The sequence below is a fragment of the Cebus imitator genome, unplaced genomic scaffold, assembly GCF_001604975.1.
Source record: "Cebus imitator isolate Cc_AM_T3 unplaced genomic scaffold, Cebus_imitator-1.0 Scaffold523, whole genome shotgun sequence".
Taxonomy (NCBI): domain Eukaryota; kingdom Metazoa; phylum Chordata; class Mammalia; order Primates; family Cebidae; genus Cebus; species Cebus imitator.
Window position 1 is genome coordinate 1,061,651 of NW_016107838.1, and position 66,992 is coordinate 1,128,642.

Sequence of the window (66,992 nt, forward strand, 5' to 3'; positions counted from 1 at the left end):
AGGAGGTAGGGGAGGCTGACAGGGAGGTGGGGAAGCTGGCAGGAGTGGGGGAGGGAAGGGGGGAGGCTAGAGGGACGGGGGAGGCTGGTGGGAGGGAGGTGTGGAGGCTGGTGGGGAGTTAGGAGACTGACCGGGAATAGGGAGGCTGGTGAGGAGTGGGGAGGCTGACAGGTGTGGGGAGACTGGAGGGGACTGGGGAGGCTGTCAGAGAGGGGCTCCTTCTGTGGCTGCTTGCTGAGCTCTCCACAGTCTGTGAGCGGCCCCCTTCCCTGCATGTACACCCACCTGGCAGCAGCAGTTCCTGAGCTCTCCACAGTCTGTGAGCAGCCCCCTTCCCTGCATGTACACCCACCTGGCAGCAGCAGTTTCTGAGGTCTCCACAGTCTGTGAGCGGCCCCCTTCCCTGCATGTACACCCACCTGGCAGCAGCAGTTTCTTTCTGTGGCTGCAGCTGGATTTGATTTTGCAGCCTTTCCAACCCAGAATCAGCCTCATGACACCTGGTCAGGACTCCGTAAGGGCCTGCAGAGTGAGGCAGGTAGTGGGCTGGGCCTGCATCTGTGGTTCTTCCTGCCACTAGCAAACTACCTCTGGGCAAGTGGCAGACCCAGCAGTGTAATGTACACCCAGAGGGTGGTTTGCTTTTCACCCCATGTCAGGTTGCTATCAGTCTGCATGGAAAGTCTGCTGTGAATAGGACTCTGCGAGAGCCAGGGGCACAAGTTGCTGTGAGACACAGGGCTGCTCTCTGGGCTGCGCTGGGGTCCAGATGTGAGAGGCGGTAGAAGGTGCAGGGTGGGTGTGCAAGCCGAGCGTGCTCAGGAGGCTTGGGGGGTTTAAGGGAAGGGTGCGTCAACCTACCATAACAGAAAGGGTCGGAAACTAGGTTGCAGAGGGTTTATTCAAGTGCAAATGTTGAAGACCGCCTCTGGGAAGCACGGATTCCAAAGAATGGAAGTCAGTGTTAACCAAGTGTGGAGATTTGGGATTGCTCTATAGAAACAAAGCTCAGGGGAGTGTCACAGAATTTCAGCATCTATGTGAGGCTTAATGCATAGTTCCAAAGATCTGTTCACTCAAGGGGAGCCTCTTTTGGAAAGGTATATCTAACATTCCACACTGCCATCTAGGCTGAGTTAGGGTCAGGACTCTAAAGGCGGTGGTTAATCTACAACAAAGGTGTGTGATTAGAAGGCGGAGGTCTGGTCTCTGGTCTTTTCTAGTCATTTACAGGACAAGAAGAATGAGAAAGAGGGTTAAGCTGCAATCCAAGCAGGAGAATTGCAAAACACCACAGCCACACCTCTCTCAGGGCTGGAAGAGTCCTGGGGGTTCCAACAGCTTTTACATTTGATTTATTTTCACAAACACAGATATATATTTGAATACCCTGGCTAGAAAATGTCTAGGAATGCCTGGAGCATAGATTTTAGAAGACTCTGTAAGATTAATAAACAGGAGAGAAATGCTCAGAACAGGTTTGGAGGCACAGGTCAGGGACAGAGAGCCATGCCCAGAGAGGAAGGAAAGTGAGAGCCGGCGTGCTGCCTGGGAAAGGCGCAGAGGGGAGGAGCTCTTAGAGAAGGAGGTAAATGGGATGTGAGGTTTACGGGATTTCAGACACCAGGAGGAAGTTAGGCTTTGCCCAGTGATCACTGTGGTGACTGCTGCCTTGAACACATGGCAGGCGACCTAGTCAAAGGTAGGAGTTGACTTATCTAACCAGGTATATTAGCCAGTACACAAAAGCCAGGTGGAAGTTCAGCATATTTATAGTTGCAATGTGTGTTTCTACACTGAGTCTACCGTGCCCAGCAAAGTGACATCAGACACTTCAGACAGAATGCCCCACAGGTGTGTGCGGGGAGACAGCAGGGCTGGCACCAGTGTGGATGCTTACTGTGTGCTGCACGTGAGGGTCTGCTCTATCTTTACTGGAGTCCTTACTGGAGTCCTGTTTTTGTGACTTGTCAGGAAAAGACCAGTCAGGTCAGACATGTCTTAGCGCAGGAGCAATCATCTCAGCAAGTGTTCCCACGTGTTGATTAGTCTGCCTGGTTTTTAGAAAACAGCAAAACAAAACTGAAACACAAGCAAAAATAGAAACTCAATTAAGCAAGGCCCTTTACTTACCTTCTGTAGGTGTCTGGTCTCTATGGGTAGAGTGAGTCTCGGGGTGGGGGGTGGTGGCGGGAGAGGTTAGGACACCTCTCTGCATGCCTGGTCTGCAGTCAGTTACAATAATGAAACACACAGCAAGACCCCTGACCGGCTGGGGAGGGGGCCTCTCTTCCTGGGGCCAGCCTAGGAGAAAGTGTTCTTCCTGGGTGTGTGTCCAGGTCACCTGGTCGTGGGCCATGTTTCAAGGAATGGGTCTGCCAGGTCACAGTGTTTCTAGACCAAACTGAGGGTCGGGCTGCTGTTTCTGTGGCCCAATAACGAGATGCAGATGAACTGGGGAGAAAGAGATTTTTTATTTCTGTAACCGGTTGTAGGGAGAAGGCCTGGAAATGATGACCAGACCAACTCAAAATTATAAAGTTTTCCAGAGCTTATATACCTTCTAAGCTATGTGTCTATGTGTAAGCGTGCATTCGTCTAAAGGCATTAGTGATTAACCCCTTTTAATCTATAACTAAGGTCTCAGTCCTGAAGACTTTCTTCGGGATCTTCAGTAAGTTTACTTAATCTAAATGGGTCTAGGTGCTGGGGTGATTACCCTTATCTTGTCTCCTGCAGAATCATAAAGGTTTGAGGAGTTCCTTTAGACCCCAACAAACTTGGCTATGAAGGCCTGGGAGATTTCTTCAGATCCCCAGTAAAACTTGTTTAAACCTAAAAAAGTCCTGTTAAGAATTTCTGGCTGGGAGTGGTGGCTCACGCCTGTAATCGCAGCACTTTGGGAGGCTGAGGTAGGCGGATCATGAGGTCAGGAGATTGAGACCATCCTGGCTAACATGGTGAAATGCTGTCTCTACTAAAAATACAGAAAATTAGCTGGGCGTGGTGGCATGCACCTGTAGTCCCAGCTATATGGGAAGCTGAGGCAGGAGAATCGCTTGAACCCAGGAGGAGGAGGTTCCAGTGAGCCCAGATCATGCCACTGTACTCAAGCCTGGGTGACAGAGCAAGACTCCGTCTCAAAAAAAAAAAAAAAGAATTTCTTCATTATGTCTTGTCATGCTTCAAGGCCTAGGAAAAGCCTAGGCAAAATTTTGCTGGGCTCTTTGTTACCTTCCAGCCTTTGTATAAGGGCACTGGCTCAATCAGCTTTTAATGTTTAATCTAGCTATTCAGTCAGTGCTGGGACAGTTGTAATGGAAGCCTACATTAGTGGGACCTGGCTTGCCACAACAGGGCAGCAAGGGAGGCAGGGGAGAGCCAGGGAAGGTGAGGCTGAGGTGGGGTCCGTCCCCAGCCCTAGCCCCATGGTAGACCTCTGGTCCTCCTGCACCTGAGTAAGCTCCGGAGAGACCCAGCTGGCCTTCCTCTAGAGGAGAGCCTGTCTCCCATCCTGTTATGGGTGTCTCCTCCTCCCCTTCCAGGTCCTGTGGATAATGACCAGCAGGGTAATCGCCAGTGGGCACCAGTGTATTTGCCTGTTAACAAGGGAACAAGTGAATCAAGTCCCTTTATGGTTCATGGAGGGGGAAGATCAGGTTTCACTTGTCAGGAATGGCAGGTGTGTGCACTTCGAGATTATGCTAATGGACGTGGAGGGCTGCACCCTGTCCCGTCGGCAACAGGGCCTTTAGTCTGCATACATTTGGTCAAAACATTCCACACCGTTCATTTGTCAGAAAGGAGTTTTCCTTTAGGTGGACGAGGCAGTGTCAGAGGGAGTCACGCTGAGTTCTGAGTCACTGTTCTGTCTGGGCCGGTTGGAAGCAGTTGGGTTGGATCTCAGCATTCAGGTTTGACATGTTGAGCAAGGACTGCTCTAAATGGGAGCTTTCCCCTCTCCATTCCTCAAGGATCTGAAGGACCCAGCAGCCTTTCCTTAGGTTGCCTTCTGTGCACAGCATCTCTTAAGGCCATTCTAAAACACCACTCGGTAGATCTTAAAGCACCCCGTTTTTTCCCTTAGTAGGGAGATTTCTGCGGCTCCTTAATCTAAAGCCAGATGGATGCAACTAAGAGAGAAGCCAGAACTCCAGGCTGCCCCCATGGTGAATAGGCTGGGCAAGCATTGTGCAGCCCTTAAAGGGGACCACAGTGGATGAGATGAAGCCAGAGGGGCACTGTGTGTAGTACAGAAACAGCAGGACATATACCCAACGGCAGAGTGCAATGCTGAAAGAAAGAGTATGTGCCCACCAGGGTTGGAGACGCATGCTGGGAAAAACAGCTAACAGTAGATTTGATTGGAAGAGTAGCATTTTCCGCAATGTGTGTTATAGCAGCTTTGTATTTTGGCTGATCGTGACAAGAGTATATTTGTCTGCTGCTATCTGTGGGTTCTCAGGCTTTGGTGGAGTGAAACAGCCTTGATGAAAATGTGAATGGTACAAGAAGTTAGTGAATCAGCTTTCAGAACGGTGCAGAACACTGCAAAGGGGCACTCCCCTGACAGCTCACTACATTTTTTTAAAACCTGTTCTCTTCCAGGATTTGGGACTAAAAATAAAAAAGCCTCAGGTGGCTTTTGTTCATAAATAACCATCAGTCGTGATCTAACAGATGAGATAAAGGCAGGGAAATAGGTATTTCTCCCAAGCCTTTGTGTTATTATGATTTTAAAAACTACTATTATTTTTCAGTATTTTGGATACTTCATGTATTTTCAGAAGAAAGCAGCCATGAAAAAGTGTATGTTTATTGGGAGTTTACTAGAAATATCCATTTTCATGGAAGTTCTCATTTTAAACACTGGAAAGAATCAGTTCTATCCCCTAAACCAGAGGTTGGAAAACGATGACCCTTGGCCAGACCTGGCTTGCTGCCTGTTCTTCTGAACACAGTTTTATTGAAACACAGCCACTCCCATTTACTTATGGGTCAGGCAAGGATTCTTTCACTCTGCAGCAGCAGAGTTGAGTACTTGCGACAGATGGGATATGACTCACAGAATTGAAAATATTTGTTATTTGGCCCCTTAGAAATATTTGCCAACCCATGTGCTGAGCCATTGACTGCCGTCTAATCCCACGTGGCAACCACTGGCAGAAGATCTACGGTTTAAACTCCTCCTGGTCACTAATAAAAGTGTGATTAAGGTCCATTGATACAGGAAGACTGTCACTGTTTTTGTTTTGAGACAGAGTCTGGCTCTGTTGCCCAGGCTGGAGTGCAATGGCACGACCTCGGCTCACTGCAATCTCTGCCTCCTGGGTTCAAACAGTTCTCCTGCCTTAGCCTCCCAAGTAGCTGGGATTACAGGTGCCTGCCACCACACCTGGCTTTTTTTTTTTTTTTTTTGTATTTTTTTCAGTAGAGATGGGGTTTTGCTTTGTTGGCTAGGCTGGTCTCAAACTCCTGACCTCAGGTGATCCACCCACCTCGGCCTCCCAAATTGCTGAGATTACAGGTGTGAGCCCCTGCAGACGGCCAGGAAGACTGTTCACTATAGGGGCCAAACAAGGCCACTCGCTGGCTGTTTTGTCTCTCTTCTCTCTTTTTCAGCAATCGTACTCCTTCTTTTTCCTCATGGCATTGTCTTTTTGGAGAAATGAGGTTATTTTTCCTGTAGAATGTGTTATGTTCTGGATTTGACCCATTGCTTCCTCTGCTTTTGTTTTGCTTGTTTCTGAGAGTCCTGTATTTTCTATCAACTGGTAGTTAGATCTAGAAACTCAATTAGTTTCAGGTTCCATTTCTTTGGGCAAGAGTTTTTCATGGGTGGTGCTGTGAAATTCTTATGACATCACAACAGGAAGTCCATTAATGTCTGGTTGTCTCAGTTTTAGGGAGGGTAAGATTGATGATTGGGTACAGCCTCAGCCCTCACTTATCACATTCCCCGACAAGCTCTTCACCAAATGGTTCTACAACAGTCCATTGGTGATTGTTTTAGAACTATAATTTCATTCAGGGTTGCAATATGGTGATTTTAGTATTCTATCATCTCTTCTTCATTTAGTAGTTGGGGAAATTCTATAAAGAAGGCATTTCTTTAACTATTGTTCACCCTGAGTGTAAATTAGTTCAACCATTGTGGAAGACAGTGTGGCGATTCCTCAAGGACCTAGAAATAGAAATACCATTTGACCCAGCAATTCCATTACTGGGTATATACCCAAGGAATTATAAATTGTTCTGTTATAAAGACACATGCACACATATGCTCATTGCGGCACATGCACATGTATGCTTGTATGCTTATTGCGGCTGCCATTTCTCCAAGTGGTCCTGGTCCTTTTCAGTGGCACTGAGCATTTGGGGATCATTGAATTAGTGCTGGAGGGCTTAGTGTTATTGTGTGGTTACTGAATTTTCAAGGGCAAAGGTTAAGAAATAAACATTTTTTATTAAGAGGGGGAAAACGTCATAATGTTATAGTGATAGTTGCAATTCAAAGTAAGATTACAGGGTTTTAGGCCAGGTGCAGTGGCTCATGGCTGTGATTTCAGCACTCTGGGAGGCCAAGTTGAGAGGATCACTTGAGGTCAGAAGTTTGAGACCAGCCTGGCCAACATGGTGAAACTTCATCTCTACTAAAAATATAAAAATTAGCCAGGCATGGTGGCATGCACCTGCAATTCCAGCTACTGGGGAGGCTGAGACAGGAGAATTGCTTGAAGCCAGGAGGCAGGGGTTGCAGTGAGCTGAGATCATGCTGCTGCACTCCAGCCTGGGTGACAGATCAAGGCTCGGCCTCAAAAAAATATGCACAAATACACATATACATACATATATATGCATACAGACACACACACACACACACACACACATTATTACAGGGTTTTAATGTAACCTTTCAATTTTATTTAAATCTTATGTGTAGAAAATCTTAGTTCTTGTGATTATTATTTCTCCCCTTTTCCCACATTTTCATTCTGAAACGTTTCAGACCTACTTGCAAGTACAGTCCCAAGAGCACTTGTGCAACCAGTAAGAAGATGACCATCTGTGGACAAGGAAGCATGCCCTCAGCAGGCAAGGGCTGGACTGCCCGGCCTCCAGAACTATGAGAAATATGTGTTGTTAAAGCTCCCTGGTCCACAGTATTTTTGTCACAGTTGCCTGAATGGACCACGAAACTACCTGCTGGAAGACGGTGGAGTTGCCACCATTTTGCGGGAAGAGGAGTAGCTCTACCTGCATTGCTGCTTTTCTTGCCTAGGCTCTAGGATATATCTGAGCTTCACTCCCCACAACATACCCAAAGGAACGGAGAGAACCGGGACATCCCTGCAGAGACCCAGAACTGATCTGACAGAATGGCATCTGATGACTTTGATATAGTGATTGAGGTCATGCTGGAAGCTCCCTATAGAATAGAAGAGGATGAGCAACAAAGGAAAGAAGTCAGGATTATCCCAGCAATACCACCAGCAGCACCAGCCACAGTGGCAATGGGACCAGTGGAAGCAGCACCATCAGGGAGATAAGCACGCAAGAGGACCCCTGATTTGGAAACACCAGGTTTTACTTGGCTTTGGGGGGAAAACGGCCTCTTCAGATGCCTGGCAGCTTTCAGGGCTGAAGAAGGGGAGTCGGAGCCATAGTAGAAGCAGGGATAGAAAGTGCAGTCGTAGTCGAGACCAGGATCAGCATAGACGGAGAGACAGTCAGAGTCAAGGTCGAGATCAGCAGCATCGTCCCCGTGCCGTAGCTGGGGTCGTCGACATAGTAAGCCGCAAAGTCGCGACCGTCGCCGTGAGGATCGTGTGTGCTACAGGAGTCCTCCACTTGCCACTGGCCATAGGTATGGACACAGTAAGAGTCCTCACTTCAGAGAGAAGAGCCCAGTCAGGGAGCCAACTGATAAACTGAGTCCTGAGGAGCGTGATGCCCGCACAGTTTTCTGTACGCAGTTAGCCGCCCGCATGAGGCCTCCAGACCTGGAGGACTTTTTCTCTGCTGTAGGCCAGGTTCGTGATGTACGTGTCGTCTCAGATCGGAACTCACGCCCTCCTAAGGGCATTGCCTATGTGGAATTCTGTGAAATCCAGGCTGTGCCACTGGCCATTGGGCTAACTGAGCAACGGTTGCTGGGAGTGCCTATCGTACAGGCTTCACAGGCAGAGGAAAACCGACCAGCAGCCATGGCCAACAACCTGCAAAAGGGCACTGGCGGACCAGTGCGCCTCTACGTGGGTTCCCTGCACTTCAGTATCACTGAAGACATGCTCCCAGGCATCCTTGAGTCCTTTGGTAAAATTGATAATATTGTCCTGATGAAGGACTCAGATACAGGCTGCTCTAAAGGTTATGGTTTCATCACGTTCTCTGACTCTGAGTGTGTGCGGCGGGCCCTGGAACAGTTGAATGGCTTTGAACTTGCTGGTCGACCTATGAGGGTTGGCCATGTGACTGAGCGACTGGATGGTGGCACAGACATCACTTTCCCTCATGGTGACCAGGAGCTGGATCTGGGATCAGCAGGTTTGCAGCTTATGGCCAAACTGGCAGAAGGCTCTGGAATCCAACTGCCAACTGCCACTGCTGCTGCTGCTGCTGCCGCCACCCACACTGCTGCTGCCACCATCCACACTGCTGCTGCCACCCACACTGCTGCCGCCACCCACACTGCTGCCGCCACCCACACTGCTGCCGCCACCCAAGCTGCTGCCTCGCAGCTGAATGGAGCAGTTCCCGTGGGCACCTGAACCCAGCAGCTCTCTGAGTCCAGCCCTGAACCTTGCCTCCCAGTGCTTCCAGCTCTCCAGCCTCTTTACCCCCCACACCATGTAAATCGGTGGCACGGCGGACTGCCTCCCTGTACCTCTGGGTCCTGCTACTTCACATCTACTCTTCCATGGCCCCATCTCTCCATTATGTGGACCAAGCCATCCTGAGGGCATGGACATTGTCTCTGAGGGAATTGGGGCCACCCTTAAGACACCAAGAAGAGCTCCTGCTCATGGCCCCACTGGAAACGGACTCTGCTGAGCAAAGCGCTCAGTTGAAGAAAGCAGAGTCTACACCTGCATTGAGTACCTGTTTCTCCTTGTGTATTGTCTCTGAGATGACCTTCTTGCCCTTTCCTACACCTTAATGATTCCTCAATTCCTCCCCCATTGGGAAGGCCGTAGGGCATTAACTGAAGGCACTGACCTCTCTCCTTTTCCTGTACCTTCATCCTTCTTTCTGTCAAGGAAGACCCTTAGGACCTGTGAATCAAGAGGACTGAGTTCGTGGGGTGAGCCTTGAAGGTGCTCTTTTTCTGCTATTAGGGCCCTGGAAGATAGCATGGATTCGTGCATTGAGAAGCCAACCTCAGACCTCAGCTTGATGCAGCTTGAGGCCAGACCTACTGTAGACTCAGCATCTTGCTAGGAGGCATGGGAGTGATCTATCCTGCCAGGCATTTAGGGGCTTTCAGGAATTTAGTAAGAGGTGGAGTGTACCTTTCCAGTGTCTTCCATCTTCCTTTGAATACTTGTCCTTCCTCCCACGTCCTCCCTTTGGCCCAGGGTGGGAGGATGGAGGGAGGCTGCTGCTCTCTACCACTTCCTGTGTGCCTCTACTGTGGCCTCAACCCTGGCAGCTAAAGCTGCTCCCATTTCCCACCTGGGCATGTGTGAGCCCTTCTCACTGGATTTTATCCCCTTATGTCTGTGTACATAAATATGTGTGTGTGTGTATGTGTGTGTGTGTATATATATATAAACTTTGTACAAAAGGCAAGCCTCCTCCTTGTGGCAGCTGTGGCCTATTTATGTGTGGTCTCTGTTGTGTGTCTGTCTGACAACTTCTTATGAGCCCAAACCATGATGTTTCTAGGGATTATAAAAGATTAGTAACAAAAAAAAAAAAAAACCTACCCAACCCCCTCTCTGTCTTACTTCCAAATTTTGATAGGTACGTTATTACTTTAGTTGCTTTTCTTTAGTTGGTTTCATTTATGCCTTTAATTTCTTATGTAATATTTTTAGAAAATGTCCCCCACCACGCACTATGTATGACAAGACCTTACGCCTTACCCCTTCCTTCGTCTCTTCTTTGCTACGTCTCAACTGCTGTCAGTTGTGCTTTGATATTGCCAGATCCATAATGATTATATTATAATCATAAGCATAAAAAGAATTTCCTGTGCATTGCCTATAGTCGATTCTAAAGTTTGAAAAGTGAAAAATAATATTATATTTGCACCACAATCTTGTCGTTGAGATGTTTTCCAGAGGCTTTTATGTGTCAGTGTTGGTCTGTGCTGCTGGCAGATTGGACCTGACAGAAGCTGTAGTCAGGTCACCAGGTCACTCCTGCCTAAGCGTCATTCCTGCGACCGTCACCACTTCATTCATAAACCCACTGCATGATGAGACAGGTGGCGGAGGAAAGGGGCCAACTGACCTTCATGGAATGGGTTATTCTACCCTCTCAAATGTTAAAACCCTCCTCTGCTGAGGTCATCATTTAGTGGACAATCACACAGGACACAGGTATCTTCCTGATTTTTGTCCATTCAGAGAAGCCTGTTGTGAATTTTCCAGTCCTATTTCTTGCGAGCCCGTAACCACCCAGCCTAGCCATTGGCGACAGCCTACAAATGAATACATAATCACACACCTGGTCATTTCTTTTTCTAAGCAAAGTGCACAGCCGCGTGCACTGTGTGAAGTTCTGCCCACCGAGAGGATTTTCCTTCCCCGCTTCAGGGAAAGTCCTTCCAGGATGACCCAGGAAGGGGCTCAGTGCTACAGCTGTCTACCCAGCATGTTGTGCAGAACCATTGTAAACCAGGTGCAGATTTTCTCTGCCTCTGTCAAACCATCATAGGGAACTCACCATGAGGCCGTAGGCACAGGCTCAGAGAGAGAAGGCACTGTGGCGGATGTAGGAAGCATGGGCATTTGGGCCACTTCTCCATAGAACCATGTAACTCACTTGTACCTTCAGGGTCTGCCCAGACCCAGTGATGCATATGCCACTTCCATTTGACGATGGAGCAAGGCTGTGCATGCTCAATTTTGTGACCTGGCCGGTCGATAACACCCAGTTCATGATGGGCAGCTCAAGTTTCATGCTAACTTGGTGGCCTGTGGTCAAGTATTCACTCTCATTAAGGCCCAGTAAACAGGCCAAGAGCTGTGTCTCAAAAGAAGCTGTCTGCAAATGCTGTTGGGATAGGAGAGACTAGAAGACTCATGTTGTTCATTCTGGCCATGGGTTTGCTGTTTCTGGTGACAATGCTCTCGGTGACTTACCATCTTCCTTCTGAATTAGTCAGTAGCTCCATCACATGCCTGGGGATCCATAAAAATGTGCTTCTGGTCGCATGAAGGGCTCTAGGCAGGGGAGGCCAAATTGCCATAGCCTTGTAGACTGAAGAATGGGGAGCGAACATGTGGTTTTTATTTAGTTATTTTTCTACCTTAAGAATTAGGTCTTGAGGAACCTGATTTCCCAAACCCTGGCTGTACTAAGGTTCATGGGGAATTTACCTTTAATTAACTTATTGTCCAGAGAAATGCTACCTGGGAGGACTCAAATATCTTGTGGTGGAAGTTGATCACATGCCTGAGATTTCTTCTCAAGGCAGAAGGGTCCTGGATTATTCCTCAGCTGTTCAGAGGAAGGAAGAGGCTGGATGCACCATGATGAAAACCACAAGTTGAGTCTGGTTACAAGAATACCTGAGTAGAGATGAATGTTCACCCCATAAGCCAGGATTTTCCTCTCCTCACATTTTCCTTGCAGAAAGGTGTGTTGTGTCTGAATCTATGATTGGAGGCTGGTTAGAAAAGCTTTACAACAGTGGAAGAGGAAGATACTGTTGCTGTTGCCAGATTTGGGAGATGATAGCACAGTATACACCATCAGGAATTGTAAGAGATTTATTGAAGAAAAAAAAAGGATGGTAGCCCATTTTCCTCCACCCACATGGAGTCTGCAGGCCTAATTGTTTGGAAGGAATGAAATGCAGATGTAGCTGGCTTATACACATGCTTTTGTGAATGATATGTTACTAAGTTATGTCATTGCAGTAGATTCAGGAATTGTGATCTGGGAACCCAGACATGAGGCCTAGAGGGCAAAACTTAAGTGAAATATCTTTATGGTCATTATGGAGATTCTCAAATGCTAAGGTTAACCAACATACTTTCCTAAGACCAGAAAGGAGAAAAAATGGATGTTCTGGGTTTTGCCGATGGACTGCTTCATGGAGGAGACTGCTAAGACCTCTGAATTATGTGGACTCTCAGAATGAGTCACATGTTGGGGCTGGGTGTGGTGGCCCACACCTGTAATCCCAATACTTTGGGAGGCTGAGAGGGATGGGTCACCTGAGGTCAGGCGTTCAACACTAGCATGGCCAACATGGTGAAACCCTGTCTCTACTAAAAACAAAAACAAAACCTGAAAATTAACTGGGTGTGGTGGCAGGTGCCTGTAATCCCAGCTACTTGGGAGGCTGAGGCAGGAGAATCGCTTAAACCTGAGAGGTGGAGGTTGCAATAAGCTGAGATCACCTCACTGCACTCCAGTTTGGGTCACAAGAGTGAAACTCCATCTCAAAAAAAAAAAAAAAAAAAAGACTCAGTCATGTGTTGGTCTGGGGATCAAAGTGGAGGTGACATCACTCAAGACTGGGCCATCACTGCCCTCTTCCAGGCAAGCTTTGTGGTCCGACCCATCTCATGTTCCAGCCCATGCACCCTAACCCCCTACTCCTTGACCTCTTCCAATTGAGACACAAGATTCATTTTGGCCAAAGGAGGTATGCTTGAAAAACAATTTTCCTTTATTAAAAGAATGATTATAAATAGTTCATTTGGCTTCTGCGTCCTTTCCTCTGGTCAGTCCCAGCTCACTTGCAGCACTTGGCCTTCCCACCGTAACAGGTGCCTTGAACTCTGGTATAGATTGGGCAGGGGGAATAGAGACATTGCCCTCCACCCTTGACACAATTGTAATGGTCAGATCTGCGGCCAAGACTTGTGAGAAAGGTGTCACCTGTAAGGAGGGAACACAGACACTTCAGACTCATGGCTTGTAGCTGCAACGATTTGAGAACATCTCGTGAGACCAGGACAAATAACTGCAAAACACTAGAGAGTTTTCTCTTCCAAGAAATTTGCACGTGATTGATCTTTGGGGCTGCTCATGAAATGAGGTGACTGAAGAGCTTACTCAGTCCAGGGCTATGCCAGCTGTGGTCAAATACAAGCCACGGATGAACAGTGGGGTTCCGAGTGGGGTTTTCTTATGCTGAGATATTTGAGGAGTGCAGGGAATTCAGGTTATTTTCCAAATAAGTTTTCTGCATTGTCTCACCATGCTCAAACTCACATGCTGTGTTTTAGAAATGTGGAAGCAGGCCGGGCGTGGTGGCTCAAGCCTGTAATCCCAGCACTTTGGGAGGCCGAGGCGGGTGGATCACGAGGTCAAGAGATCGAGACCATCCTGGTCAACATGGTGAAACCCCGTCTCTACTAAAACTACAAAAAATTAGCTGGGCATGGTGGCACATGCCTGTAATCCCAGCTACTCAGGAGGCTGAGGCAGGAGAATTGCTTGAACCGAGGAGGCGGAGGTTGCAGTGAGCCGAGATCGCGCCATTGCACTCCAGCCTGGGTAACAAGAGCGAAACTCCGTCTCAAAAAAAAAAAAAAAAAAAAAAGAAATGTGGAAGCAGGTGCCACTCTGCAAACACAGCCTACACTTCCCTCCCGCCATGCCTTCAATTACACTGTTCCCTCTGCCTTGAGTTCCGGCTCCCCACTTCCCACATCACTATTTCAGCTGAATTCTAGGATCCTTTCATGTCAGGCTGAAATTGTGGTACTCTCTAAAGCTTTCATAGGTTTTTTTCTACTTGGAATTGATTTTATCCTTCTCCCAGTATCCCAGATCTCATAAATAGAGACGGTACTCTGGACTAGGCTTCTGCTCCATGACACAGGAAGCAGTCGCCTGTGATATTCCTGGCCAGGGACCATCAGGCCATCGTTTTGCATGCCTCCACTGGTAGGTGTTTTGGACTGAAATATATCCCCTCGGAAAAAAATTCGTTTTGACGTCCTAACCAGTGCCTCAGAAAGTGGTTGTATTTGGAGAGAGAAACTCTAAAGAGGTGATTCAAGTTAAACGTGGTCATCGGGATGTGCTCTGATCCGTATGACTTGCAGAATAAGAGACTGGGACAGAGATGCACAGAGGAAAGACCATGTGAGGACCCAGGGAGGAGGCGGCAGTTTACTAGCCAAGGAGAGAGACCTGAGAGAGGCCAGCCTAGCCGGCACCTTGATCTCAGACTTCCAGCCTCCAGGACTCTGAGGAAGTACAGTTCTGTTGTTTAAACCACCCAGTCTGTTTATGGGCAGTTTAAACCATAAACGTCGTAGCCTGAGCAAACTAATGCAAAGGCCATCACCACCCTAGGAGACAGTACATTCTAATGTCACAGATCTCTGTTGGAAAGATGGCTTTCACACTGATGGAAACTGTCCTGTCAGTAACTTCCATCCTGCAGCCGTTTTTCTGCTATTTGCAGTAATTCCTCTTTTGAAAAACTCTTCTGGCTGGGTGCAGTAGCTCACACCTGTAATCCCAGCACTTTGGGAGGCCGAGGCGGGTGGATCATCTGAGGTCGGGAGTTCGAGACCAGCCTGACCAACATGGAGAAACCCGGTCTCTACTAAAAATATAAAATTAGCTGGGAGTGGTGACACATGTCTGTAATCCCAGGTGCTAGGGAGGCTGAGGCAGGAGAATCGCTGTAATCTGGGAGGCGGAGCGGAGGTTTTGGTGAGCCGAGATCGTGCCATTGCACACCAGCCTGGATAACAAGAGCAAAATTACTCTGCCTCAAAAAAAAAAAAAAAAAAAAAAACACTCTTCTTTCCTCACGGTCCTCAATGCCTGGTTTCTAGGCCCTTCCCAAACCTTTTTATTCTCCTGTGGATGTGTTTAAATTGGCCAGTAGAGTTTCCAACATTTGAAGCCTGGTATCGATACAGAGTCCCTTAAATGTGTCCCACCAACCAAGGTCACAAAAGGCTCAATTTCTCTCATTTTCTTCGCTACAAAGCTGCACCATCCAATATGGCAGCCACTCGCTTCCTGCAGCTGTTCTCATTTAAATTAATTGAAATCCCCCTCGCCACGCTGCAGGTGCCCACAAGCCATATGTGGCCAGTGAGTGCTGCATTCATCAACAGAGCAGATATAGAATCTTTTCACCACCACAGAACATTCTATTGAACTGTGTTGCTGCGGAGTTGGAAGAGAATTGAGAGACACTCTCATTCTACCATCCCATGACTCAGGGAGGCATCTTGGGCTGAGGCCACTCATTTCTTCACACAAAACACAGTCTCTTGATTGTCAGCTTGTATTCTGTTTCTCTCATTGATTCCTAATGATGCTGTCTGAGATTGTACTGTGTTTTAATAACCACGCCACAATGTTGACCTCAAGTAAGATCATGACCAACCAGCCTCCCCCAAAGTCTCCATTTTCCGCTCTAGTCTGTCTGTACTGGAGGCTCTCAGTGCTCAGGAGATACTTAGAGGATGCCTACTCCAACCTGACCTGCAAGATGGAACCTCTCCAAGTTATTATCTCTTATTAGAGAGATCAGTTGAGCTTACAAATTTGAAAGCACTTTGAAATTGTGAAGGTCTACACATCCTTGTTCTTGATTGTTCTTCTAAATAATCAAATTGTTGGGTACATGTACATGCTGAGTAAGCGAGCAGGCCCAAATTTAATATTTGGGTGTAGCTTTTTAGAGCCAAGATGGACTTCAGAGCTCAATTAGTTCAATCTCTCTGTGATCCTCTCCCCAGGTGAAGGAACCAAGGTCCAATGATGCCCCCAGAGCATGTAGCTGGTCGAAGACCAACCCCCTACCAGAATGGATGCCTCCTGACCTCACTTCAGTTCTCATTCTGCTTTACGACACTGCTAGCTGACTACGGTGTCATGATGCAGAACCAGAACTAATTTCTGGCATTATCTTCCAGGATCTAGTACATTACGGGACACAGAGAAATTGCAGTGAAGTTGGTGTCAGGGTACTTTGGTTACATTCTGTGTTCTAAAACTAATCCACTGTGTGATCTTTGGCAAACCACTCAACCTCTCTAGGCCCCAGCTTCTCTAATTTAAAATGGAGGAGATTATATAGCCATAAAAAAGAATGAAAGTATGTCTTTTGCAGCAAGAAGAATGCCGCTGGAGGCCAATATCCTAAGCAAATTAACACAGGAAAAGAAAGCCAAATACCACATGTTCTCAGTTATAAGTGGGAGCTAAACACTGAGTACTCATGGACATGAAGGGAGGGAGGCGGGTGAGGGTTGGAACTAACTGTTGGGTACTATGCTCATCACCTGGGTGACAAGATCATATTCCAAGTCTCAGCATCTGAGTGGGTCTGGGTTGGGGCTGATAATTTGTGTTTTAAAACAAGCTCCCAGGTGACACTGAAGCTTCTGGTCCAGAGTCCATACTTTCAGAACCTTTGGTCTGGAATGTTGAGGTACCTTTCTGCTGGAGCAGTCTATGCTGCTTTCAGTCTAGGAGCCTTTTAAAAGCACTTGCCTTGACCATTTTCATGACATTTGCCTTCCTCCTTGTGTTAATTTCACTGTGCACGTCTGTTTCTCTTACATGCTTCTTAAGAGATGTTTGTGTAATCTAAATGCTTCTGAAGGTTTATGTTTTCCAATAATAGTGGCAGCCCAAAAAAAACAGCTAGAATATCTCACACACACACACACACACACACACACACACACACAGGCACACACACACGTCCACTTTGTAGGTATCAGAGAATCAACAATAAAGAATTACTAGGTCAAGATTTGAGAGAAAGACAGAAACAAAAGCAGGAATGTCACATCCTACTAACAAAAAAAAGTTATGAATTTATGAAAACCTGAAAATTTAGTCAAATAGAAACATTCCTAGAAAAATACAACTTGCTAAAATAAACACAATAAGAATTAGAAAATCTGAATAGTCCCATAACTGTCAAAGGTATTGAGCCCACAAATAAAAGTCTAGGCCAAGATGGCTTCATCAGCAAATTCAACTGAGCAGTAAATAAGGTATAGGGTCTGCACAACACATACTGTTTCTCAGAAGAGAAAAAGGGAGAATACTTATCTATGGATGCCAACATAGTCTTAATACCATATCTAACAAAATCAGAAATTAAAAAAAAGGAACAGAAAAATTGCAAGTCAATCTCTCTAATCAACAGAAAGACAAAAATACTTTAAAAAATCAGCAAATAGGCCGGGCGCGGTGGCTCAAGCCTGTAATCCCAGCACTTTGGGAGGCCGAGGGGGGTGGATCACGAGGTCAAGAGATCGAGACCATCCTGGTCAACATGGTGAAACCCCATCTCTACTAAAACTACAAAAAATTAGCTGGGCATGGTGGCACGTGCCTGTAATCCCAGCTACTCAGGAGGCTGATGGCAGGAGAATTGCCTGAACCCAGGAGGCGGAGGTTGCGGTGAGCCGAGATCACGCCATTGCACTCCAGCCTGGGTAACAAGAGTGAAACTCTGTCTCAAAAAAAAATAAAAAATAAAAAAATAAAATAAAATAAAATAAAATAAAAAATCAGCAAATAGAATAAAATCAAGTTCAGTTTATTTCACAAATACAAGGTATCATTTAACATTTGAAAGTTAGTCAAGTTTATTATTATGCTATTAATAATAAAAAAGCATATGATCAATAAATGCAGAAGAAACATTTGAAAAATTCAAAATTACTTTAACATAAAAATTCTTAAACCTTGTAACTAGAGTAATTTACTTAATCAATAAAAAGAACTATAAAGCCTGAAAAAAAAAATAGTACTCTCAATGATAAAAAATAAAAGCCTTGCCTTTGAGATTGGCAATAGGGCCAGAATAATGGTTATTACCATTTCCATTTAACATTGAATTTCATATACTAGCCAGTGGAACAGGATAAGAAAAACATAAGCAAATGATATGAGTTGGAAAGGAAGAGATGAAATTATCACTATTTGCAGACATTATGATTATACATAGACAGTTCAAAAGGAATTAAGCCGGATTAGCAAGTTTGCTGTATATGAGAGCAAATACAAAAGAAAAAAAATCCATTTTACATCTGTGTATTTGCAACCAATAGCCAAAATGATGTGAAAGTAACATACCATGTCAAAGAGCGTCAAGTAACAAATGCCTAGTTAAAAATCTAAGAAAATGTGTGCACTACTTCTATCCATAAGGCATAAGACATTTTGAAATAAAGAAGACCTAAATGAGTGGAAATGCTCTGTTTAAGTACTTGAAGATTATTTTTTCTTTAATTAATCTTCTGGTTCAACCCAATGCCATGGGAAGAGGTTCTAATCTGACAAGTGGATACTAAATTTTATTTGTAAATTCAAATGGCCAAGAATAGCCAAGACACATTTGGAAAAAAGGTGGCAGATTTGCTTCACTGGATTTCAAGACTAATTGTAGAGCCACTGTAATTAAGGCAGTGTGCTCATGGCACAAGGAGAGACAAATGTCCAAATGGAATAAGATAAAGAGTGTAGAAAGAGGCTCATGTACTGGGATCGTGCCACTGCACTCCAGCCTGGGTGACAGTGTGTGACTCCGTCTCAAAAAAAGAAAAAGAAAGAGGCTCACACATCCATGGAGAATTGATGTGGAATAGTGGTGGCTCAGCAGAACAGTGGGGAAAAATAGTCTTAGCAACAGCTGGTTCTGGGCTGAGCATGGTGGCTCATGGCTATAATCCCAGCACTTTGGTGGGTGGAGAACTTGAGGTCAGGTGTTTGAGACCAGGCTAGCCAACATGGTGAAACCCTGTCTCTATTAAAAATACAAAAATTAGCCAGGTATGTTGGTGGGCATCTATAATCCCAGCTACTCAGGAGGCTGAGGCAGGAGAATTGCTTGAACCCGGGAGGCAGAGGTTGTGGTTAGCCAAGATCGTGCCACTGCACTACAGCCTGGGCAACAAAGTGAGACTCAGTCTCAAAAAAAATAGTTGGTTCTGAACAATCAGATATTCATACTGGGAAAATAAAAACTTGACCCTTCACATCAGACACACACAGACACACACACACACACAGACACACACCATTGCCAGATGGATTATAAGCCTAAATGTATTAAAAAAAAAAAAAGGATAAGCTTTTGGAAGACAATATTGGAGACTACCTTCATGTCTTTGGTATAAAGAAAGTCTTCTTAAACAAGGTACAAACAGCAGTAACCTTAGGGAAAAAGGCATGACACATTCAACTACGTTGAAATGATGATCAAAGCATCCGTTCAAGGAAAGTTTCCTTTAGGGGAGTGAAAAGTCAAGATACAAAGCAAGAGAAGACATTTGTAATGTATATAGCTGACAATACATAAAGAACTAAAAATAAATAAGAAAAGACAGATAATCTGATAGAAAACAGGGGCAAAAGACAAACAGGCATTTTACAAAAAATATCCCAGTTGCCAGTAACTATATATAAAAGGGCCCAACTTATTATTTATCAGGGAAATGCAAATTTAAACTACAATGAGCTATTGCTACACTCACCAAGTGGCTAAAATTTAAAAATGATTGATGCTATCGAATGTTGGCAAGGATACGGAGCAAGAGGAACTCTTATTAACTGCTTGTGGGAGTGCAAATCGCTGTAAACAATTTTGGAAAACAGTTTGGTATTGTCTAAAACAGCTGAATATATGCATATCCTATGATCCAGTAATGCAGCTTTTCAGCATGTAGAAACAGAAGCATATGGGCACCTATTGGCTAATAGAAATGTGTGCACAAACAAAGCTATACTATTCAACTTGAATATTAGTGTGATAAAAACATAAAGAACATGGAAAGTTATCACCATAAAAGTCAAGTGGCGGAAGCAGGGAGTTGTGAGTGGGAAGGCTCGAGAATAGCTTCTCATAATTCCATTTGGATATAACAGACTGAAAATAAAACTTCTTAGTGTTAACAAAGTGGCTTTCAAACTCTTGATTTTGGACTGAACCACTGTAAGAAAGAAATTTCTCAATGTTACTCAGTAAAAACATGCACACACCCCAAATTGAAATATGGGTATGATTAAATAGCATCTACTTTAACTACATGGCATGGTTATATTTTCTATTCTTGAAAAAAAAAAAACCATGGTAGGCTGGGTGCAGTGGCTCACGCCTGTAGTCCCAGCTCTTTGAGAAGCTGAGGTAGGGGGGATCACTTGAGCCCAGGAGTTTGAGAAGAACCTGGGCAACATAGTAAGACCTCATCTCTACCAAAAAATAAAAATGAAAGAATTCACCACACACCAGGTGTGGTGGTGCAGGCGTGTAGTTGCAGTTACTTGAGAGGCTGAGGTGGGTGGATGGCTTGAGCTCAGGAGGCAGAGGCTGCAGTGAGCCGAGGTCACACCACTGCATTCCAGCCTGGGTGACAGAGCAAGACCCTGTCTCAAAAAACAAACAAAAAACCTGAAACCAAAAGAACCCAAGGTAGCAACTGGCAGCATGAAAAGCTCTGCATGTCAGTTTTCAGATGGAAAAACTGAGGCATAATTGGAGTAAATTAGGCTTGTCTGTTAGCTAAAGTGATGGCCTAGAGTAACTTACAATAGGAAATTACAGAGACTTTCCAAACTGGAGTGCTTTTGAAGTCATCCGCCTCAGCCCCCTCATTCTGCAGTTGAATAAATCAAGGCTTAGCACCACGTGGCTTGTGTGAGTGAGGGAGAAGGCTGGGATCAAACATGTCCCCTATAATCTCCTGCAGTGTCCCACCTCACGTCAAGGTCATGGCTGCTTTGGCCCAGAGAAGCTGACATCCACCTGGTTCATAGGAAGCCCCCTCCTACATGGATGCATTTCTCAGAAGAGGGAGAGGGCCTCTTCTGTGGCCCTCCCTGCCTGCACACGAGGTGAGTCCAAGGCACCGGCTGAGCTGGCCTGGTGGGTGGGGCGGCAGCGCCTCACCTGTAGCAGGTGAGGCTGCACCCAGTGACCTGGTCTGAGGAAGCTGGCTCTCAGTGTGGGGAGCCATCTTGCAGGGGAAGAGGCCATCTCATCCACATAGGATGCTGCCATTGTGTCCAGGACAAGGATGCAGGCAGCTGCCTGTGACTAGCCCCGTGTCCCTGCCAGGCTCATTCCTTGGCTGCTCGCAGACTCTCAAGGCTTGGCAGGCCTTGCCAGCTGCCTCCTGCCAACTGCATGCCACTCAACCATGGATGCTCTCCTGCTGCTTGTCCCTCGTCCCTTGGGACATGGAGGCAGCCATCTGAGGCTCACATCAGCCCAGTGTCCCCAGCCCTGGGGATGGGAAACTTTAGCAGGTACCGGAGCTTACCTGAAGCCATGTCACACAAAACTAAGCAGAGAGTAAACAGCAGAAGGTAGGAAGTTCTCATGGCGACTGGCAGGCGGGACCTAGGATTTCAGGAATAGAGACGCAGCTCCTTTGGAGGTTGAGCTGACAGAGGCTTCCAGAGGCTGGAGTGACGCTGTATTTATAGGACTGTTGGATTGCACAACCTCATCGACGGAGCTGAAGGGAGGTGCCACAGTCCAGGGTGAACTTCTAATTGCCAACCCCTGGTGTCATTTGCCCTGAGCAGTCGGCAGTCACATGGCACATTGTCTCCAACTGGCTGCCGCTGGATTTAGCTTTCAGCCTGGAGCCCCGGTGCAGCTCCTCCTGTTTGCGTTTCTAGGTTAGTCAGTTCTGATGGGGCTTCTGGAAAAGGCAGCTCATGCTGGAATCCCTCCTTTTGGGGCCCATGGAGGAGAGGCCACAGGGAAGCTCTTAGCAGGGGGCCAACCGGCTCTAAGCTGGTGTTGGTCTCTTTAGTTTGATTGTCTTCCTGCAAGACAACCTCAAACTTCACCCTCTTCCCTTGCAAAAGCAGAGCTGGTTTTAATGAAGTTCTTTCTTCTGGCCGAGGTTACCATCTCATCTCTTCCCTTATGCAGAACACTGTCCTCGACAGACCAAACTTTCTCCTTTCTCTGTTCCTGGGAAGTTTCTGAATGGCACTCCTCAGAAACTGGGCCCCTAGTGTGGCCCTTGGAGGTCAAGGGCTGAGGGTCCAGCCTGGGCCAACCCTGCAGAGCTGCAACTGGGGTGCTGTTAGCTACTCTCCAAGTATCCCTCAGGTGTTCCTTGATTCTAAAGATTTAAGAAACATTTTATTTATCACTGATTTTAATTGTAATTCTGTGAGCAGCTTTCCTGATGTCTCAGTGGCTTACTTGCAAGCAGCAGAAGCTGGCTCTCGCTGACCAGGGAAGGGAAGAGTTTATTCAGAGGATATGGGCAGGGTTGGCAGAGGGTTGGGGGGTGGGGTGGCGTTGCCAGAGAACCCAGCTTGAGGCTCAGCTTCCAGGAATGGCATCCAACCTACACCATCATGCTGGTCTGATGAGAACCCCATGCTGCAGCCACTTAGCATGACACACCCAGAGCAGATTGACCCTCAGCCACTCCCCCCTGGCAGAATGTCATTCTGCATCCAAACATGCACCTGCCATATACTCCCACTGCACCCCTGCCAGAGAAAGACAGAGAACCAGAAAGATGGGCAGAGACAAACAGAAACAGAGGCAGAGACATGCAGAGAGATAGTAGAGAGACACAGAGAAACAGGGAGATAGAAACGAACAGAGACAGAGAGAAGTGGAAATAGACGGAGAGAGGTAGAGATAGAGAGAAATGTATTCAGAGAGACAGGAAGAAAGGGACAGAAAGACATCGGGTGGGATCCTGTAGCTAGCTTATTGAGGCAGTTAACAGTGGAGGTTTGAGAGGAATGGTTAAGGGGCTTAAGAGAAACTTGGAAGAGGCTGAGCTATGTCTGACCTGGGAGCAGTGACCTTGTGGCAAGAGAAAAGTACGAACTGAAACGTAGGTCTCCTCGCTGCTTTTGGGTGAGACATGGCTCAGCCTCTTTCAAGTTGCTCCCAAACACCCCCCTGTGAACTGCCTCAATGAGCTAGCTACAGGATCCCATCCCTGTTTTTCTGGCCCTTTCTTTCTGTCTTATTGAACCAACACTATGATTCTTTGACCAGGCAATATTAGCCTCATGTTAGAGAAGAAAAACAATGGGTTGCAGAGAATTGAAATAAACTGCCCAAGGTCACCCAGCTGGTAAATGGAAAACCTGGTGTAATAGCCTGGAAAGCCTCATTCCCTAGCCTCTGTGCTGACCACCTCCTGGGGAGGCCTTCCAGGTTGTTATACCCGGTGTGGGTTCGATAAGGTTGTGAAAGAAATATATCTTTGGCCCCTTCAAGCTGGGAACTGCTCAGGGCAAATCTGCCTCCTATTCTATTCATCTTTTTGCTCCCAGAGATAGATTTGTATTCTGATTGCCTCTTTTGGAAAGACTTATCATAAATTCAAACAAAGGCAACCGGCCAGGGCACAGAGGCTCACGTCTATAATCCCAGCACTCTGGTAGGTCTGGGGGGTGCAGGCGGGGTGGATAGTCTGAGGTTAGGAGTTGGAGACCTGCCCTGCCAACATGGCGAAACCCCGTCTCTACTAAAAATCCACATATTAGCTGGATGTGGTGGCACATACCTGTAATGGCAGCTACTTGGGAGGCTGAGGCAGGAGAATTGTTTGAACTTGGGAGACGGAGGTTGCAGTGAGCTGAGATCGCGCCACAGCATTCCAGCCTGGGCAACAGGGCCACACTCCGTCTCAGAAAAAGAAAAAAAAGAATATAATCATCTGTCTCTCACATACCTGTGACCTGCAAGCCCAGAGTTGGCGGGTGGGGGCTTGCTTTGAGCTGTCTCTACCTTTCTGGACAGAACTAATGTACTTCTAACATATTGATTGATATCTCATGTCTCCCCAAAATGTATAAAACCAAGCTGTGCCCCTGACAACTTTGGGCACACGTTGTCAGGACTTCCTGAGGCTGTGTCGCAGGCTAGTCCTCAACCTGGGCAAAATAAACTTTCTAAATTATCTGGGACCTGTCTCAAAATTTTGGGTGTGCATTTTGGTAACCACGACGGGGGGGGGGGGTGATTCTGAGTGGAGATGCCCCGACCTTTGACAAATCTATCGGTGCTTGGTACCAGCATGAGCTAACTTTATGGCTGAAACAAATAGGACAATTTGCGGATGTCTGAGAGCAATGCTTGATCCTCCAGGGCATCCTTTATCTCCCCAAATTAGGTTGAGATCTAAAGTTTATTTTGCTGTACAACTCCTTTGTTTGGAGTTTGACTTGCTTCCAACAGGAGGGCAAGTTTTCCTGCCTCCATGGCAATAAAAGGCAGATAATTCCTTTATGGAGTTTGAGCTTGCTTCCAACAGGTAAGATGAAGTTTGCTTTTCCCTGCTTGCCCCCGCCCCGCCACTCTAGGATGGTAGAGAACAGTCTGTAGCCTGAGACCCATCACTAGGTAAGAAATTAGTTTGGGATACTGTCTTGCAAATACCTTTTAAATGACTAAAGTTAGTATTAACAACCAGCTGGTATTAATTTCTGCTTATACTTAGAACGCTCAGAAATAATATAATTCGTGTGATCATTGTCAGTTTAGCAGCATTTTGCCCTAGCTGAAATAGGGTAATAAGATTAAAAAAATTCTTTTAAAGGAGCCCAATGGTTAAAAGTCAGCTTAATTGAAAGGTTAATATCCAAGATGTGTGTGTGTGTATGTGTGAGTGTGTGGGTGTTTGTATTTGAAAGGTCTTCATGTCTTGTTTTTTGTTGTTTTTTGTTTTTCTCTCCTAAGACATTGTCTTTTTTTGGAGCAAAAGTTTTTCTTTTTCTTCTCAGTTGACTGAATTATGTTTTCACTTGACTTTTCGTGTGTGTGACTAAAATAGTTATTGCAACAGAGGCTACTCTTGGGTTTTTAAGAAAGAGTGTAGTTTAATTTTCTGTTTAATTTGGCTCAAAGAAAAATAAAAGTGTCTCCCTCTAGCACCACCAGACTTTTCTCTCTCTGCTTTATAATGTAAATTATGCTATTTGATTTTCACCTGAGTTGTTTCCTTTACATGTGCAAATTTAAGGCTATTTAGCTGACAACTGCCTAGGGTTATGAAATAGCTTATCAAAAATTGGAAAGTCCAAGATAGGAAAAAAAAAGGGTGGAGGTCTTTATAAATCTATGAAAGGTACTGTAACCGCCCAACGGGCTCACCTTGCCTGCCGCCTCGACAGACCGATTTATCAAGACAGGGGAATTGCAATGGAGAAAGAGTAATTCGCGCAGAGCCAGGCATGCAGGAAACCAGAGTTTTATTATTACTAAAATCAGTCTCCCCGAGCATTCAGGGATGAGAGTTTTTAAAGACAATTTGGCAGGTAGGGGCTTGGGAAGTGGGTAGTGCTGACTGGCCAGGTTGGAGATGGAATTAGAGGGGTCTAGCGGCTAAAGTGCAGCCTCAAGAAGCTGGAGCTTTTATTCAGCACAGGCATAATGCCAAAAGCCTGGAGCAAACACGGGCTACGGGTAATTAACATTTATTGTCCCCCTTTCCAGGAATGTCAAGGACAAGGATGATCAAAGATCAGCTCCTGGTCAGCATAAGTAAACGAGCCTGTTTAAGAAAAATTCCCCCACACTCCTTTGTACCTAACCCTTGCCTGCTGCCTCAGGTTTACAGACTAGCTGCCTTCAGCTAGTCTCCCCTGGAGCTTTGCAGAGCCTTCTGACCGTTCAGGCCTGCTCCCTTTCCCTGTAGTTTCTCCCACCACACTGACTGATTTCTACAGTGACATCGGTATTATAATTCATAATTCACATAACAACCTTTTTGTTAGCCTGGGTGGAGACATTACATACACTTTGAAGAAACACAAAGTCAGTAGTAATTCCACAATTCAGAAAAAGGCTTTACTTGGCAGCCTCTCTTTTTGATCTACATCCACATCCCATTCTGATACCTAATAGAAAAAGCCTTAGAGGCAGCAGAGAGGTGCATAGATGCTCCTGATGTCCACCCCCACTCCCCAGCAATCCTCCCAGGACGTGTTGCAATGCCTCTAATATTCTTCCCAGAGTGTTGGATGGTGTCCCCACTGCAATACAAACACTCTTGGTAAAGGGTAGCATGTACAGTCATGACCAACCTATGCTTCTCAGGTAGTTGCAAGCCATGCTCTGACAGATGGGACTGAGAACACACCTCTGCAGAGAGAACTCTGACCCAAGCAAGGAAATCAGCTTTTCCCAGTGATGCCCAGAATTGCCGTTTACCGCCCATCAGGATCGTAGTTGGAAGGATGTAACCGATGTCTACCCCAGGGAGGTTCTGGGAGTCCCTGGGACTTAGCCGTAGCCATTTCTTCCACAGTGCAGGCCTCCTGAATGGCTTTTGTGCAACAGACAGTTTCTGGCAGTAAAAAAAAAAAAAAGGAAAGGCAGAATGAATCCAGCTTAACATAATTAGATGATTTACGGATACAGAAGCTAATTGCAGAGCATAAAGGGATTCCTTCAACGTGACAGCTAACAGGGACAATCAGAGGCTTCCCTCAGCCTCTGAAGTGAAGTGACTGTTCCTGCGTCTGTCCTGGCACCGGGCTGGCTCACTCTACTTGGCTGGGGTGGGTGGTGCTGCCTGAGAGGCCTAACAGTCCTTCTTCACCCCTAAGCCTGGCCCTAGCTTCTCAGAATCCCAGAATCTGGCTATTTTGAAATATATAATACATCATTGTGAGCTCTAATCACCCTACTGGGCAGTAAAGCACCAGAAAGTTTTCTTCCCGTTTAGTTGTAACTTTGCACCTGTTGACCAACCCCTCCCCTCCCCACCTCCCCCTTCCGACCTCCCCCTCCCCACTTTCCCCCTCCACCTCCCCCTCTCCTTCCCCTCCCCACCTCCCCCTTGCCACTTCCTCTTCTCCATCTCCCCCTCCCCTCCTCCTCCCCACTTTCCCCCTCTCCATTTTCCCCTCTCCCCCTTCCCCCCTCCCCTCCCTCTCCCCCCTCACACTCCCCCCTCCTCCTCCCCTCTCCCTTGCCACCTTCCCCTCCCCTCCCCAGACTCAGGTAATGCTATTCTCCTCTGTGCTTTTGTGAGATCCACTTTTTAGTTTCTGCATATGACTGAGATCAGGTGGTATTTGTCTCTCTGTGTCTGGCTTACTGATCTTAACACAAGGTGTATATATGTCAATATCACAGTGTAACCTATAAATATGTATAATTATTATGTGTCAATTAAAAATAAGACAAATATGTAAAAGCAAACCAAAAAATCTGAGCCTTCTTAGGGCTCTCCAAGGTCCTTGACTTCCGGGCACTTCCTTTTGTTTCATGCCAGGGGAATCATGGTGGCCTTCTGCCAAATGCCAGCCAGGTTGTTTCATACTGTTTAAACCTCGTTGAAAGCAAAGACAATTGGAGGCATTTCAGCAACTCAAGGGATCCTGTGTTCATCTGGTTTGTTTTGGGTCTGAAGTAAAAGGGTTGCTAGACCCTAAAAAATATAAAACCAATGTTGTGTGTGCAACTATCAGCTCCCATCTGAAATCCCCCCAAACTGCTTCCTGCTGTAACCAGCTTTTTCCTGTGAGTGGTTTGTTCATTGGCTTTGCAGAAATGAGAGCAGCCAATGATGTCAGGAGTCCAGAACTGGCCGAAATCATCAGCATTCGGCAAAGCCTGAGCCGCAGCCAGAGGAGGTGCAGTGGCCTGGTGGGAAGCCCCGATGAAGAGTGGGAGGCGAAGCCGGAGTCAGGTTTTGGTGGAACACCTGTGCCCGACCTGTGACAAGCTACGGGTTGTCTGCCACCCCCAGTTTCCTCCTTTTTAAAAGAAGAGGGTGAATTTTACATCATTTTAGGAACCAGTTTCCAAACCAGGCAACCCATCAGAATCACCTGGTGATTCCTCACGAAAACAAAATCACCCTTAAATCAGAATTTTCAATAAGGCTCTAGGATCTGTCTTTTTAACAACCCCCCCACCAATGACCACAACACAAAATGCCACTACTTTGTGCTTTTACATACCTTGATGTATTTCTAGGATTCATAAATATACACTTTTTCAAATTGAACATTTGTGATGTTAAGGTGAATCTTATAATTGATGTAAATAACTAATGTGGTCTTCTCTCCCCCTCTCCTGATTCCCCTCTGAAAAGTAGATAATGAATTGTGAATCTTATATTCAGTGGTATTTTTAAGTGATGGAAACACCCCCTCTCATTTCCAACTTTACGACAACCCTGTGAAGCAGGTCGTGCAAGAATTATTTATCCCTTCTTCCCAGAAAAAGAAACAGATGTGAGTAGGTTAGGCACATTGCCCTTTGATTTATTTATTCAACCCACATTAGTAATAAGCATCTTCTGTATGCAAAGGCTGGGCTAGATTTGGAGAAAGGAGAGATGAAGAACTGGCTCCTGTCCCAAGGAGCTCACAGGCTTGTCGGGGACAGAGAAACAAGTCATGCCAGCGGCTAGATCAACAGTGGTTCTAGAAGTCCCCTCTGGGAGCTGAGGGGGAGAGTGACGGTTTCTCATGGAGCTTAGGAAAGGCACTATTGGGGAAGTGACATTTAAAGGGAACTTGAAGAATGACTAGGGAATGCTGGACATGCTATCCTTGGAGCCTGCAAAGCCACGGAATCAAATCTTAATGACACAGCAGGACTCTGGTGGCAGAAAAACATGTTGGCATTCCTGCTCTCTCAATGCGACCTGGGGCAGTCTGTGACCGTCCTGAGACGCTTCCCTCCACTGAAGAGTGGAGAGCTGTGGTTGGAGTTAGATGAGATGATGTTGGTCAACAGCTTGCATGGTGCGGAGGTTTCAGCATCACAGGAAGTGGGGTAGGATCCAGGTGTGATGGGTAACTTTATTTATCAACCTGAGTGGGCTATGTTCAGACAGCTGGTAACACCTTTCTGGGTGTGTCTGCCGGTGCTTCAGAGAGAGGTTAGCTTTTGAATCTGTAGTAAAGAAATGTGCACTTACCAGTGTGGGCGGGCATTGTGCAATTTCTTGGAGGCAGGAGTAGAACAAAGAGGCAAACTGGCTCTCTTTTCTTGAGCTGGAAGACCCCTCCTTTCCTGCCCCTGGACATTGGAACTTGTAGGTGCTTTCAGACTCAGACCAAGACTTGCCCAGTAGACTGCCCTGGTGCTCAGGCCCTCAGGCTTGGACTACATGACGTCTCCAGCTTTCCTGCTGTCTTGCAGATGGTAGGCAGTGGGATTCCTCAGCCTCTGTCATCACAGGATCCAGTGCCTCCTAATAAGCATCTTTCCATCTGTTTAGGAACTTCCTTTTGGTTCTGTTTTTCCAGAGAACCCTGACTAATGCACCAGGACAGGAATTATCTGGAAGGAGGGAAAAGGCCGAGGGCCCTGCCTGCCGGGGTCTGTTCCAAGTGGAGGGGAGGATGGAGGGGAGCTGGCCTGGTGATAATTCATGGGGTTGCACACTTGGTAGGCTCTTCAGGGTGAGGAGAGCAGACCAATGCTCCACTCCTCCCCTCAGCCGACTTTTGCTCTTTGTCCGCAATCACCAAGGGACTCTGCAGAGTCAAAGCCCATAGACGAAAGACTGGAACTCAGGGATACGGTGAACATGTTGCCGCCTGTCACCCAACGGTAGACCTGGAAGGACTTTTATCAATGCTGTGCCTGGCTCTAAAAACAAACAACACACAAAAACACACACATACACACACACGCACATACACACATACAGATGGGCAAGACAGAGACGGCTCGCATTCTAAGCACAGCATACAAGCATCAAATGATTGTGCAGGTGTTAAATCCCCTGCAGGAGCAGCACAGGAGTAGTATTCACGTGATTCCAGGGTCCTGACATCGTTTGGGTGTGAGGGAAGTCCTTCAGAGCTTGGGGTGCTGAAGCTGAGATTTACAAAGAGGAGCAGAAGCTGTCCAGACAAAAGGAGTGGTGCAGGGAGACAGGGGCTACAAGCACTCTGGACAGAGGACACAGACCCTCAGAGGTTATCCATGTCAGGAACTAGCAAAGTGCATTGCAGCTGGCCCTGAAAAATGGGGCGAGGAGGACAGCAGGCATAGGGGCTCGGCCACCGTGACTGGGGAACCCTGCCAAGTTTGGGGAACTTTACTTTTTTTTGAGACAGGATCTTTCTCTGTTACCAAGGCTGGAGTGCAGTGGCCTGGTCACGGCTCACTGCAGCCTTAACTTCCAAGACTCAAGAGATTTCCAGACTCCACCTCAGCCTCCCAAGAAGCTAGGACTGCAGGCAGGCGCCACCATTCCCGGCTATTTGTTTGTTTCTTTTGTGTGTGTGTGTATGTGCAGATGCGGTTTCACCATGTTGCCCAGGCTGGTTTTGAACTCCTGGGCTCAAGAGATCTGCTTGCTCAGCCTCTCATAGGCTGGTGTTTGGTTTCTGAGAAGCCAGCCAGCAGCAAGAGAGAGGACGCTTGGGGTCAGGAAGCCTGGGTTCTGGACTCAGTGGTGTGAGGGACTGACCTTGCAGCCTTGACAAGCCACTGCCTCCCACCCCTGAAATTCCTAACCTGTGACATGGAGTCTTCTTCAGCTAGATAATTCTGGAATGTATTTCCTCATTTCAGGTGTATCTGTTTTACAAGTAAGTCCCTACTAAAAAAAACTTGTTATCGTACTTTGGACAAAAAGACACATCTTCAAGCCAGATACTTGCATAGCTCTTGCCACAGTTAATTTCCAAACAACTCTGTGATCTGGGTACTGCGAATCCCATCTAGCACGTGATGATCGCTAGGTTTCGGGGGCTCACGACTGGCTCACTTGGGACAGTGTTTGTACCAGGTGGCAGGAAGTTATGTTTAGGCAGGGGGTGATTAATTGAAACCGTAATTGATCACTTGCTCTCCTGCAAAAGGAATCTGTGTGTCAGTCAATGCCTGGAAGAACCCAGACATGCATTCCTCTCCTGAGTAAATCTACCATCCTGAGCCGACGTTTGGAAACCTCTGTTCTTGGGATCCAATCACGTTTTCCCTGTTTAGTGTCCACTTCTTCCTTGCACTTCCACTTGTACCTGTGCTTTGGTCTTACTGCTCCCTCCCAATCCTGCATCTCCTGCCTTGTTAGCTTTGGCCTGGGACACCCTTTCCTGGTGACACAGTTTGGAAGCCTGTCCATGTGTCAAGGCTAGTGAACCTTTCCTGACCTCCCAATGAGGAAGTGTTTTCCTGTTTTGAATCTGCACTGTATTTTTTCCTTTCCCCCCAGTGTCTCTGCCTTGAATTACAGTTATTTGCCTCTTTATTGCCTTTATATTAGGACATGAAGGTGATTTAGTCTTTGCATTTCATACAAAGTAAACCCATGACAACAGTTGGCACATAATGAAAGCTCAGTGGGTGTTTGTTGGTTTCAGATGCATGCATCCTTAACTGGTTTTGGTTTGTTTATGCACTCATTGATTGAACAGCTGATTATTAGGGTCTAAGGTAATGAATAGGATGTCTCATCACCTTTAGCTTGAAGAAAACGTCCCAGGAAATGGCTACCCATTTCTTCCGGGATGCCCCCTATTAGCCATCTTTGCTGGGGCTTCACGTCCTGGCATGTTTGCCCAGTGTGTAAAAGGTTCTGTGGGACCCAGGCTCTCATGTGATCACTGCCTCCACCTGTGAGAGTAGGATAGCAGATCCATCTCCCCACGGTCCCATTTTCTGGATGTGGAAACTGATGCTCAACAGTAGGGACCGACTTGCCCTGTGTCTCCCAGTTACCGGGTCTGTAGATGCTGAGCCCTCTGGCTTCTGGTCCTGTGGTATTTCTGGGAGTCCAGGAAGGATAGAAAGAAAAGGTAAAGAATCACATACGGAGATGAGAAAAACATGCCAGTGACAAGTGAGGAGAAGGAAGAATCTGACGCTTGAGGTTCACGCCCTTGTGTAAGGCAGGCTGCTTCTGGGGCTGCCACCGGTTTACCCTGTGAAGGCAGACTTTGCTCCTAAGTCCTGGATCTCACCTGCTGCAGGTTGGCTTCTGGGCAGAAAAGGCCAATGAGCTGGGCAGGGAGGAGGCCAGGTCGGAGGCAGGTCTTGGCCCAAATCTTCACAAAATACTGCTCTACCTCTACCTATGGACTTCAAAATTACAACTGCCTTTAAAACTTTCTCCAGAACCGAGAAAGTTTTATTTTATTTGTATTTATTTATTTATTTCGAGATGGAGTTTCGCCCTTGTTGCCCAGGCTGGAGTGCAATGGCACACTCTCAGCTCACCACAACCTCCGCCTCCCGTTTCCAAGCAATTCTCCTGCCTCAGTCTCCCGAGTAGCTGGGACTACAGGTGTGTGCCACCATGCCCAGCTAATTTTGTATTTTTAGTAGAGAGGAGTTTCTCCATGATGGTCAGGCTGGTCTCGAACTCCCAATCTCAGGTGATCTGCCCACCTTGGCCTCCCAAAGTGCTGGGACTACAGGCATGAGCCACCGCACGTGGCCGCAAGCTTTATCTTTTAACAGTATTGAAAGTTGGGTAATTCAGAATGTAATGGAGCAGCCGTCCTAGCAGGAAAAAGGGGGCATACTCTCTCCCCCAGTTGCTCCCTCCTACCTCTGTAAACCCTCATTTCCCCCTCACCCCCCACCACCCAACACAGCTGCTTCCCTGTAAAGCCAGTGGAAGGCCAGGCTGGGTGCTGGATTCTGGGTCCCTGTAGGCTTAGGAAATCATCGCACACCTGCTGTGTGAGCCCTGGCTTCGAGCCAGGCTTTCTCACCAAAGCAAACTGCTTGTGTTGTGTCCCTAAGTGGCAAGCACTGGAGACACAGCCATCTGGAAGACCAAGCTTGATGCTTCCAGCAGGGCTCAACTGCAATCCTCAAGGGGTCCCTTCCCAGCCTTGGTTCCTCGTTTATTAAGCATGAGTGTGGCCCTTATGAGTTCTAAGGTTTTCACCTTCTTCCATTGGAATCTATGATCCGGAATGGGATCAGCTTCCTCCAGGAGAGTTTTGTGCAGCCTGGAAACCTTCCTCACCTCCTGGCTTGGGTTTTGGGACTGGGCTGCCCGCTACAGCGTGACGGGCCTGCAGACTCAGGAGGCTAAAACCCATGTTACCTGCTGTGAGGAACAGGGTGGTATCAGGTGAGTTACCTAACTCTCTATGCCTTGGTTTCCCCATTTGTAAGATGGTGACAATAACCAGTATCTACTGTAAAAGACTGTTGTGAGGATTAAATGTTGCTATGAAATGAGGATAGTGTCTGCTCCGATTCGGTGACGGTGCGCCTTACTGTTTTTGCTTTTCCTATAGACACCTGGAGCTCACACTCCTTGAAGGTGGGCACTTCATCTCAATCACCTCTGTATTCCTACTCCCTATACCTGTGTGGCCCACCCCGGGCTCCCAACAATGTCCCTGAGCTGGGGTCGACCGCCCTTCCATCTAGCCCAGGCTTGCTGTGTTTCCCTGCTTCAGTATTTAGTCCCTGGACTCAGAGCATTGGAGCTGGCTTGGATCATAGGAGTTGTTAGATTATCACTGTGGGCTAAGATGACTGTAATTCTCATTGTACAACAAACATGTTTATATGTCAAATGCAAATGCTAGGTGTAGATATTTTCATTTGTGTGATCATGGAGTTTGCTAACATTCATATATTAAACAGTGACTCCACTGGCCAGTGACGCAGTGAAATGAGGGGACTTGATGGAGCCGTTGGGCTGCTGCGTCTTGGAGGGATGGAATAGCAGGTGTGTTGCTGCAGTAAGACCTCAGCTCCCTCCTGGAGATGGCAGCTGAGCTAGGCCTTCACCTGGGATGCCAGGTGTTCTGGTGTCAGGGACTGAGGGAACGCTCTTGGTAGGGGTACTCGATGCTTCCAAATCTTCACAGATTCCCAGGTTTGTCTCTCCATGACCAGCAGTTTGGTTCATGTCATAGAGAGAATGGACTTGTGATCCAGTGGTACCCCTGGCTGCAGTCTACAGCCATGGGTCCACCCCTCCTGGAAACCACATCCACTGCACTTTCTGGATGGTCTGCTCAGACCTTGGAGAGAGGACAGGCTTTGAACAAAGGCTCAGGATTCAGGCTTGAAAACAGCCTTGCTGGACAGCAGCAGCGCCCTCACAGGGGCAAGAACCTGTGTGTGCCCAATCTTGCCAACTGTGTCATCACCATCACTCTTAACTTCCGTAAGCTCTTCTTCAGATCTGACCCTCACAAGCAGGCAAATAAAAGCAAATACTTATTTCTTGTGCCATATACTTTTTTTTCTGGTGAAAAGATATATATATATATATAGATATACACACACACACATATATATACACATACACACACACATTTATATCTTTTATATATGTGTGCATATATATATATATATATATATATATATATATATCTTTTCACCAGAAAAAAGTATATGGCATAAGAAATAAATTAATTCTAAATTATATATATAATTTATTTGATATATATATATATATATATATATGTAATTTAGAAAATATATATTTAGAGAAACATATATATGTTTAGAATTAGCCGGCTGGACTTGGTTTAGATGATGTCAATTTTGTTGGGAACACCCAAAGCATTGTAATCAGGAGCTAGTTGAACATGTGCCTTCTTCTCTCCATCAGCCCGAATCAGGTGCTGGCCTCGGCCACATGCATGTCCTAGAGCCTCCTCACAGCCTGTCTGGTGTGGAGCTTGTTGACTTTAACATCCACAATGAACACACGTGTGTTGTTGCCTCCTGTCTACTTCACGGCCGACTCAGGGGTCACCAGAAACTTGCCGATTTCATAGTGGTCAAGCTCGCTCTCCTGGGGGCGCTCTTCCGAGGATATTTGGGCTGCCTCTGGAGTCGGCCACCGGAAGTGGGTGGCATGCGGATCTTCTTTTTTTGTGTGACTGTGGACACCTTTCAGCACGGCCTTCTTGGCCTTCAGAGCCTTTGCTTTGGCTTTGGCTGTAGGAGGGGCAGGAGCTTCCTTCTTCGCTTTTAGTGCCATCTTGTGAAAAGGCTACTTTTAAAAAAATTGTTGAAAATCTGTGTAACATCAAGCTGACCATCATGACCATTTTACGTGTGCAGTTCTGTGGCACTAACTATATGTATCTTGTTGTATGATCCCCACCACTACCCACCTCCAGATACTTTAAACTCTCTCCCAGTGGAAACCCTGCTTGTGAAACAGCAGCTCTCCATTTTGCTTCCTCCCGGTCCCTGGTGACCCCCATTCAACTTTCCATCTGTATGAATTCAGCTACTCTGGGTACCTCATATGAGTGGAATCATACAGCATTCGTTCTTGTGTGACTGGGCTTATTTCATCTAGTGTAATGCTTTCAAGATTCACTCGTGGAGTAGCCTGTGTCAGAATTTCCTTCCTTTTTTAAGGCTGAATAATGCTCCATTGCCTATGGACAACCCATTCTGTTCATCCATTCTGCAGTCCATGGACAATTTCATTGCTTCTCTGCTCTGGCCATGGTGAATAATGTTGCTATCGACACGAATGTACAAATATCTGTTTGTGTCCCTGCTTTCACTGCTATCGGGCATTGAAATGGTTTGGCTCCGTGTCCTCACACACATCTCACGTTGAATTATAATCTCCTGCGTTGGGGGAGAAGCCTGATGGGAGGTGATCGGATCATGGGGGCAGATTTCCCCCTAGCTGCTCTCATAATAGTGAGTTCTCACAACATCTGGTTGTTTAAAAGTGCATGGCACCTCTCTCCTTCTGCTCTCCCTTGCTCCTGCTCTGGCATATGAGATGTACCTGCTTCCCCTTTGCCCTCTGCCATGATTGTAAGTTTCCTCAGGTCTTCCCAGCCATGCCTCCCATACAGCCTGTGGAGCACTGAGTCAATTAAACCTCTTTGTGAATTATTCAGTCTCAGATATTTCTTTATAACAATGTGAGGATGGACTGGATCACATGGTAATTCTGTGTTTAATTTTTGAGGAACCACCATGATGTTTTCCATAGCAGCTGCACAATTTTATGTTCTCACCCACAGTGTGCAAGGGTTCTGATCTCTCTACATCCTCATCAATAAATGCTGTGCCATATAGTTTGCACATACTGTATTACATTCTTACAACAACCCAGCAAAGCAGACCGTAATGCCCAAATATAGACAGGCAGTTTGGAGTTATTAATGAAATACAAAACAATATTTCCAGGGCCAGCTAGGAAAACGGTGAAGTCAGGATCCAGACTTAGGCTTTGGACTCCAAGGCCCATGCCCTTTCCAACCTATCAGGCTGTATCTCTAATAGATGGATGGGTTCTTAATTCATCTGAAATGTTAATATGAATTATTGCCATTTAAGCTGGGTACCTCCTCAATAGAGTATTTGGGGGCACTGGGTTGTCACCAAATCCTCTCTGCACCATGGTATGCTTTGGTTCTAGGGGAGCGTATTCTAATGCATAATTAGTGGAAATAATGGAATCTGTCATAGACTTGCTCTTACCAAAGCTGACTAGTAATGAAGCGCACTGTGCACAGAAACAGTCACGGAGCCTATCCTCTGTGCCAGGGTGTGCATGGGGCTGGGATTTTAGAGATTAAAAAGTTTGTTTCCTGCCCACGAGCCACGGAAGCCACAGGTGGCCGGGACAGTAAACAAGGCCTGCCCACAGCGGGGTGAGATAAAAGCTGGTAAGGGTGAAGTGTAAGGCGTCCCTGCTCTACTTGTGAAGGTAGGAATGACAACTGGCTTTCACAAGCAAAGCTGATGACAGATCCCATGTATCTCAGTGAACTGAGAAATTGCGCAAACTGTGGCAACAATGAGCTTTTGTTTTTGACACAGGTCTCAATTTTGAAAGTTCATTTTGTCAAGGTTAAAGATGTGCCCATGACAGCCTCAGGAGGTCGTGACGACATGCACCGAAGGTGGTCAGGGGGGCACCTTGCTTTTGATACATTTGAGGGAGACGTGAGGCCAATCACTATGTGTAAGCTGTACATTGGTTTGATCTGTGCTCAGTGTAGGACAGATTATATTGCTTGCTAAGAACAGTGGCAAGGAAAACCGGGCCGGCCCCTCCAAGCGGAGAATTGCTCAGGGTGTTCCAAAGCAGTAAACAGTATGTGTGTATCATACGCCAGTTAAAACTAGTTATTTCAGCATGTGATACGTGACCCAGCCTCGTGGCTCCCTCATGGAGAATGCTTGTTAGTTTGTCCTTGATCAGTGGTAAGCAGGCACCAGCTGTCTGCTTAGTTTATCTTGATTCTATGAGAAAACATAGAACACCTGTTTGATAGTAATAATCACCTGTTCAGAGAATAACTGCGTGGGTCAGAGTCTGCTCGAGGCCCTCAGCCCAGAATGCTGTCAGTCCCTTGACGTTCTCAGCTCGGAAGGCTGTTGGTCCCGATAGTCCCACTTTGGTGTTCTTCGTGTCTGCTTTTTAATTCCTGCAGCGCCACTGGGTTGGGGTCTCCACGACGGAGCTGGTCTCGGTACGTCTGCAAATGTGGGATAATTCAAAGCGGGGGCTTCCAGGTCAGAGGTACATAGGAGCCCAAAGTTTGCGTTCTTTTGAGCCTTTGCTCGGCCTTTCAGGGAGTTTCTAATTTACGTGTGAGTGGTGGGTAGAGGAATGGTTATTATGCCTTTGTCTGGCTCAGTGAATTTGCATTCTCCATAAACAAAAGGTCTGAGGAAGCAATCAGATGTGCATTTGCCTCAGGTGAGCAGAGGGATGACTTTCTGTCTCACACCTGGGAAGATAAGCTATCAGACTACACTCAGCGTGAAATGCAGCAGAACTGTTCTAGGGTAAAGCTCTTGAGGCCCACAAGGAATTTCCTTATGGGAAAGTTGTGAGGGAGGTGTGTAACTTTTTAAGTCTTTGTAGCTATCTTATTTAGGATTAAAACGGGAGGCAGGTTTGCCTGTCACAGTTGCCAGTGATTTGGTGGTCCTGAGATTGATTTTCCTTTCACAGGTTAAATAAATATGCCATGCAATATTCTTAAATAGATGAGCAAGATTATTAGTTGTTGAAAATCATAGTCTTGAAATTTTCTAGTGCATTTTTTTTGTTTGAGACCAAGTCTTACTCTGTTGCCCAGGCTGGAGTGCAGTGGCATGATCTTGGCTCATGGCAACTTCCACCCTCTGGGGTCAAGCAATTCTCGTGCCTTAGCCTCCTGAGTAGTTGGGACTACAGGCATGCGCCACCACACCTGATTAATTTTTGTATTTTTAATAGAGATGGGTTTTCACCATGTTGGCCAGGCTGGTCTCTAACTCCAGACCTCAAGTGATTAGCCCACCTTGGCCTCCTAAAGTACTGGGATTACAGGCATGAGCCACTCACTATGCCAGGCCTTTTCTAATGCATTTAAATCAGTTTAAATATCAGTGGGTTCCTTATTAATTTGCCCATTTATTCATGGATGTTGACTGACTGCTCGTTGTGTGTCTGGAAGTCTCTTGACTCCCGGTTGGTTGTGGCCTCAGTGGCAACACTCCCGTCCCTCCCACGTGTGGGTCTGAATCAAGGTTCGCCACTGTGGGGAACTTGTGCAGGATTAGGAAAGTGTTGGTGAAGTGGAGGCCACCATTCCTGAGAGATGGTGGAGGTTTCTCAGCCTTCCGGAGTGCAGGCCTCAGCCGTGGGTGGGGAGGCTTCTGTGACCTTGGTCTGCAGCCTGGAGGATGACTGTCCCCCTGACCCCGCCCTCCCTGACCCCGCCCTGCCCGCTTCCTGGCTGCACTTTGAGGGCTCTGTCCTGATGCCACTCACATGCAGTCATAGGACAAACAAGCTTCCTTCCCTCCTAGAACTTCTATTTCTCTAGAATAGGTTAACCCAGTGGGAAAGAGGGACAACAAACCCATAAACTGGCGTGTGTGTATGTGTGTGTGTGTGTGTGTGTGTGTGTGTGTGTAAGATATGGTGTCAGGCAGGGGAATGTGTATACAAAATTAATCTGGATAAAAGGATGAAGAAGTTGGTTTAAGAGGAGGCAGTCTGAGAAGGCCTCTCTGGAGGGGGAGCCACCAATATTGTAAACACACACAGACACATACACACACATACACAGACACACACAGACACATATACAGACATACACAGATACACACACAGACACAGACACACAGACATACAGATACGCAGACACAGACACATACACACACAGACACACATACAGACATACACAGATACTCATGCAAACACACACAGACACATACACAGACACACAGACACAGACACACACACATAGACACACAGACACATACACAGACACACAGACATACACAGATATGCAGACACAGACACATACACACACACACACAGACACACATACAGACATACACAGATACGCAGATACAGACACACAGATACACACAGACATAGACACACACATACACAGACACACACAGACACATACACAGACACACAGACACTACACACAGACACATACACAGACACACACAGACACATACACAGACACACACAGACACACAGACACAGACATACACAGACACACACACACACACACACAGACACAGACACACACAGACACGTACACAGACACAGACACACAGACACACACATAGACACACATAGACACACACAGACACACACACACATACACAGACACACACAGACACATAGACACACACATACACAGACACACACAGACACAGACACACACACACATACACAGACACATAAACAGACACATACACACATACACAGACACACACACAGACACACAAACATACACAGATACACACAGACACACACAAACACAGATACAGACATATACAGATACATACGTGGACACACATGCACATGTTGACACGCATACAGACATACAAAGATACACAGACACACATGCACATGTTGACATGCATACAGACATACACAGATACATACATGTTGACACACAGGTGACATACACAGGCTGAGCCCACTGGTGTCTCCTCTCTTCCCCTATTTTGCCCAGGCATGCAGGCATCACATTGTCTGCTGGTCACATCCTCCACCCAGACTTGAAGCCTGGGAGAGGAGCCTAGAGGGTAGGTAACAATAAGGTCAAGGGCAGTTGCTATGGCCTGCCTCAGAGGACATATCCCAGATAAGGCACAGGCTGGGAAGGAGCCCAGGGGCAGCAGGGACCTGGGGGAAAGAGAAAGGATGGGGAGAAGAGAGGACAGGCTGGATGAAGCCCCCCACAATTCTTTCAGGCCTGACATGCCCTTCCACTGTCCCTCTGCCCCAGTCACCCGCATAGGCTCTCCCAGGACGGGTGTGAACTGACGGCACGAGTGCGGCCTGGGGTGCGGAGATGACTCTTCTCTCTGCATGCCCACCCAGGCTTCCTGGCTTCCCTTCAGTACTTCCTGAAATTTCTGTAAATGGCACCTGTAAGTCTGTGGCATGCAAAGGATGGTTTCCCCCTCCCTGGTGTTCACAAAGGCAGACCTCTACGGTGAATTCCAGCCCAGCAGTATGGGGCAGGTAGAATCCAAATACTTGCCTCCCTGAGTCTCTGTCCTGTCCTGGGGGTTGGGGTGACAGTGGCCTTATAGCACTGTTGCTGTGAAGGTCAAATGGGCTAAGGCCCAGCTCCTTTTTGCATGACTAGGCTCAAGGTTATTCTTGTAGCATTGCAAGAATCCCAGGTCTGTGACTGTGAATTCCAGACCCTGCCTGGCTAACTATTAGACGAGAGACTGGGAGCATATAACCAAAGTGCCCTGGTCACATTTTCTTTAACTGTAAAACAACACCTGTTTTGCATAAGACTAGATGGCAAAATGTGGGAAAATGCTGTACTGAAGAGGAGTTCAGTGTGACTGACTCTACTGGGCCCAGGTGTGTGGCATTTGTGGTGGAATGCACTCCATGTCCTCCTCCGGCAAACCATGTATCCTCAGCCCAGGATCTGGGGAGATCTTAATATTAGCTTGGTGCAAAAGCAATTGCAGTCTCAGACCATGAATTGTAAATCATAACTAGGCTCAAATACATTTTATTAGTCAAAATAGGAACTGTTACCATCAACCACATTTTTGCCAACGAGAAATAAGTTGGTTTATTCCTGTAGTGTAAAAATCTGTGCTTTGGGATTCAATGAACTCTTGGAAAGCATTTTCTGCATCCTGCTGGTTGTGGAGGCATTTCCTCTCTAAAAAGTTGTCCAGATGCTTGAAGATGTGGTAGTTGGTTGGCGAGAGGTTCAAGTGAACGTGGTGGATGAGGCAAGACATCATAGCCCAATTCGTTCAAATTTCGAAGCATTGATTGTGCGACGTGGGGTTGGGCATTGTCAGGAAGAATTGGACCCTTGGTGCTGGCCAATGCCGGCTGCAGGCACTGCAGTGTTGGACATGTCTCATGGGTTTGCTGAGCATACTCCTCAGACGTCATGGTTTCACGGGGATTCTTTGGTGGATCGGACCACCAAACAGTGACCATGACCTATGTTTGTCGAGAGTTTGGCTTTGGGAAGTGCTTTGGAGCTTCTCAGTCTAACCACTGAGCTGGTCTCCACCGCTTAGAGTATAAAATCCACTTTTCTTCGCATGTCACAATCTGATCAAGAAATGGTTTGTTGCTGTTGCGTAGAATAAGAGAAGATGATTTTAAAAAAATGTTCTGTCAACTCATGAGGCACCCACTTATAGAGCTTTTTCACTTTTCCAATTTGCTTCAAATGCTCAATGACTGTAGAATGGTTTTTTTTTTTGTTGTTGTTGTTGTTTTTTGAGACAGAGTCTCGCTTTGTTGCCCAGGCCGGAGTTCAGTAACACTTATCTCCGCTCACCGCAACCTCGACCTCCCAGGTTCAAGTGATTCTCCTTTCTCCTGCCTCAGCCTCCCAAGTAGCTGGAATTATAGGCATGCACCACCATGCCTGGCTAATTTTCTATTTTTAGTAGAGACAGGGTTTCTCCATGTTGATCAGGCTGGTCTTGAACTCCTGACCTCAGGCAATCCACCCACCTCAGCTTCCCAAAGTGCTGGTATTACAGGTGTGAGCCACTGTGCCCAGCTTCCATGACAGGATCTTTTAAGGGACTGGTGGAGGTGGTGAACACTTGACTTCGGTTATCTTTTTCAGTGAAAAAGCCACTAAAAGTTATTCTACAGTGGGAGGGAGACCTGTGGAGGACATAAGAGAGGAGCATCAGGGCTCGCTTATATTCTGGGTGCTTTTCTCATTTAATTTCAGAACCCCAAATCTGAATAGCACCAAGTCAAAATAACTAAAGAGATACATTTGATGAGAGCTAGAAATAATATTGTCATCAGTGTTATTACTGAAATATTTTTGGTTCAAGTTGGAATTTTTTTTCTAAATTCTCCTGGCATACCTGAGAGTTGCTCACAGAGCATTAGTGTTTCAAGGACTAGGAATACCTGAGCAAGTAAAACCCGTGGGGCGGCTGAGTTCCTGCTTCTGCCTCTGGAACGGTGTCTTCTTGGGTCAAAGCAACTTCTTAAGGTGCTTACAAACCTTGACAGCAAAAACATCTATTTTTTTTTTTTATTTAAAAAAAAAGAGCTGGGCGCGGTGGCTCACGCCTGTAATCCCAGCACTTTGGGAGGCCGAGGCGGGTGGATCACGAGGTCAAGAGATCGAGACCATCCTGGTCAACACAGTGAAACCCCGTCTCTATTAAAACTACAAAAAATTAGCTGGGCATGGTGGTGCGTGCCTGTGGTCCCAGCTACTCAGGAGGCTGAGGCAGGAGAATTGCCTGAACCCAGGAGGCGGAGGTTGCGGTGAGCCGAGATCGCGCCATTGCACTCCAGCCTGGGTAACAAGAGCGAAACTCCGTCCCCCCCAAAAAAAAGAATGGAAATCTGAGAAGTAACACATTCAAAGAAAAAATGTTAGGAGCCACCAGGAGAGATGAGCTGAAGGTCTGGGACCTTCTCAGATCTGATCAGAGGCATTTACCATCTACTCTCTCTGAAGCCTCTCTGGAGACTACATCTACATAATAAGAACCTTGGTCTCCGCAACCGATTCTCTTAATCCAGACACTCTTTTCTTTGATTCCAAGTCTTTAGATAACAACTCTTTCAACCAATTGCCAATCAGAAAATCTTTCAATCCGCCTATGAACCAGAAGCTGGTCCAAATCAATGTACATCTTACATGTATTGATGAATGTCTGCCTGCAACTTCAGCTCCCCTAAAACGTATAAGATAAAGATGTAACCCAAGCACTTCTGGCACATGTTCTTAGGACCTCCAGGAGCTGTGTCAGGAACCTTGGCCACTTGTATTTGTCTCAGAATAAACCTCTTTAAATATTTTTTAAAAATCCCTAGATTAAGACAGATTGACAGGGGAAGCTACAGGGAGACATTTAGATGTGAGGTTTTGTTTGTTTGTTTGTTAATGTTTTGTTAAGACAGGGGCTTGCTATGTCACCCAGGCTGCACTGCAGTGGCACGATCATGGCTCACTGTAACCTCAACCTCCTGGGCTCAAGCCATACTTCCACCTCAGCCTCCTGTGTATATGGGAGGGCAGGTGTGTGATACCACGCTTAGTTATTTTTGTAGAGACAGGTTTCACCATGCTGCCTGGGCTGCTCTTACACTCCTGAGCTCAAGCAATCTGCCCGCCTTGGCCTCCCAAAGTGCTGGGATTACCAGCATGAGCCACCACACCTGCTCACAACATGAGTTTTCTTCTTTGATGTATGTATAGATTTTCAATGAACTGAACTGTGAGTCTACATTGAGTGACATGATGACAACCAGCCTGGGAAACTCACTGTGTAGTAATAGGTGAAGACATGGTACCCAGCATTACACATTGAACAACTGGGCTTAGAGAAAATGAAGGAAGGACCTAAACCGAACCCTAGGTATAGGGGGCAGTTGTGTTCTAACTGAATAGTTTAATTTCTCTGGAGGAAGCCAACACAAAAGTCATGAGAATGAAATGTCTGTGTGAGGTTCCAATCAAAACATAAGTAGGAGAGGCAAGTATTTTTTTTGGGGTCAAGTGCCAAGCTGCCCTGTGAATGCGTGGAGGGAGGACAGACTCTTGCTCTGGGGTGTTTTTCTATCTTTTATGCATAGCCGACATCTTTAATCCCAGCATGACTGATTTCCTGAATGTGGCCTCAGGATTCTTCTCCACAGCCAAGGTAAATGGGATAACATGACTTGGACCGTGTTTGCATGGGACAGAAGTCTGGCCACCAGCCTTTCTTTAGGCATGGCAGCCTAGCTTGTCCTAGGGTGCAATAATCTCAAGACCTGGGGTCTAGACAGGGAGAATGTTGATCCTCCAAGGAATCAAATGGGCCTCAAGTTAATAGTTTGGGCTTTACCTCAACCAGAGGCTGGAATAAAGGGCAGATTTTTTGTTTGTTTGTTTGTTTGTTTTTTAACACTCCCTTATGTTTATAGGATTCAATTTCAAATAATTGAGATAGTATCTTAAATTTTACAGGATATGTGACCTCATCTTGGTGTCCATATATGTGGTAGATGGGAATGTTCTCTGTCCAGGGATGGGCTCTGGGTTGAAGACTTTATTTCCCTATTCTTGAAATAAGGGAAAGAAAATGAAACTGAGAAAGTTTTAAGTGACATTATCTACACTAAGCAGCTGAGTGTGGATCTGTGCACGGGCCACTGAACATCAGCCACTGAACATGGGTCACTTACCCGTCTACTAACCCTGAGGCAAAGGCCAGAGAAAGGAAGCCTTGGAAGAGAAGGTGTAACAGGGGCCATGGAGGGGGGATCTGCACACTGGGCCGTGCTGCTTGCAGATGTGAGTTAGTGATTTCCCCACTCGGGGTGCTGCCTTCCTTTCCCTGGAATGTTCTGGACCTGTGCATTCTCCTTCCCTGCTCGCTGTGGTGACCTACTAATCAGTCACCCCACTTCTGTCCTTTATCCTCTTTAACCCTTTTGCCACTCAGCAACCAAAGTGATTTTTGTTTAAAAAAATTTTTAGTTTAGATTCAGAGGATACATGTGCATGTCTGTTCCATGGGAATATTGTGTGCTGGTAAGGATTGGGCTTCTACTGTACTCATTATCCAAAAGGTACACACTGTACGTCATGGATACATTTTCAACCCTCACTCCCTCCCTTCCCAGTCTCCACTGGTCTTTGGAGCCCCCAGTGTCTACTATTTCCATCAAGGTGAGTTTTCTGAGATGTCAGATTTTGCCATTTCCTAGCTCATTGCTCCCTCGTGACATTTCCTGGTACACAGACACGGAGCACGTCCTCTCCTTTGCACTCACCTTCTCCTCTGCAGGTGGCTGTTGCCCACAACTCTCTGCACACGGCTCCTCCTTGCCACTCAGACCGCATCAGCACCTTTCCTGATCATCTGGATGAACGCATCGTCCCCACGCTACTTTACTTTCTGGAATCTTCTTCCTCCTGCCTCTTTGTTTCCTTGCCCAGCTTTGTTTTTCTTGGCACCGTGGGTCACTACCTAACATTGAATGCTGTGTTTGCTTATAGTAGACACTTGTTTAATTGTTTATTCTTCACTCATAAAGGCAGAGGCTCCTTTTTTGGTTGGTTGCTGCTTTCTCTCACCAAAATGTAAGCTCCTTGAGGGCAGGGACCCCGACTTTCTTGTTCATTCCTGAATCCCACATGGCTAAGGCAATTCTTGATACATAATAGAACTTCAAATAAAAAGTTGTTTTTCTTTTTTTCAATCAATGAGAAAGACAGTGTTTTGAATTGCAATGGAGAGAATAGGGGAATAAAGGCTTCACCTCAGACCCCATCCCTGGACAGAGAAAGTCACATTTACTACATATATGGACACCAGGATGGGAACACATACCCCACCCTTCACTGCATTAGCCCCTCATTCTGTTTACAAACCTCACCCTCCTCCCCTGGGCCCCACATTCCTCAGAAGGCAGCTCAGTGTCACTTCTAGGGCCCACTGCTATCAACTTGTTCATAATCCTTTAAGCACCTACCTGGCAATTTGGTAACTGTAGATTCTCTGTCACCCCAGCTTGAGCTCCTGGAAGGCAGGGGTGAACTTCTGCATCCCAGGGACCCTTGCATTGTCCCTGCACATCACAGGGGCTCAGAGAACATCTGGTAAATGATGAGAAGAGTGGATGAGTGACCAGTGAAGCTTGGAGTCAACTTTTGATGCCCCAAAGTCAATAAAATGACAGAATGGAAAGGTCAAAAAGTTTCTTCAGTGGCTCCTTCAGGAAGCATCTGAGCAGAGGAAATGATGTTACTCAAACAGCATTGACTGTGTTTTCTGTATTCTTGGTGCTGTGGTGTTTGACGCCTTAATCCTGTAGGAATTGCTCATCGGGATCAGTAAGAAAAAAAAAAAATGACAGTGTTTTGAATTGCCATGGAGGGAAGAGGGAAGTAAAGGCTTCAACTTAGACCCCATCCCTGGACAGAGAACATTCCCATCTACTACATATAGGGACACCACCATGAGGCCACATATCCTCTCCTTCAGTGCATCGCCCCCTCATTCTGCTACAGCTAGCAAGCAACCCCCTGTGAGCACACTCACAGCCCAGAGCCCATGCCCTAACTACCTTCTCTATCAAACGTGCACACACCAAGCAATATTTCCCAGCCTGCCCTAAGTCACCCTAGAGCCAGGTGCCAGAAAACCAGGGGTCACCCCTAGAGCTCAGAGCCTGTCAAAGTTATCCCAAGTATCCAATTCTAAGCTTGGGGATACAGGGAACCTGCCTGGCCTCGCCCACTCCTTGCCGTGAGAACTCAAGGAAGGCTCTAGGCCATCCTCTCCCCTCTTCCTCCTGCTGCCTCCTGACCCACCCTGGTGCTTCCGGCATGGCCCCGGCATGGTGGCCGCACCTCCTGCTTCTGGGAATCTGTGAGCATCAGCTTCTTTCTTCATGATATGCGTGTGTGTTTTACCATGCCTAATTAAAACAAACCCAAGGATTTTTAGAACATAGATCCTGTTCTGATGCCTTTTGGGATCCTCAAAAAAATAAATCCAATGAGATCATGCATTCAATGTACTTAAGAGGCAGGGGTAAACTTGCTAGACATCTTCCTATGCAAATGAAGCGTAAAAATGATGTACACATCTTTACTTAGCCCAAGAAACGGTTCTGGTGGATTTCATGCAGGATAATGGAAGAAGAAATGATTATGATTCATAATGTTCTAGCTTCTTAGGTTTCAAAGGAGAGGGAAAAAAGTGAAATGTATTTAAAACAAAAAGAGATGAAAAAAGAAACAAAAAATAAAATTTTCTTGCTATCTTCTTAGGGTTCAAAGGAGAAGAAAAACTAGTTAAAAAGAAAAAATTTAAATAACGAAACAGAAAAAAACATTTTCTTTCTACAAAAGGAAAAAAGACAGTTAAGGGGCCTGACAATGTCCAGGAAAGAGAGATGCAGTCTCAATCTGCCCCCTCTGTGGAGTCCCGTGTGTGTTTGTCCCTGTGAGTCCTCATAGCAGACCAGTCAGAAAAAAGCCAACTTGGCTTCACTTTCCAGGGTTAATAATTTCATTTGTTCTTAAGTTAAATTAAACTTTTCTTTTTTTAATGGGAGAGTGTCATAGTTTTCCCCCTTCATTCTTTGAGAGGTAACCATGTCCTGAAGCGGTAGGAATCTCCATTGGCTGCTCCTATCTGAAAGGAAATATAGTCCCTCTCCCGTTCAGGAAAATTTATACTTTCTTCACTAAAGATACAGACATTACTTACATTCCTACAGTGAGTGCTTTAAAATTCTTCCAATAAGCAGTGATACAGGAAGAGTAGGGAATGTGTATGCCCATTTCACAGATGGAGCTCGAAGATGAGGTACAAGGCTGAGGCTTGGAGATAAGGACACTTCTTTCCCCAGTAACTTGATCAAGCTCAACTGGCTAGAAAGTGTAGAGAGGAAACAAGAAACCCAAGGCAGCAGGGCTCGGAGCCCCGCATCAGTAGGTAGTTTAAACAAGTAATTGTGTCATTTGTCTGGGCGAGGTGGCTCACGCCTGTAATCCCACCACTGGGAGGCCAAGGCGGGTGGATTACTTGAGGTCAGGAGTTCGGGACCAACCTGGTCAACATGTGGAAACCCTGTCTCTACTAAAAATCCAAAAATTAGCTGGGCGTGGTGGCGCACGCCTGTGGTCCTACCTACTCGGGAAGCTGAGGCAGGAGAATTGCTTGAACCCGGGAGGCAGAGGTTATGGTGAGCAAGATTGCACCACTGCACTCCAGCCCGGGCAACAAGAAGACGACTCCATCTCAAAAAAAGAGTTGTATTTGAATTATCTTTCTGTGAAAGAAATAGGTTCTGGTTCCTGCATTTCCTGTGCACTGATCTTATTTGATGAAACAAAGGTTGAATGTGCTACCTACATCACAGGCTGTGTGGTATAGAAAGAAAGGAAAGAAAGAAAGAGAGAGAGAGAGAGAGAAAGAAAGAAAGAAAGAAAGAAAGAAAGAAAGAAAGAAAGGAAAGAGAGAGAGAGAAAGAAAGAAAGAAGGAAAGAAAGAGAAAGAAAGAAAGAGAAAGAAAGAAAGGAAGGAAGGAAGGAAGGAAGGAAAGAAGGAAGGAAAGAAGGAAAGAAAGAAAGAAAGAAAAAGAAAGAAGAGAGAGAAGGAAGGAAGGAAGGAAGGAAGCAAGGAAGGAAAGAAGGAAAGAAAGAAAGAAAGAAAGATAATGGAGATAGACAGACAGGGAGCTAGAGATAGAGATACCCTCCTCCTATCTGCTCACTATGCCGGGGTATCCTTGAAGCATTTGTTGAGCTCAGCAGAGGCACAGCATAGCAGAAACCTGGTGCTTGAGTGGCTGCATGGAGCAACGGTGCCCTTGTGTAAGTGCCCCAACACCCTCCTGTGTTCTCAACCCTGCTGCCTCCACTCAGGCAGAAGAATTCAAAGAAAAGCCACCTGTCTGTTATATCTGTTTCCTCCAGAGAGATCAGAGTATTCACAATCTCATTATTTATTTTGACTTTGATAGTATTTTTGTTGTAAAACAGCTCGATTTTATTAAGGTGAGAAAGTCCTAAGATTGTTTCTTCTCACTGTATAAGTAAAGCAACTAGGGCAGAAATAACCAAATCAAAAAATATGTTTAAAACAGATGGCTGCGGGTGTCCTTTATCTTTTGCTTATGTGGTTGAAATGTAGTGTTAGCAGATAATATAAAGATACTCGGTTCAGTTTGACTTTCAGAGAAATTACAAATTTGATTAGTGCGATTATTTCCAAATATTGAAAATATCAGAGCAAGTAACCCCCAAATCATGGTAATTCAATACAATAAATGTTTACTTATCACTCATGGAATAGGCTGCAGGATGGGGGCCATTGGGGCACTCAGGTGGGGGCAGCCTTTACTCCATGCAGCCATTCAAGACCCAGGTTTCTTCTATGCTGTGGCTCTGTCAAGTTCAACAAGTGCCTTAAGGATACCCTGGCATAGTGAGCAGATATGAGGAAGATATCTCTATCTCTATCAAATCTATATCTAAAATCTCTCTCTGTCTATCCCTGTATCACTGAACAGCATATGACATAGGTAGTACATTCAAATTTTGTTTCATGAATAAGATTGATGCACAGGAAATGCAGGAACCAGAATCTGTTTCTTTAATGGAAAATAAGTGAAACCATGACTTGTTGAAACTGGCTACTGATGAGGGGTTAAAGATGAAATCTAAAAATAGTGTTGTTTTATTTTGTATAAAAGTTAAAGAATATTCTGAGTTTGCTGAAGGTTTTTAATTCTTTTATTTCTGCAGATACCTCTGAGACTATTTTGTTTCTATGTGTTGTTGAAACAAAGCCTAGAAATCATGCAGATACATAGTATTTCCTGTCCATAGCTTTGCCATCAATTTAACTGAGATACACCACCAAGCAAAAGCAAACTTTAAATGTGAAATAGGCAATCTTCATTCAAAATATTTATAGGCATTTAATATGGATAACCACTATTTCACTCATAACTTTTGCTTAATTATCATTAAGAAAGAACAGGAAGTCACAAAGAGAACAGTGATTCTGTTTCATGCCCATCAGCACACTAGCATTTAACAATGGGTACAGAGATTTTTTTTTCTCTGTATCATGTTTGTTCTGATTATATTTATTGGCATGTAATTTTGTGTTCATTGAAACAAATAATAAAAATAGGACAAATTATATGCATACCTTAAAGAAATTTACAGTTTGGCACAAGAAAAAATGAAAGAGAAGAAGGTCTTTCACTGGAGAATATTTGGGAGGGAAGATGGAGTGAGTGCTGCCGGGTGGGTGTGTGGTGGAACCTTTTTGCCAGCTTATTTCTCTTGGGATTTGGGCCCCTTTGTTTTCCCTGAAAGTGCTTTCCCTTAGCGGGGACTTGGATAACATGAATGAAACCCCTAGGTGTCCCTGGAAACCTCGCTGTCCAGGGGCCTGGGGACACTGTGGAACACGCTGCCACCCTCTAGTGGTGGAATAGAGACGAACTCCACCACCCAGGGGGCTCCTCTCTGTCACTGTTTTCCAGCCTCACAAACCCACAGCTGGCAGTGGCTGATGCCTGTAATCCCAGCACTTTAGGAGGCAGAGGCGGGTGGATCACCTGAGGTCAGGCGTTTGAGACCAGCCTGGCTGAGACGGTGAAATCCAGTCTTTACTAAAAATATTAGCCGGGTGTGGTGGCAGGTGTCTGTAATCCCAGCTACTTGCAGGCTGAAGCAGGAGAATGGCTTGAAACCCAGGAGGTGGAGGTTGCAGTGAGCTGAGATTACACCACTGCACTCCAGCCTGGGCAATGGAGTGAGATGCTGTCTCAACAAACAAACAAACAAAAAACAAACCCTCACATCCCTTTTGAATAACAAGAAAACCCCATATTTATATCCCCCTTCCCTGACCCAGAGATTCTTAGGGGTGTCTGTTTGAGAGCCACTGAATTTGTTTCACAATTTTGACAGATGAGATTTGGTGTAATCATTGTTGAGGCTGTAGTACAAAAAGCAAAATTCTCTTTGTCTCTTTCGCTTGTCGAATATTGTTAATACTGTAACCCTGAATATGGGTACGTTTATTCAACAGTTACCCTCACCCCCGTGTTCCCTCAGAGGGGCACATGCCCTCCTGGTTGCTAAGCGTTGCTTTGGTGTGTCCCGAAGATCCCAGTAACTTCGAGCTCTCTTTATTTTGAATTTTGTGTCTACCAAGGGCACTGACCTGGGTTCCAGCGAAATGGTTTCCGCGGCACCGGCTCCTTTCACTTCCCCCCTGCTCTGTCCTCCCCTTGCTCGCCTCTCTTTCAATTTCTCCTTAGTCTGCCTTGCCTTTTGCAGGAGAATGATGAGAACAGACAGAATCCAGTCCTGAGCATGGTCTACCCGGGTTTTGGGCAGGTTACTGTGCCATGCCCTTATTCCTCTCGTCAGCCTGCACAGGGAGATGACAGGGAGGTGAGCACTGAGGAAAGACAGGTATGTTCACTCTGTCCAGGTGAGCTCTGGGAGGGGCTCCCTAGGAGGGATCGTCGGCCGGGACGTCCAGGCCACTATTCAGTGCTGGCTGCTGGGCTTCAGACAGTGTGGCATCTTCGCCTTGTCCTGCGGTCTCCACAGAGACAGTATTGGGCTCCCCCGAATCGCTGCAATTCTGCAAGAGGGATGCTCCCCTCACATCTTTCTGTTTCCTCCACCAACCCTCCTCTCCAGCTGCCAGGGTCCCATCAGTCCGACACCTGAGCCTTGCTGTGCGTTTCTCAGCTTCTGTCCACCTCTCCTGTCTGGCTGTTTGTGTGTGTGTGTGTGTGTGTGTGTGTCTGTGCGTGTGTGTGGCTTAGTTATGGTGGGGTTTCTGGGTCACGCGGCCCATGCTGTCTGAGCCATCCTCAGCTCGAGCCTGTGCTGTGTCTCTAGGGGAAGGGCTGGGTATGAGGCATGGGGAACTTTCAGTGCTGTCTTGCATGGGGACTGTCTACAGGGTTTAGGAACCAGTGTAAAGGTAGTCCCTGCAGAGCCCGGACAGCCACAGCACACCCCGTGGGGCCATCCGGAGCCACCCAGGAGGTCTCCTCCCCGTCATTTGCTCAGGGTCTGTGTTAGTCAGCGTTCTCCAGAGAAGCAGAACCAGTTTCTTTACTGTGCGGGGTACGGTGAGCCCCCCCAACCTGATGAGGAGGCCAGCAGGCCGGAGACCCAGTCCCGAGGCCATCTGCTGGCAGGATTCCCTCTTACTCTGGGGAGGTCAGTCTTTGTTCCATTTGTGTCCCACCCTCAATATGGAAGACCATCTGCTTTACTTGAAGTCCAACAATTTAAATATTTACCGCCTCCTAAAACAACCTTACAGAAACGTCCAGAAGCATGTTTGTCCAGCTGCCTGGGAACATCAGCCATCACAAGGTGCTTCTTGGGTTTGCGTGTTCTCTGGCATCTGACTCCCCAAAGCCACATTCTCCTTGTCCTCAAGGATGGGTTTTCGGCCTGCAGCAGCTTTGAGACAGATTTGAGATATTGGAGGTTCCTTGGAAGTGCCAGTCACACCCTGGTATTCTGTGTCCCGGGGACCCTGGTGTTGAACACGGACATCAGGCTGGTCCACACTTGGTGACTGCGGCACCCTCACCAGCCTCACATAAAGCAGGAATGTTAAGCCTTGTCTCAGGGTTTTCGTGGGGAAGGAAATGATGGGAGCAGGGTGGGACTTTCCACATGGGGAGGCACTGTGCTTACGTTGTGGGTTACGATGATCTCATCCTTATTTGGAGAGCGTTTTCTCTATTTGCTTATTGCCAGGGTCTGGTCCTGGGGAAAGAAGCAGCCTGGGGCTCTAGGTCACCCCCCGAATCCTTGCTATATGACTGAGTTCTTTACCCCACCTTTGATGTCTAAGTCCCTGACCGCCTTTATCAGGAATCCTGTGAGGTCCCGCAGTTAGGTTTTGAGGCAGCTGCCACAAGGGCTGTAGAGGAGGAAATGAAGGCTCTGTTTTCGTGCTGGGTTTGTCAAGTCCGTTCAGGTAGAAAGTGGCAAAGTCAGGCTTGGAAATGGGTTTTGTGACTCCACATTTCTCCTCGTTCAGTCCTGCCTTGAAGAATCACTCACTCCATGGTCATCTCTCAGTGTGTTAGAGAACTGGAAAATAGGCCACTTTAACATGGCCCCTCCTACAAAGAGATAAGAGGGTCCTGGAGAAGGGCAGAAGAACTGGGAGTCTGGCTAGACCTCCAGATGAATGCCTTATATACCCTCCTCCCTTTGAAATTCAAGCACAGCCGACCAGCATTAACATTAAAACAGAATGCCTAAGGCCAGGTGCAGTGGCTCATGCCAGCAATCCCAGCATTTTGGGAGGCCAAGGTCGGCAGATCACTTGAGGTCAAGAGTTCAAGACTCGCCTGGCCAATATGGTGAAACCCTGTCTCTTTTGTATTTTGTACAAATACAAAAATTAGCCGGGTGTGATGGTGCACATGTGTAATCCCAGCTACTTGGAGGCTGAGGCAGGTGAATCGCTTGAACCTGGGAGGTGGAGGTTGCAGAGAGCTGAGATCGTGCTACTGAAATTCAGCCTGGGGGACAGAGCAAGACTCCATTTCAGAAAAATAACAACAACAAAGACCCAAACCAAATCCTCTCTTCTCTCAACATCCTCTCCACCACTTTTCTGCTCGACATAGAAAGCTCTCCCGAAGAGCTGGTGTTTTGAGATAAGATTTGGGTTCTGGTTTTTGCATCTGAAGAATCCTGAACTACCAAACATCAGAAAAGCACAAACACAGAGAACTTGCTGAAAGGACTTTATTTGAGATGAGGAAAGAAAGTTGAGGACAAGGTATAGGACATACAACAGTTTCCTTCTAGGTCACAAAGCAGATTATGAATATGTTTCTCTCTGTTCTCATTCCTCGGTGGCAGCAGAATCTGGCAAACACCACTCATCCTGCAGATCCCATGGGAATGTTATACAAAACGACAGGTTCAAATGCAATAGCACATGAGTCTCTTCCTTAAGCCTGGGGACAGAGAGAGAGAGAGAGAGTACACATCAGAAATTGAGTACCAGGGTCAGCAGTGGGCAGTAAAGAGAATCTGGGAGAAACTGTGTGCTGGTTGACATGTAAGCACGATTGCACAATCAATAGGAATAAATACTCCAAGCACACAGGATTAGAGACCCATTCTGATATGCTACACTTATAGGCTCCTGCCCTGTCATAAACACACATCTGAACACACCGTATGATTGTCTCTAGTTTCCAAAGTTTCCTATAAAAGTCAGATGAAAAAATGTTCCTTGATGAGTATTGAGTAGAGACTTCTCAATTCGTTTCTACACAGCAAAAAATTAGACAGCTTCATAGGCTTATCATAGAATTAAAAAATCTTTAGCTAAAAGTCATTCCTTGAATATCACTGATTCTTTCTTTTCAGTACAAACATGAAGTAATTGAGGCCTGGGGAGGTGATCACATAACAGAAAAAGCCAGCTGTTGGGTCTGATTCCAGAGGTGCCTGCCTGGTTTTTCTTCCCTAGACTCCGAGCTCTGCAACGCTGTGTCTCTCACCTGAAGCTCTAAGATCTGAGCTTGCATCCTTTGCAAAGGAGATGGGAAAGTCCTGGTTGTCTGCCCCAGGCTGCTCCTGGGCTTCAGCCTCATCAGCTCTTTCCTGGAGTGGCTCAGCCTGGGCCTGGAGGGCCACCAGGAGAACAGAAGCCAGGATGGCGAGGGCAAGGGTCCTCATGGCGAATCACCTGGAGGAGGGAGAGCAGGAGCAGATGTGTGGGGAGTGAGGAGCCAGCCCGGATTTATAGCTTTGCTGGGAGAAGGCCTGAGACAGATGTTTCAGTGAGATGGGGTGTCATGTGATGTGATTGGGGAGCAGAGGAACTGTCCTTGCCTTCCAGGTCCCTTTGATGCTCCTTTGTTCTCTAAGCCTTCATTGTAGTGTGAGGCTTTTTATTGAGTGTCTGTTCTGGTCCAAGCTGATAGTGATGATAAGAACACTGCTACATTTTCCTGTTTTCCATCTGCCGGAATATTTACTTCTTACTATTCAAAAAAGAAAAGAACAGTGCTTTCACTGAGTAAGTTCAGGAGTCAAATGCCTCTTATTTTCTGAAGGTGGGGCTGGCCACTCTCTGGAGGTCTAGACCTTGAGGTCAGAGCTGGATCCCACTGGAGTACACAGTTAATTCATTGCAGGATTCGAGGGGCATTTCTGTCCTCATGAAAGAGGCTTTGAAATTATGGGGTGAGTAGGCTTTTACGGGGCACAGTGTGGAGAAGACAATGACCTTTTTCAGGCTATAGGGGAGATAAGCTCAGTCTGATACTAAGAATTAGTAAAACTAAAGCCAAAAGGCAGATTTATTTTAAGAAACCATTGTGATCTGAACATATCATGTAAAATATGTACTAGGTATCTCTCCACTTTGAGAAATATCAAAACAATTGACATGCCCACAATCCCCCTCTGAAATTTTATTTTATTTTTTTTCCCATTTATTTATTTTATTGCATTTTAGGTTTTGGGGTACATGTGAAGAACATGCAAAATTGTTGCATAGGAACACACGTGGCAGTGTGATTTGCTGCCTTCCTCCCCATCACCTACATCTGGCATTTCTCCCCTTGCTATCTCTCCCCAGCTTCCCACCCCCCACCTTCCCTCCCCTATTTCCCCCCAGCTGACCCCAGTGTGTAGTACTACGCTCCCTGTGTCCATGTGTTCCCATTGTTCAACACCACCTATGAGTGAGAACATGCGGTGTTTGATCTTCTGCTCTTCTGTCAGTTTGCTGAGAATGATGGTTTCCAGGTTAATCCATGTCCCTACAAAGGACCCAAACTCATCGTTTTTGATGGCTGCATAATATTCCATGGTGTATATGTGCCACATTTTCCCTATCCAGTCTATTGTCGATGGGCATTTGGGTTGGTTCCAGGTCTTTGCTATTGTAAACAGTGCTGCAATGAACATTCGTGTGCAAATGTCCTTATAGTAGAACGATTTGTAATCCTTTGGATATATACCCAGTAATGGGATTGCTGGGTCAAATGGAATTTCTATTTCTTGGTCCTTGAGGAATCGCCACACTGTCTTCCACTTGAACTAATTTACACTCCCACCAACAGTGTAAAAGTGTTCCTATTTCTCCACATCCTCTTCAGCATCTGTTGTCTCCAGATTTTTTAATGATCGCCATTCTAACTGGCGTGAGATGGTATCTCAATGTAGTTTTGATTTGCATTGAAATTTTATTTTTAATTTTAGAAAATTTTAAATAATTCACAAGGAACATTCAAAGGGTAAAAGCAGTAATGAGCCTCCGTCCCTGCCCCAGCCCTTCAGCTCTGCTCCAGGAAATCTCCACTGCAAAATTAAACATATTGGTTTATACTTTGTTTTTATCCCCCAGTGCTGTAACTTGAATACTTTGTAGCTCCAAATACATAGAACTCTACCATTGTTTTTATAGTCTCTTATTTCTTGTCTTCTATTCAAGTGTTTTATCCATTTTGAGTTGACTTTTGTGTATGGCATAAGGGTCCAGTTTTTTTGTTTTGCATGTGGAAATTGTATTCCCACCACCATCTATTGAAGAGACTATTTTGTCCCCATTGTGTCTTCTTGATGCCCTTGTCAAAAGTTACTTGACCATATGTGTTCGGATTTATTTCTGGACTCTCAATTTTATTTCACTGGTATGTGTCTGGTTTTATGCCAATACCATATTGTTTTGATTACTATAGCTTTCTAATATAATTTAAAACCAGGAATTGTGATGCCTTCAACTTTGTTTCCCTCCCCCCCTTAGAAATATTTTGGCTATTTGGGTTCTTTTTTTATTTTATACAAGTTTTAGGATTAAAAAAAAAAATTTCTGTGAAGGGTGCCATGGAGATTTCGATAGGGATTGTGCTGAATCTGTATGGTGGTTTGTTTGAGATAGACATTTTAACAGTCTTAGCTCTTCCAGTTATCAGCACGGGACATCTTTCCATTTATTTTTGCATTCTTCAATTTCTTTCACTGTTTTTGTTTTCCATTTTCAGTGTGTAGATCTTTCACCCCCTTGTTTCTTCCTAGGTGGTTTATTTTTTGATGCTATTGTAAATGAAATTGTTTTCTTGATTTCTGTTTTGGTTTTGTTAGGGAATCTGTGGGCATTTTAACAAATACATTTGTTTTGTATTTATTTGAATTTGGCCTTCATGTACCCAGTAGGAGATGACCATTTAACTCAGATCCAAATTTCTAATTAAACTTGCCCTCTCCAACCCAAATTATAATTGCCCACTGTGAGTTATAGCTGGCTGTGCCTCTTTCCCCAGTAGTTCATGGGAAAGGCAATAATTACTCTATCACCTGGAAATCCTATCCCCAGAGCTGTTACTCAGATACCCTGATCTAGCTAAGAGGACAAGATACTTCTGTAAATAAGTATTCTAATTTGTCTCGACTTAAAGTAACATTTTGGAATTGTATGCTCTATCTTTGGAAACTAAGAAGTGTTCTCAGCCTGTTCTAATTGAAATAGAAGATAACACAGACCAATCCCCATGGCCATTGCTAAACATTTAGACAGATGGGGAGCAGGAAGGCTTATCAGGATCCATATCTCAGCTTGTGAAGTCACCACAGGCACCACGCCCAGGGACGGAATGCCTGGAAGTAAACAACCCTTCTAGATCAGTAGAACATTGAAGGGTGTCAGGGACAAGAGAACTTCGTGTGGTCCCTTTCCCTCTTTCCACTTACCTCCCTGCCCCCGCGTCGCATACATGCAAATACTGAAGCACAAGCTCTGTTTTGAAGAGCAGAGCCCATTACTCTAGGATCCAGCTTTCACTGATCATGCACAAAATTGAGGCAGGTATATCTCCCCCTTGTTAGCCATCAGGCTCCTGCATCCCCGAGAGAAGTAACCTCATCTGACCTGCAGTCGTGAGGACCCCGTCTCTGCTAACTACCTTTCTTAAATTAACCCCACCCCACTCCCACATGGAAGCCCTAATAAGAACCTAGCAACATGGAGATGCCACCAGGATGCAGTCGACTTAGGCCCAGGGCTGTCTCTTTCCTCAGTGGCTCCACCATGCCTCACGCATCAGATGCAGACCTAGCAGAGCTCACACTGCCTTCCAGGAAAGAAGGACCTGCGCTTGCAGAGAATTGGGCTGGCAGCACTGCAGTAGCACCTCACCAACAGCAGGTGGCACTCCCGCCCTTAAATAGTTATTTACCCCCCTGGGACTTCAGATGGGAGCACTGTAAAGTGCTGCTCAGCCAACAGACTGTTTCCTTCTGCACCCCAAAGTGTCAATATTACAACAGTAGCTCAGGGGGCACTACTGAACGACTATTGTAATACTGACACTTTGAATACGCTGGCTGCGGCCCTGGAAGGGTGGTCACCCCATCTCTAACCAAGTGTGGTGATGTCATTACCTCCTGTGCTGGCCACAGGGCTGAGGACCTGAGCCGGGGGCCTCTGCTCTTTCTCTGGGGTGGCGCCACTGCCATCCCTGCCTCCTTCCAGTCTGTGGTGGGGACTCCGCAGCCAGGGCGGGTCAGGTTCTGTCTGTGCTGAGGTCTCACCTGGGCCTTGCCTTGGTCTCCCCCAGGTGGCTCCCAAACTTTAAAACGTCAATTAGACCAGGGGGAGTCTGTATCATCTGGTCCCTTTCACCTTTCTTTCTGGGCTGCACCAGAACCTTGGCAGAACTATGTGGTTTAAGCACAAAATGGTGCTACACCTCAAAGTCTTTCAACACTTTCACTCCGCGCCCCCGTCCACCCCCAGCCCAGTGTCCTGGACCTGCCACTAGTGTCAACTCTGAGTGTAGACACAACTTAAACTGTTCTTTGATGCACATGCAGTTAAACTTACAGACACTCAACAAGACCCTTGACGCCCTCAAGCTGGCGTAAATATTCCGGGGAAGCTGTGGGTGGAGGTGCAGTGTGGGCATGAGAATAGAGAGGCCTCCAGGAGCAGCAAGGATGTTCCCACACATGCTGAGGCTGTCTGGGGGCCCCAGCAGACAGAGGGTGTGTGGACCTTGGGCAGGCCCCAGGGACATGGTTTTGACCCAGTAGGTAAGGGCAGTCATGGTGCCCTCCTGACCTACTCACTCCCCAAAGGCACCGCCTGTTAATGCTATCACCTGGCGGTTTGATATTTCAACATATGAATTTCAGAGGGACAAAAATGTTCAGACTGCAGCACCATCCAAGACAGAGGAAGTGAAAATACCAGGTTCTTAGGACCTGGGCCCAGCAAATGGCACGGTGTATTCTACTGGCGAACAGCCCAAGAGAGTTATTCTTTCATAGTTTTTTTGGGTAAAATCGCTGCAGGCAACAATGCCAGACACATAGACAGCTTGTGAGAGGCGGTTGGGAAGGGTGGACAAAGGGCAGGGACTTGGAGCTCCTGCCTGTCCCAGCTGGATCTGCAGGCCCAGGAGTTGCTGTGTGGCATGGGCAGCACCAGAGCCCTACCTGCAGGACGTTGGCTAGAGGGCTGAGGGAGGGAAGGGAAGGGCAGTCGAGGAATACGGTATGCGTGTTAGCATGGGGCAGGGCAGGGCCTGCATGGGGGTGAGCTCTGAGGACTGTCCATCTCTCAGCTTCTCAGAGTGCACCGCCCTGTCCCTGCAAGACCCCTGCCTCTAAAAAAAAAAAGTTGACTCAGCTTGACATGATTTCTAATGTTTTACTCCAAGACTCCACTAAAATGTCTGAAAAAGGTTCAAAATGTCAAACTGGGAGAACGTGAGGCAAAGATGGTGCAGGGCACAAGGACAGGAGATGAGAGCAGAGGACAGGTGTCCCGCGTACAGCCTGGGCATTGGGCTCCCTGCTGGTTCCCATGCACAGCCCCGGGGAGGACAGCTTTATTGATGCTGATCAGCAGGGAAGGAGGACGGCTACTGAGAAGCTGAAAGAACAGCGGGTGAGGTCGTGTCGGGGAGCTTCAGAGCTGACGTTCAGAGTTGGAGGAATTCCAGGTGCTGGCAGGAGGTATGGGTGGCCCTGGTGGAGGGCTGAGGCCAAGAGGGGGTGGGGTCACTGTCATCAGGAGGACAAAGCACTGAGAGGTTGGGAGGGTGACCTGCCAGGTAACATTAGAGTGAAAGACTGTTTCCCATAATCTTAAGTTTCTTAATGAGTTGAGTGGCTTTGAGCAGCAAAGGGAAAAAATACAGAGGTTTAGAAAAGAGAACAAGGAGTTATCGGATTTCTTACATTCTGGTTCTGCTTAGAAGAGGAGTTCAGGATCTCAAACAGAGAAACAGAAAAAAGAAAAAAACACCAATGTCTTGTACTAAAAGGAAATCATTTTAAGAAATGCCAAGGAAGTATTTACTGAAGACTGTTGAAATAGGCATCAAAACGTTGCAATGGGCGAGCCGTTGGACTCCTCTGTCCCAAAGCCCACGGCAGGAATACAGAGGCCCTGGGTGAGGCTAGTGGAAAGGTTCTGGCAGTTGCTGGTGGGGAAGTTGAGTAGTGTGATTGGGCCACCTGTGTTTGCTAATTCGTTAGGGGATAGACGGATAGACTCCTATCCTGCCACAGAGACAAGGCCGCCATCCCCTTGGGTAATTACGTTTATAGGGATGAGGCATCTGACTTATTCCTTACTGTTCTACCACTTGAGTTATTCAACGGAGAGAATGTCCTGTACATCATCAGTAAACATAGAGTGCTTCCCAGTGAACAGTTCTGGGTCTCACGAGGTCGAGCAAGTTGCTCAGGTTGTTCGGAGACCCTCACACCTCTCCCTGCATTCTCTGGTCCTAAAGTTAGCAGCTGTCATTGCCCACCCTGGACTGCAGTAGCAGAAGCCACACGTGGTGGTCCCAGTGTGCCTTTATCCACACAGAGGAGCAGGGATGCTCCATCCTCCTCTGCCCCTTTCCCTTGAGTTGATAGATGCTTCTCAGCAAACAGGCCCGAATTCTACTCCATCCTTCTCTGTTGCAACAGCAGTTCCTCTTAATTCGGTGGAGGTTGGCCTCCTCCTGCATAGCTCTTGCCCTGATTCTCTGTTCTCCACCTAATGTTCTACCTAATCATTCCTTTAATTTATTGAAAGTTTAAACATCTTTATGTTTCAGTTTAAGATTCACCATGAAATCTATCCTTGGCATTTCCAAGACAGAATAATCTTTTCTGTCTTTCAAAAGTCCTAATGTTTCGTGACGCCACATGTTCCCCATCATAGCTCCTATATTTTAGTCTTTTTAATTAGTTTTAATTAGTTTTTTTGAGGAATGCTGTCACCTGAACTAGACACATGGACTGCGTTACTTCTGTAGGTTTCAGTATTTTTTTTGTAAGCTATTTAGGAAGAACAATGCAATTTTGTATCAATATAAATTTTAAGTAAAATTAATTTAGTTGGAATTAATTTCTTGATCTTGTGCCATGTATTAGATGGTCATCTATGCACTGGGGGATGATGAGGAAGAGAACATGCAGCTTCCCTCCTACTGTTTTGAGAGAAATGTTCCAGAGAGTACGCGGCATGCACAGAATGCAAAGTAGCTTCACATTCTACAGCTAGCAATAAAAAGAAGAGGGGAGAGAGGCTTCCAGGGGGAACTAGTTGCAATTTAAAGTTAAGAAATCAGGAAAGCTCTCAGTGACAAAGGGAAGTTCTAGCAGAGACCCCAGGACCTGGGGTGCAGGGCAGGTGGAGTTCTGGGCGAGGTGCAGAAGCCACGTGACGGAGTCAGCCCGGCCCAGTGGACAGGTAGGAGCAATATGCAGAGTTACAGCAAGGACCACGTGACTTCAAGTCAGTGGCAGTTACAGGAACCGAAGGAAGACTGTCTGCCCTTCACATCCTGAAACCCCAAATATCAACTTCACCTTCTGTACAAGGGGAAGAGCTTGGACCATTTCTTTGTCAATCACAGACCCACTGTGTCCTCCCTGGGACCTCTATTGGGTTCCCCAGCTGTGTGGTGTCTCAGTGGGGTGCCTGGACCCTGAGTTGCCTCTTCAGACTGGCAGAGCCTCAGTCTGGGGCTGAGGCCTCCTCAGAATCTGCATGGGAACACCTGCTTCCTTCTCCTGGGCTCTGGGTATTGTGGTTGGTGTTGGTGGTCACAGCTGTGTCTCGGTCCGTCAGATTGTTTTAATGAAGAACGGGGAAAATCCTACTAGAATCACTGTTGCTTTCTTTGCAAACTGTGGTTTCTCTGTCACTCTTGAAAGTCTTGGGGCATTCTGTGAATGACCCTCCAGATAAGACGAGCTATGGCTTGAACAGACAAGTTATTTTTTCCAGCATGTGTAGTGGATGCACAAACTGGAACTGCTGGATCCAAAATATAAGAAATCTGTGGCTCAAGCTGGACTTGTCCCTGGGGCTGTGTGGCTATGTCCTCACAGGCCATTGGCAAGCCAGCTCAATTATTGTTAAAGGTACAGTGGGTTTCCAGGGGATGGACAGAGAGGAAGCATCACATCTCACCCCAGCACGATGTCAGCCTGGCCCTCAGGGACACCGGGGTTAGGCAGTGACCCTGTCCTCTTGGAGGGGAGGAGGAAGACAGGCTCAGGAAGGTGCAGACCCCACCTGTGCTGTGCCTGGTGGGGAGGCTGCAGGTGGAGGCAGGACAGCAGGGGGCGCTGTGGCCTTCCGGGCAAATGCTCTGAGCATCTCAGAGGGTGCTCCTGGTTCATTCCCTTTCCCCAGACCTGGTTTCCTGCTCACCTGCTGATGTGCCAGATATTTGGGGTATCAGAGCCTCAGCGCTCTGCAGCAGCGACAGGAACTGAAGGTTTCTGGTGAAATGTTTTTTCTCTCTTCATTTTTCCCATTGCCCCTTTGAAGCTGTATTCTCTAAGCAGCATCAGGTTCTCAGTGGCTTTAAGTCAAGCCAGGAGAGTGCACGCTGCAAAGTGCAGAGGAGCATTTGTGCATGTGCGTTTTCTGGAAGTGAAGACGACTTTATGGGTGTGGAATCCAGGTCTTAATGGACGTGGCTGGAAGGTGTGTTTAATGAGGACCCTCAGTGTGGGCTGCTGTGTTTTCTGTTCCACGCATCTCGCCTTTGCTAACAACCAACTCCCTTCTTAATTAAAGTTGTTTCAATGGATCTCATGTAACCCTATGCCTTAAAAGGCAAATGGGTGACCTGGGCACGTTCAGTACAACTCCAATATTTTGACATAGAGCATGGTGGTTTTTCCCAAGAAGTAGTAATGTTTGTAAGTAGCTAACCTGATTCTTTTGCCTAGCGTATGAGAGTTGCCTTTGAGAGTAAATCTGTTCAAAATGAGGCAGAGTGAAAAGACAGAGCAGTGGATGGTGAGATCGGTGGCATCATTTGTGCCTTCATTTTGATTTGTGTCTGAAGCCATGGCTCCTCCTTAAAAAGTCTAAAATTTGAAACTTCAATTTGTTCAAAAATCTTGATGTGGGATTCTGGCAGGTGCTTTCCAGTGTCTTGACACGGACACGTATCAAACTTTAAAGAGATGTAAACAAAGACATCGTGTTACAAGGCATTTATTTAGGATCAAGAAAGATGTTAAGGAGAAAGCAGTATAGGAGAAAAAACATTTCCTGTAGCTCTCAAAACAATTGACGGGCTTATTCTGCAATCTCAGCTGCAGAAGAATGTGAAGCCCTCACCACTGATGATGCATGGCATTCTCTTGGACAGCAGAATATTAATCTTCAAGCGAGCAGCAGTATGTGAAGCCCACACCACCAATGATGCAGCTCCCAGCACGACGTTCTCCTTGCTGGCAGTACACTAATCTGCAAGTGCAGGCCAAGGCCCTCGTTGAGCCTGTGGACAGAGAGAGCACCCGAAACTGAGCACCACGGTCGGCAGTGGGTGGTAACAGGAATCTTGGAAAGTCACATGCTGGCTGATCGGGGATGTTGGCTGCATTACAGCCGGTCGCACGAACAACCTCAGCCAATAGGAATAAATACACAGAGCTGTGCTGGTCACATAGGATTTGAGACTCGTCCTCCTTTGCTCTCATTTCTATGCTTCTGCCCCAGCACACACGCCTGAACACACTGAAGCTCATCTCCAGTTTTTAAAAGTTTCTCTACAGGCGGAATAACATAGCCTCCCTATAATATCTACTTGTTTAGATCCAGAAAGAACGAGTCAGTCTGTCTCTCCATATCTTAACCCTGGCGAATTTTATAGACATACCTTGGAATCAAGTATTTGGACAAAGAAAACTACTTAGATTTGTTTGGCTCTCTATTCAGTTCGGAGATAAGAAAATCAAGGCCCAGAGATGCTAAGTAAAGCCACCTAAGTGACACCCACCATTGAGACTCGATTCCAGAGCGTGTCTCCCATCCATCCCTCAAGACTGTGGCTCTTCATGCTGGTGTCTCTCACCTGAAACCTGCAGAGCGGAGCTTTTGTCCCATGCAAAGGAAATAGATATGTCCTGGTCGTTGACCCCACGCTGCTCCTGGCCTGCAGCCTCATCACATCTTGCCTGGAGTGGCCCTGCCTGGGCCTGGAGGGCCAGCAGGAGAACGGCAGTGAGGAGAGTGAGGGTCCTCATGGCTGGGCAACCTGGAGGAGGGAGAGCAGGAGCAGATGTGTGGGGAGGGAGAAGCCAGCCGGGGTTTACAGCTCTGCAGGGAGAAGGCTCAGAGACAAGAAACCTTGGCATCCTGAGTGAGAGGAGGTGTACATTTCGGTAGAGAGGGTGCGGGCTCCTATTGGCCTTGACATCCCTCCAATGCTCCTCTGCTCTCCCAGCTTTCTTCACATGAAGCTCTATGTTCAGTGTCGGCGCCAGGTTGAAGCTGATGGTGATGATGGGGACCCTGGCATATTTTTCCTGTTTCTCAGAAATATCTAGTATTTCCTGGTTAAATATTTAATATTCAATAAAGAATGGAAACAGTGCTTTCATTTAATAATTTAAGAGAGCAAATGACTCTTATTTCCTGGTGACAGGCCCTACTATTCTCTTGAGGTCTAAACACCGGCGCCAGACCTGAATTTCAGTGGGGCAGAGAGTCACTCATTTCAGACTTCAAGGTCATTATACCGTCATGAAGGGGTGACTGAGGTTATGGAGTGAGCAGTCTCCTGTAGGGGCCAGGGTGAAGAGAACAATGACCTTATCAGGCAACAGGTGAAGTGAGCTCAGTGAGACGGATAAAGAGCTGTGTAAGGTTCATGACTTGCTATGTGCATCCAAGTGGTTCTTTCCCTCAGAACATGTAGAAAAATCTGCTCAACATGGATTGAAGACTAAACATAGACCTGCAACCATAAAACTACTAGAAGAGCATAGGAAGATAAAGCTTTGACACTGACGTGGGAATGATTTCTGGCTGTGACACCACAGGCAATAAATAAAAGTGAAAATAGACAAGTGAGGCTGCATTGAACGCTAACGCATCTGCATAGCAAAGGAAACAAGAGAGTGAAAGGCAACCCAGAAGATGTGAGAAAATATTGGCAAACCCTACGCGGTAGAAGGGGTAAACATCTGAATACATAAGGAAGTCGACTCAATAGCAAAAAGTAAACAACATGATTGAAAAACAGGCCAAGGACCTGCAAAGTCTTCTCTCAAAAGAATGCTCTAAAGAGCTGTGACCGTCCCTGCTGGACATGTCAAGTAGGTCACGTGTGTTTGGAAGGAAACTTTTTGAGTTTCTCTATTACCTTAGCTGGTAGCCACGGCCCCCAGCAACCACCAGAGGCCCAGACAGAAGTTCACAACAGGGAATTCACCTGCTGGGTCCCTCTGGGGTGGCCCCACAGTCAGAGGTCAGACTGGGGGCACAGCTTCCATGTTGAAACCTGAATGTGAAAGTTTAAACTTTGTGTTACTTACGGATCCTCAAGCTAGGCAGGGCAACCGCAGAGGGCAGACAGCAGTCCTCTGTCCCGGGTCTCATGTAGCAAGAGCAGCACTGCACACGGAGGAGAGGACTTCCCTATTTAAGGGTCTTTTGGGATGAGGTGTCTTAACTTTTCAGGGTTACTTTCTATTGGGCACTTTCAATAACTGTTAACAAGGGCAGTTGAGAAATTTGGCAGAAAGCTTGAATCCAAACAGGAGTCCTCAGAGGGACCAACCCCACATCTGCTTTGGTCAGCCCTGGCCAGGTGCAGGCAGCAACCAACTATGGATTCTCCATGACTCCTAAGAGAGTTGCCCCCGTGATGCCCATGCTGGTGGCTGGGGATGAGCTACCTGGACCAAGGGAATATTTAAAGCCACCAGGAGAGCCTGGCCTGCATATTGTTATATACACCTTGCGAGGGGACTACAGTGAGAACACCATCCACTCACAGGGGAGAGGAGACTAGGGTGCGAACACCCACTCACAGAGGTGGAGTTAGAACCTGGTCTGAAGTGACATCCCCAGGCCATGTGGTCTAACCATAAAAACAAATCCAAGCCGTTCAGGCAAGAAATACTGGAGGCTGCCTGGGTGAGACAGAATACCGCCTGGGGTTGCGTTGCTAGGTGGGGCAGGTTGGAGGCTCCTGAGTAAAGGTCGTGTATAGAATATGGGGTCCCCTAGAGGGACCTATCACCTTTTCGCTTGGCCTGAGATGGTTCAAGGCCACCTGGGCCAAGGACTCATCAAATTATTGCATGAGACCTAATGTCTCTCAGAAGTCCCTCAGGAAGGTGGCCAGTGTGGCAGGGAGACTGGTGTTAGCCTGTGTCAGTGTGTGCTATGTGCTCAAATACCTCATTCCCAAACAAATTCCGCAGGCCATGAATCTCCCTACACACAGAGTTAGGAGGATGGCCACTGGGTGCTTGGAATGAGTGAGCTTTCCCTTGTGTGGTTCCTCCTGGGTTATTTGAAGGGGAGTTTTTGGGAGTCTAGTGCACATTTTAAAAGGCACCACCCTCCACCCTCCTCCTCCCGCCTCCTTCTCCACCCTCTTCCTCCTCCTCCTCCACCCTCCTCCTCCTCC

The 66,992-nt window shown here is 46.6% G+C and overlaps 2 protein-coding genes and 1 pseudogene across 3 annotated transcripts; 1 reads left to right on the forward strand and 2 right to left on the reverse strand.

Moving 5' to 3' along the window:
* The first annotated feature begins 7,210 nt into the window (after positions 1–7,210).
* On the forward strand, positions 7,211–9,792 carry LOC108293126 (annotated as a pseudogene). The gene is made up of 3 exons (XR_005197682.1): positions 7,211–7,550; positions 7,640–8,616; positions 8,710–9,792. The product of XR_005197682.1 is annotated as a probable RNA-binding protein 23 (transcript).
* Positions 9,793–12,827: 3,035 nt separating this feature from the next.
* DEFB1 (defensin beta 1) lies at positions 12,828–21,614 on the reverse strand. Its single transcript, XM_017514380.2, has 2 exons — positions 21,444–21,614; positions 12,828–13,062 (listed from the first exon to the last, which is right to left on the reverse strand). The coding sequence occupies exons 1-2, from the start codon at positions 21,502–21,504 to the stop codon at positions 12,917–12,919; spliced, it is 207 nt and encodes a 68-aa protein (XP_017369869.1). The 5' UTR covers positions 21,505–21,614; the 3' UTR covers positions 12,828–12,916.
* Positions 21,615–63,618: 42,004 nt separating this feature from the next.
* On the reverse strand, positions 63,619–66,011 carry LOC108293116 (neutrophil defensin 4-like). Its single transcript, XM_017514365.2, has 3 exons — positions 65,890–66,011; positions 64,425–64,607; positions 63,619–63,848 (listed from the first exon to the last, which is right to left on the reverse strand). The coding sequence occupies exons 1-3, from the start codon at positions 65,951–65,953 to the stop codon at positions 63,727–63,729; spliced, it is 369 nt and encodes a 122-aa protein (XP_017369854.2). The 5' UTR covers positions 65,954–66,011; the 3' UTR covers positions 63,619–63,726.
* Positions 66,012–66,992: the final 981 nt, after the last annotated feature.

Bases quoted from the DNA above. Each gene is read 5' to 3' on its own strand.
- DEFB1 (XM_017514380.2), bottom strand. From the start codon at position 21,504: ATGAGAACTTCCTACCTTCTGCTGTTTACTCTCTGCTTAGTTTTGTGT. The intron at 13,063-21,443 runs GTAAGCTCCGGT...CCCTCCTTACAG, and splicing joins TTTGTGTGACATGGCTTCAG to GTGACACCTTTCTCACAAGT.
- LOC108293116 (XM_017514365.2), bottom strand. From the start codon at position 65,953: ATGAGACCCGGGACAGAGGACTGCTGTCTGCCCTCTGCGGTTGCCCTG. The intron at 64,608-65,889 runs GTAAGTAACACA...TCCCTCCTCCAG, and splicing joins CCTGCCTAGCTTGAGGATCC to GTTGCCCAGCCATGAGGACC. The intron at 63,849-64,424 runs GTGAGAGACACC...CTCTGTCCACAG, and splicing joins CTCCGCTCTGCAGGTTTCAG to GCTCAACGAGGGCCTTGGCC.